The sequence below is a fragment of the Saccoglossus kowalevskii genome, chromosome 5 (assembly GCF_978046115.1).
Source record: "Saccoglossus kowalevskii chromosome 5, keSacKowa6.1, whole genome shotgun sequence".
Lineage (NCBI taxonomy): Eukaryota > Metazoa > Hemichordata > Enteropneusta > Harrimaniidae > Saccoglossus > Saccoglossus kowalevskii.
Window position 1 is genome coordinate 12,366,815 of NC_140645.1, and position 72,089 is coordinate 12,438,903.

The 72,089-nt window shown below is 35.4% G+C and overlaps 2 protein-coding genes and 1 long non-coding RNA gene across 3 annotated transcripts; 1 reads left to right on the plus strand and 2 right to left on the minus strand.

Moving 5' to 3' along the window:
* Window positions 1-955: 955 nt before the first annotated feature.
* LOC100372164 (neuronal acetylcholine receptor subunit alpha-10-like) lies at window positions 956-8,838 on the minus strand. The gene is made up of 6 exons (XM_002734282.3): window positions 8,706-8,838; window positions 7,105-7,247; window positions 6,463-6,507; window positions 4,355-4,464; window positions 3,682-4,217; window positions 956-1,476 (listed from the first exon to the last, which is right to left on the minus strand). The coding sequence occupies exons 1-6, from the start codon at window positions 8,761-8,763 to the stop codon at window positions 1,043-1,045; spliced, it is 1,326 nt and encodes a 441-aa protein (XP_002734328.3). The 5' UTR covers window positions 8,764-8,838; the 3' UTR covers window positions 956-1,042.
* A 10,027-nt stretch (window positions 8,839-18,865) lies between these two features.
* Window positions 18,866-31,956, plus strand: LOC100372019 (neuronal acetylcholine receptor subunit alpha-9-II-like). Its single transcript, XM_085499129.1, has 6 exons — window positions 18,866-18,950; window positions 23,099-23,241; window positions 23,743-23,787; window positions 24,323-24,432; window positions 25,116-25,651; window positions 26,764-31,956. Exons 1-6 carry the CDS (start codon window positions 18,899-18,901, stop codon window positions 27,207-27,209), a joined length of 1,332 nt encoding a protein of 443 aa, XP_085355255.1. The 5' UTR covers window positions 18,866-18,898; the 3' UTR covers window positions 27,210-31,956.
* Window positions 31,957-33,675: 1,719 nt separating this feature from the next.
* LOC144350771 (uncharacterized) lies at window positions 33,676-34,433 on the minus strand. Its single transcript, XR_013420333.1, has 2 exons — window positions 34,304-34,433; window positions 33,676-33,944 (listed from the first exon to the last, which is right to left on the minus strand). It is a non-coding gene; the product is annotated as an uncharacterized LOC144350771 (long non-coding RNA).
* Between the last annotated feature and the right edge of the window lie 37,656 nt (window positions 34,434-72,089).

The window sequence follows — 72,089 nt, forward strand, 5'->3', positions numbered from 1 at the left end:
AACATTTATCGTATAATCTTTGTTGTGTCGGATTGTTTTCTGCGTGTATATTGTCTGTCGTTGCTTCGTTGTGTACTATTTTCCAGTAGTAGTGTTCTTGTTCATCCATAAATGACTAAGAATTTGGAAATTATTTTTGTATGTTTTAATCTTACTTCGTTTTGTTTTTTTTTTCGTTGAAAATGTAATATATGCTTAATGTTGATGTTTTTAACTTGTTAACAAATGTAATGCGCGTATATCTTTACTTTAGTGTTCTCTGTAAAATCCACATTTCAGACATTCTGTTTATTGTTAGAATCAATCGTTGTATTCTATAGAGACACATAGGCGTTGGCCGGTGCTTTGGAATCCTAGTAACGTGCAGTGTTCTAATAATATCGATAATAAAAAAGCATTTATTTGGAAATTTGTTTTTCGATTTTATTTTAAAAGTTTATTCACTTGTAAGGCTTTTATAGTAGACGGAAAATGAATTTTAAAGCTGATTAGTGCAGTAATGGTACGTGTGTTGACTTTCCTTAATCTTAGAATGTATGTACGTACATATTGGATTAACTTACAATCACAATCATGAATGTCAGCTGTAAACTTTGATATCTTGGTATGATAATCAGGTGAGTCATATGTTTAAGACTTAAATTAAAATAATTAAATTTGTTCACTGTAATGAAACTCGAAAATTATCGTTTAGTTGTCAGACAAATTACTCGAGAATACACTTTGTTTAATTCACTTCAAGTATGGTCATTCTTAGTAGATCTATTGGGTGGTATTGGTGGTATTATTATTGCACGGTCGATACAACATAGCGTGAAACTGACTAAAGGAAAAACAGTTTTGGAAATAATTTTATACATAGAAAAATAGTCTCATTATTTTAGCGTACTATAAGCAACTCCTCTTTTAGAAGCTTATCTTAACACTGTCTGTGATTAAACAAAGGCGAATACGATTCCATATATAAATATCAACTTTATTCAGAACGCTCTTCTATATCATGCACGAGAACTAATTACTCAGTAATACCAATAGTATTTATTTAGTGATAGACAAATCTCGTACCACTATTATATAAATATAAAAATAGACCCACGGTAAAAAATGTATATCCAAACAGATAGCAGAAGAGAAATAATCTGTCGAACACTCTAGCCACTATCTGCCACTCAAAAGCGCGATGTCGATTTCTGTTGAACTTGTTCATTATAGTAGTGTTTCGAGTCATTCTACTAATCATATTGTCGTTTCGGTGGTCTTCTTTACCTTCGACGTGTTTCGAATAGTCTGTCACATTCAAATATTTATTTGCAGTACCAGGCATCAAAACTATAACAGCCAGATATTTAAATACAAAAGTTCGTAGCCATCCTGGAACTGGTGCAGCGTCGCATGTCTGATAATGTAAATTTACGGAAAATCCAGTAAGAACTGAAGATAATGCCGACAGTCCGATAGTAGTCAACATGTATTTTTCTGTGAAACAAAGAAGAATAATAAGGTTTATTAAAGTATGTAAACCACATTTCTCTAGTCAATTCCGTACAGAAATGTATGACAAGTTCATTTAAGGTAGAGATGTAGTTTACCTGACAGGTATTTTAATTAGTTAATTAGGAAACCATGATGCCCTCTCTTGTCCACAAAACTATATATTTTCGGAAAGCTTATTGTATGAATTTTAAAATTATTTTAGTATTTTTTTGTTATGGACACTGTAGTTTGAAATATGCACAAAAATGTGCTTTTTTGGTCAAAAGTGATTTAAAAAAAATTAGCTCCTAAACCATTCTTCTGTTTCCTGTCAAAATTGTTTTGTGGGTACATCTGTTTACTATGAAGAAAGCGCCGTCTTGAAAACTGTCTACCAGTTGTCAATTTTGCAGGGCAGCAGCCCAATGTTCAACAAAAAGCAATGCCCCGACGGCGTTTTGAAGATAAATGCATTGTCAATCATTTGTGAAAATTTCAAAACAAAAGGTTAAAGCGTCTAGGAGCTATTTTGTTTTAAAATTCTGGGATGTGCTCAAATAAGAAGCTGAGATAATTGCTAATTTGCATAACAATTCACTCAGTAAGAAGTTTGCTAATGCTCGTAATTAAAATGGCTGTAACAGTTCCAAATTTAAATGTATTATCGTTTTGTTAAAGTTAAATATAGTGCATAATATGGAGATCCCGTCATTTCTTTTTTTCACCACGTTTCTTTTTTATTATTTATGTACAGTCTTGCTAAATCTTGCTAAGCATTCAAAAGAGAGAATGTTTGCACCTGTTATCTAAATTTTAAAATCGTTTTTTGAGTATGTTCCACTATTCAATATTCTACAAAATGTTAACAGTCCATAGCCAAGACTGTTTGGATAATAAAAAGCAAAGAAAAAAAAATTCACTCTCAAGTGCCCACAAACATGCATCTCTACCTTAATGTATTGTTTAAACAGATACCGGCACATGCTAAGATTATTAAACAGCTTACGCAGATTAGGTTTCGGTGGTTATATTTATTTATATTTGCAAAAATATCTATAAATTTTCAATAATATGACATGCTTTGTCATTCCGGAACACTTGTTTATAATTCAGAATATGAGAAATAACTAATGGAGTGGCAATTAAATTCACCTCTTGAGATGAATAAACGCTAAGCAAAGAACAATTCTATGGTGAGTGTACAAAAACATTGTGAGAATTGCAATTGGTGTTCTACGTATACGCGTGAACCAATCAAAGTTTTGAGATTTACGTTACTGCATAAATTGTCGATTTCGAAAATGCTTAATTGCACAGAACTTAACAAATTAGCTCGAGTAATGATTGGTTACTTGTAGTCTATAGTTCCAAACAATAATAAACAAAATTACAATCACTCACGAACACAATTATTACGTAGTCCGGTTCAAAGTTTACAAATGATGTTAGTTATTGAAAAAAAGAGAAACATAAAACGAAACATAACTGTCATGCAATAGCAAGCTCAAATAGCATCAGTAAGTCATTTTGATTGATAATTTTAAAAATAAATTAGCTATGTATAAAGTTTGCTTTGAACTTAACTGAACTGAAGTAATAGAACAACATTTTTTAAAACTAAAAGGTCGCCATTCGGTCATTTAAATGCGATCTGAGAGATGCCGTACACCAAGCTCGGATAATGTTCAATATATATACACAAACAAAGTATATCCCTACATGGCCGAGATACGGTTCTAAAATTGTAGTAACTCTTTATTTTGATGATTTCCGACACTAGATTAGCAGCATTTATGTTGCTCTAAATTGGACCATGAAACGAACACAGTACACAGGTAACTAAATTTCAATAACGTCAGATATAACATTTATAAATATATACATGGTTGAATGGTCATCTTTATGCTAGCTTCAATCGAATAACAAGGCAAATGTATGTGCATATGTTTCCTGGGATGTATAAGGCATTTCTAAAGTTTGGACGTCATCGGCCAAAGTACATACGGCCACAAGTTTACGAATGTAATTACAAGTCGAATAAACAATCGAATATACTTATTTCACAATCTAGACAATAAATAGTGGTTTAATGTACAGCAACTTCAAAGCAGACATTAAAATTATCATATTCCAATATTTCGAATTCATCAATTTCAATACGTCACCCCACCCTTCCATGCATTAATTATCTCAAGTACATCAACTTACGCATATAAGACATGGAATCAGACGTAGAAGGTAGATATTTAGTTGCTAGGGACAGAAACATTATTGCTGCCAGCATACCAGTGACAAATATAGTCATTCTCTCTCGGCATTGCGTAGGCAGGTAGAATCCGACGAGAATGAAAAAAAACATGAGAGTAACTGGCATGAGTATGGTGAATATATAAAACAAAGGCCGACGTTGCATGACAAAAGTGTACGTAATATGAGGATAGGGTTGTGGGCAGCAAGTGTAGTACACCGCGTGCTTTATGACCGACACTCCCATAAGATTCCATTCACCATTGGGTATGTAATTACTCAAGGACCCGGATGCGGGATTAATTTCAAGGTCTATTACCGACCCATCGTAGCTCCATGATCCAAATTCCAGGACGCACTCCTGCTGATCAAACGGAAAATAGGTGGCGTCTATCGGGCATGATGCTTTGTAAACCATTGGTTGAGGTGCGTACACACTTCCGTCTGAGCTGACTTGGACATCTGTGTATAGGCGTCTATCAAATTCCTTGTCAATACTACAAAAATATAAAATTATTGGGTCATCAATTAAGTGCATTTGTTTGGATGATACAACGATATGAATTAGAGTCACTTAATCATAATAATATGTATCTGTCCATTCTAGCGCCACATTATTTGTTTAACCAGCTACCTTCCAAACAATGTTATATCAGGTTGCCATATATCAATACTTGGTATGCTTATACTGTTAAGGCCTCCATAGTGTGATGCATTCCAGCGCAGACATTCATCTACCCATCTCTGTCAAGAAAGGACATTTATATTTATCATTTTATTCGTCGTATCCACATTGCCGTATTTGTTTATTATTCCATAAATACACCAGTGCATCGTACATTATTACGAACATTTGTCCAATAGTAATTGGGGGTAGCATTTTAGAAAATAGCATGTTGCATATGTAAGCCGATGTGGGCGTAGGAAACGCGATGTGAGAATCACGTGGTATAGTGAAACAATGATGTCTTAGAGTGAACTGTATTGCTGAGAAGCGTTGAATTGAAATTGAAAGAGCGTGTAATGTGAGTGTGTATTTCTTAGAAGAACAAAATGAAATTAGGTACACCTCCAGGAATCTTGCACTATTCGAACCTCTCGCATTTAATTAAAATTTATTGTAATTAGAAAGTAGCGTGACTATTGCAAAATTATTTTACACAATGCCTCATATATCCACAATAAATAAATATCCACAATTCGTCTGAAATTAATTGACTAGTGATTAATTGATTTGTGAATGATTCGTGAATTATCCTAACTAAAATTCATTTCACAAATTGAACTGCGTCATATGGTAAATGTAATCTCAACGCCGAATTTGCCAAGTGAGGGAGACGTTTAATGTGGAAGACACGTGACTAAACACAAAAAGACCACAAAGACACAGGTTCATGAACAAATTGGAAAGTGTTTTTTTGCATTTGTTGGGTGTGGGCCGATGTTTTGAGTACGTACAAACCGCACCATATATTGATTGTTTGTCAATCACATACTGCATCAACCATAAATGTAAAAAATATCAACCGCACATTTTTTTCAATAATTTGTTTAATTGTCAATAGCTTCTGTGCATAATAAAATATGCTTAAAACTTTTGGCTTTTTAAAGGCTCTACACATTGAAGGGAATGCGAGAGTGGGTGATTAACCTTGTAAGAAACCCGTGGGACAAGCTACGAATCTTCCGTTACAAGTATTTGACTTTTGAAAAGAAATACTTATTTGTCATTCGGCGATTGGCAATAGAGTGAGCTACGCTATGTATACAAACTTCTTTTTTTCATTTTAACAATATTTACATAATAATATTTGGTATTATTATACATTCGTCACCGTAACGCCCTAAATTATAGCGTGTTGTAATTTTGCTGTATTTTACGGGGTATTTTCATCCTAACATATTAGGAAATGCGAATTCCAAATATGGAATGATTATGCGCGTAAGCGTACTCTAATAATAAAAACAAACATGGCTGCCACCAGAGTTTGACTGGACCGCACACAAAGAAGTTCGCTAAATCTATTCTAAACGTTTTGAATTTGGCCATTCCAATGATATATAATAATAAGGTTATTACGAGGATACTGCAAAGTATGCACTCAGACACTCGTAATAACTCAAAACATTGGTTCATGGTTGGATTAACAATTGTTTCGGGTTCACCTCGGTTGAAATTGAGCATATTTTTGAGTTGATAAAACTATATGCTTTGTGTTTTTTTTGAGACATGCACATTCGTATTATATACCGTATGAGGCCTAATACATAAATTGTGGTGGTTAATTTTAGACGGCGCCCGACATAGATGCTCGGATAGAGCAGAATAGCAAACATCTGCATAATGTGATCAGTATATTAGACATAGGATAACACCTAAAGAAATTCTATTTATTTCGGCCATTTAGTTTTTATAATATATGCCCCAAGAATACTTATCTGCTGCAAGGATAACCTACTAATTATTTGCTATTGCAGAATACTTCCATTGTAATAACCACATAATTATACTTATAACTACCAAAGTATAAATAATCACTTTAACGGTCAAGCTTCCCGATCAAATAATTTAGAATAAATAAAAGGCTAAATGCACCTGTTTATGTACTTTTATTTTATTAAAATTTGATATTTTACCTTCTCCAATACACATTATTGTTGTGGAAATAAGGTTTATAGTTGAACAGGGGTTGAGAATAGTACTTCAAGCTAAAACTGTTGACGAGTAAAAATATAACTTACCAGCCCCACCCATACCTTTACTGTTAGAATCTGATTCGGTTCATCCTAAAAATTGGAGAGAAAAAATCAAGTATGAGATTATATTTTTTTATGAACGTGTACATTCGGGTACGAGAAATCAACATATAGATGCACAATCAAATTGCAATGCGAGTACATAATATTCATTTGTATTCATTAAAACGCATCTGCGAAAAACTCTCCGTGCGATGTGACTTGATGTCAATAGCTTTAACGTCGATGCGCGTCGACGAATGAACTACAACTTCATATACACCTGAATTTGTGGTGGAATTTAAATATTTCTCAATAAATCATATAAATAACAAATGAATAAAACAATAAATATGCAAAACATTTTGAGTTTTGAGTTTGAAAATAATAATTATAAAATATTCTCTAAATATTCTCGCAACTTTGGGCCGTGAAGGCTGATATACATAAAAAATACTGCGTTTTCCATTATATTAAATTTCCCAACTGATTGAGAAATATTATTCCAACCTAAATCCACTCTATTTCGATTTCCGTGCAATACACCTATGAAACAACAATGCCCGATTTTTCAGAACAACAATTAAATACTGATTGATTCACTATATTGTGTTCATAACACTATATTGTGTAGGCAAGTTTACTTACAACATTAATAATTTGTATCGGAGTGATTCGATGAGTTATAACGGTTGCAGTGGTCATATTCAATGCAGGTCGTATGAATATCAAATAGTTGTTTAGTAGGTCATTTATAAGATTATCCTGATTGTTTCTATATAAGCTTGACCCTGAGAAGAACATTATTAAATAGAATGTAATATTGCATGTAATTGCAAGGAGAAATAAACTAGGTTCTAACGTACAAACAAGTGTTGGTTTTGGAAATGTGCGAGAGTGGTTCATTTGGCCATTGAATACCACTACTGAAACTCTTCTGTTAGTGTTTAACCAGAGGGAGAAGATTTAAACTCTTGATCTGCAGACCATAATGGCGCAACAACGCTACTAGTGATAAATAGTATTTCTTCATCTAAGGGAAGTACCTTTTAACCGTTGTCATGGAATACGTACACATTCTGATCTGGAATTAACATTTCTGCACTCGAGTTTACATCAAAGTGAGAAGGATGTCTATGTTGTCTCGAAACCAACATTCAGTTGACAAATTTTTACTACTTTAAATTGAAAGGAAACATTATTTCCACAGTGGATATAACCCCCCCCCCCAACTTCATGCATATATATGATATGCTCAAGCGCCCTCGCCGCTAGTATCACGATATTTATTGGTATTATTTGCATCACTACTGAATGCATAGTGCATATGATTCAAAAATATATAAATAACACTAAGCTACTGTACGCGCAGTTTTTCGGCGTCACAGTTCTCCTACCTACCAGTATATTAGTCTATTGTTACTATTTTACCAGTCGGAATGAATTTTAGCTATAATTAGATTTAGCTGAAATTACCATTTTCGAATTTTAGAAAGCGACACTATACACACACAACAATGAGATATTAGTCGGTAGTTCATATAAAATGCAATCAAATTTTAATTATTAATAACTATATGTTACCCACACTACTGCTCGTCGAATATTACTTATTATTATCCAAACTGATATACTACAAGGACATTAGCTAGGTCAGGTTCTACGTCACATTGTTTAAAACTGTACAGCGGATTTCACCGGATTTTCTGGATTACTAAAATAATAATACTGAATAGAATCTCCTACATTCTGTGCATTAAGTCATTTTATTCATCTCATGTGTTGTGGAGAACATCAGTGTTCAGTATTTTAATTCGAAATCTGATCACAATGGTATTCAGCAAAATGATATGTTAATGTTTATGTAAATGAGCTCCCTTCTCCCAGGTCAAATGTTACTCGCAATTTGAGTGAATATTGCACCGCCTATGTCAATATGTACATAAAGTTCATTGTTTCTGAATCAGTTTTTGAATTATTATGTTCAATAACAATTTGATTTTAAAATAACCATAACATGGATACTATACAAACCCAGTAAAATAATATTTAAATGTCAACAACACACTACAGGTCATGTTTTCACATGACACTAAGCAGAATATGAGATAATTGCAATAGTTACGTTCTATACAAACAATGGAAGACGTGTACTGTGCGATAAGTGATGGAATAACATACATAACATACAAAACAAGAACTGTGTAAATTATCTTATACAAGGTAAATTGAGACGATTTAGTACTCACCGAAACACAAATCAGAATTAAAAATTAGGAACAACCCCATAACATAGAACATTGCCATTGGCCTGAACTGTTAAAATAAATAGACCGTTGTGTTTTAGCAATGGAAGCAATCGTCTGGGTACGCATGCGTAATGACGTCGAAGGTTAGAGAGACGTGAATAGGATAAACATACTTTTATCTTTTAATGTATCGATGCTAATAATCCCAACCACAGAGAGTAAAGCTTGGGGTGAAAGTTTTATAAAAAATACTGATTTTGGAACACGTTACTTTATTTAAGGAAACAGCGTGGTAATGTAGTAACATGTGCATGTTTATTTTATTTATTTATTTACAGTTTCGAGCATGCGCAATGTAAACAACATATCCGTGTTCAACTCGGCAGCAGACGACATCAACCACAAAGCAGGCCCTAGAATTTTACCAGAATTTGTTTTTACCTCAAAGGTACAAGCAAATCATATACACAAAAACAGGCAGCATCTTATCGAAATGCTGAGGAAATTACCCTCTGAAGTGTCAAGAATCTGTGGTTGTAGCGATATCTCGGTGTAGTGTATTATAAAACACCTATCGACCGGCTTTATGTATATAGATATATATAGCAAATTATAAAATGAGTTTGGGCGAACACGACAAAATTGCTAATATAAGGAATGAGACAAAATTATAAGCAACATATTTTTACATGAGATGCAATGTTTTAGTCTTCATTTACGCGAAATGAAATTTAATCCTCTTTAGAGCGTAGGTTTTCTTTATGCTATTTATACATTCTGCCGAAATCGTTTTACGTCAGTCCGCTAAGCTTGCTCTCTCACTTTTCACCTTAATTCAAAGACAGTCAACATTGGAAATGTTGTACTCCTTTTTCATTCTATTACTCCTGAGTTCGTGTTTGCCGGTTGGTAAGTCAATTCCATTTCTTGATTCACATTGTATGAAACGTGTTTATGTACTTCCGCTGTAGAAGAGGAATTATCGCTGAAGCTTAATTCTGTGTAATCATGTTTTTCATCATTGTCAAGCATTACTGTTAGATAATAGATCATGTCCATATTATTGTCAATAGTATGTTCACATTTCCAATAATGTATATCGTTAGTATTCAGCAAACATATGCTAAAAACAGAATCACATGCACGGGGTAATCACATGGTGCTGATCATGAACGGTATAGACGTTCACTATTGTACAACACAGACAATGGGAACAATAGTTGACATAATGTGAATTAAAAATGGACCGAAAGCAACGTGATGTGTTTTGTTTGGGGTAAGCTTGTCCAGCAACAGTTTAAATGAGCTTTGGCCATCTAGATTTAACTCGATTTGGTTGATAGCTACACATAAGTATATTAGCGCTTCCTAATATCGCAAACGTGCATTACATCCTGTAGAGAGCCGTGGGAGATAGCCTAGTTGTGGTGGGATTCGATTACATTCACCTGTATAGTCAGCCCTGTTTGAAAATTGCTAATATTAAGCGACAGGCAAAATGATAAACAACATGGGTTACTTAATGTAGCATATGGGTATGGAATGCATTGGAGTTAAACAAGGATGTTAAAAGAAGGTAACGATAGGAGAAAAACAAAAGAAAAAAACATTCTTCAAAAAATTAGGATTAGCAAATGTTATACTGTGTACTTTCTTTATCTTTGGTCAAAATTTACTGTGCGCGATGCATTTGGTGCGTAATTTCAGTTTACTCCTCGGAATCTAGATGTGGGTAAACACTTCCTCCACCATTTACATATCATGTTGAATGGCAGACTAAAGACAAAATATTTCATTTGCATTTTGATCTGTTTACCTTCCAGCTTTATTATATCGGGCGTAATCTATAAATAGTGCCATTTAGACGATCGCGATCGAAGCACAGATTACGCTATATAGTATGTTAAGCTTTTCTCTGTGCTTTTAATAACATAATATATCATTCGACGGAGTTCTAAAATGAAAAAACCTGGCAGCGGAAAAATGTCCAATCATAAATGTAAGTGACCTGGGCTCATATTATAGTCAGCCCGCAGAGTGGTTTGTATACGAACCTATAGACAGTTAGAACAAATGTTCTGCACAAAAAATGCCCTGAGTGATTGTCGCGGCGACAGAATACAGACGCTGGTTTATAGCAAAATTACTGTCTGTAAATAACATTGGCAGTGATATATTGATGTGTCCTTACTGTAAAAAAGGGTATTTCGTTTTGGCTGAAAACGCGAACATCCGCCATGGCTGGAGTAGTCATCTATTAGTGCATGAATCAACAATACAACTCAGTGACATTTTTCCGGCGTCAAAAAGAGCGGACAATCTTTCAATGTAAACTGTACGTTGGTGGTCGCAGTTTGTGGCATTGGAGAGCAATGCGTAAATTTAGTAGTTAAATGGGATTGCCGCCTCCTCTATTTGTAACTACTCTTCAACACCATCCCGCTCTTGGTTCTCTGTAAGCATGGCCAACGCCACATTTTTTTTTTCACCGGGAGGAAAAAACAGTGCTGACTTGGAGCTAATCGATTATATCAAATCCTATGACGCTACACTCTCCATAGGCTGAGAGTAATGCAAACATATTTGTACTTGAATATATACATGTACATCCCGCGAGTAAATATATGCTGTCATGAAGGCCTGCCCTATATTTAGAGAACCGATTGTACTGTTGACGCTCTTCAACATAACAAAGGGACTTGAATAAATTAATTGAGCAGTACGACATCTTGTTCAAGTTAGCACCCACATTCGATGAAACTGTTAGTTCTGTTAATTTTTAAGAAACATTCAACCACAGTACCTCTATCCACGGTCTGGAAACGGTCATTGTTTTAGGTGTGAATTGACCTCTTTCCCTGGCAAAGGCGCGTTACGGGTATTCTCAAAGCAGTGCCACTGATCAGTACGCACACGGTCACTATTTTTGTCATCGTTTTTTTTTTTTTTGCTATCTATTTTATTTACCCTTCTCCACGGTGCGAAATCTATAGTTTTCTTCGATTTTAACATCTTTATGATCGAGCATATTATTAAATATTGGTGGACAGATTTTTTATTTGTCACACCGCATTTTATTAATGTTGAATTGTGCAATTTTTATGGATGCTTTCTTCGATCGTAAATGCAAATTGCGACGTTTTGAAATGACAACGTACGCTATTCATATTTGACTTGAATTGTTATGAGCCCCCAAGAATCAGATATAACACAGGTTTTTCAATCGACCACGTTAACAAGAACGACGCCATTTTGACAAGATTTGTTTAGCGATGTCAGCATGTTGGTAAGCGCCGTTTTTCCCTATTAAAACTAGAAGATGAAAACAATTCTCGATATTTATCTTTACATAACAGGCACTGGATGTTTATGAGTTGATAGGCTGGTTGTGATACGTATCAGGTTTCAAAAACGCAAAATTTCATAATGCTAATTTTGTATATATGTTTGTTTGCGTTGCAATTGCCTAAATTTGAGATCAAAGTGAAAACATACAATAAGGTGTCGCTTTGCATGATGGTAAAATTGATGATTTTAATGAATATTCTGACGGTATTGTAATCTTCCTGACTTCCTGACTCCCTCGGCCCGGATGTGAACAGTTTGCTTACACGCAACGCAGTTCGAGACAAAAGTACACTAGTCCTTTTTAGGACCGGGGATAGAGGGACTGTGAATCAACCAATTGTTCAAGATATAAATGATCGCAGATCAGATACTTGTATATTCATGAAGTATGATCGAAATGGTAACCATTTGATAAATAAATAGCTGTTTATCCGTGGCCAAATGCGAAGAAACAATTTATTTAGTTTTTTCAGAAACAAATTTTTGAATATCATAACTGATGAAGATGTTATCTTTTAACACTTTTCTTTAACGATGTATAAATTACACAATCTATCCCCCATAAAATGGGCTAAAATATGATGTATCACGGACGTTTATGTGAGCATTTGACGTTGAGTTACGACCACGAGAACATAGACACGTTCACAAAAGTTCCTTTTATGATACTGTTACCATGACTTCTGTCAACTATTTGATCAACAGATAATACTTGACGAGTTTATCGGGGGATTACTTGACGTGAATATTGAATTAGATATGATCGGACGTTCTCGGATGAGTTCGGTTTTTATGACAAAGCAAGCTGAGGGACGAAAAAAAATTTAAACGACACAAGTAGGAAAACCCATTACACGGTAATTGGTGATGTGTAACACACAAGTAATTGTGATGCAATAACTGTAGTAGAGAACAAAATATCCAAATTTCCAACCCGCCACAATTTAACTATCCCGTATCCCTTATTGAGCTATCACAACGCATGCCAATTTCAAGCGGCGATTGCCGATTTGGCCATGATATGCCGTTATTGGCACCTATCTTAGCATAACGTAGAAGAGGTCAGTTTACTATTTAACCAAATTTTGGCGTCTGCAGGCACAGATTTTACGAAATATAATAGAATTTACAGGAGCTCAAATTTAACGTGTCGTTTATCCAAAGCACGTGCTGTCTATGAGGGCCCACACAGGAAGTAGGACAGACGTGAATTTGTCCATGTGAGCTCGAACTTCAATTCAAGCTTGTTGGAAAGTACATGAAAAACTCTATATATCGGTGGTAATGTTATCGTTTTTTTAATCAATTTCTTGAGAAACAATGTTTTCGACATTACGAGAACCACATAAATTGTGATAACTTGCTGAAAAACCGTCCGATTTCCTTGACTCAAACGCAGACCTGTAGAACTGACAACAACACTCTTCCGTAATTACTGCTACGCGCATGTTCGCCGACCTTTGACGTCAACTGCGCAGAACAAAAATGATCGTTACACCTCAGGAAGGCGAAGACAGCTGAATAACCAGTGTGACGGCAGCCAGCAGAAGTCATCGACATGAATGGGGTGTAAACACAAACGAATAATCAGCTGAAAACAGAAGACTCGAGTAGGTTTAAAACCAGTTTAGTCTCCTTCTTTTTTACCTCCATGGTTCAACGGACTGTATCTCCAGGACTATGAGACACATAACAAATCCAAGACGCAGTTTCAAAGATGTTATAAAGCAACAGTGAAAAGATAAGAAACATTATTTCGGCATTTTTGAATAACAGAGACCACAGACAAGAAAGATGCGTTGATAATTTATGGGGGAAAAGAAATAGCGAGATTGGAGAAAAGTTTACCTGATCCTACTACAGCTGGCCTCGATGTGTATCAAAATTTGAATAATAAGTTTGATGCATACTACACCCCAAAGAAAAATAAGCATCACGCTAGATATTTATTTCTCAAGATGAAACCAAAAATTAATGAAACTACAATGGCTTATACAGCCAGGCTCAGAGAAAAGGCTAACGTGAAGTCAACAACAGTAACAAAACTGTAACTGTAAGAATTGGTGATGTTGATACTCGTGTAGAACCCGACAGTGGCGCAGATGTCAACATTATGGATGAACATGAGTTTAAAGCTCTAGTACACAGATCTAATGATATACATGTACATACACTAGAGAAGAGTCATGTCAAGCTCAACACTTTGCAAAGCAGTCTACCTGTCAAAGGCAAATTCAAGACCGTTGTGAGAAATGAGACATGTGGGGCAACGACCAAATTCATAGTGGTCAAGGGCAGAATTAACTCACGTCCACTTATCAGCAAAAGCACCCTCATCAAGTTAGGCAGATGGGTCACTAGCAGAAACCAATAGCTTAAAAATCAAACCCAATATCAAGGCTGTCACAAAAGACAGAAATCAGTTAAAAGACATAACTGGCAAATATAGCAAGTTATTCAGTGGCATAGGAAGAATAAGAGATATAAAGCATGACAAAGAGATTTATGCCAAGCTTAGCATGAAACCAGAAGCAGTACCAATAGCACAGCGACCTAGACCAGTGGCATACTACCTGCAGAAACCTTTAAAGCAATGGTTAGAGCGATGCACTGAAGAGGGGATCTTTGAAGAAGTACCTCAGGGAGAACCTGTGACATGGTGTTCACCACTAGTAGTACAAGCGAGACGTAGATTCCGCAAGATATCAAATGATCAACTAGAACCCCACATGATCAGAGCCAGTGTTGACTTGAGAGTTCCAAACAAGTTCATGGAGAGAAACCGAATAACACAGGGACCTGTGGTTGAAGATTTTACATATAAATTCAATGATTGTGTGGTATTTTCCAAGTTAGATATGAGACAGGAATACCATCAACTTTTACTTGACCCAGAGTCTCGAGCAGTTGCTACATTTAGTACACCATGGGGCAACATGAGACCAAGAAGATTGATATTTGGAGCTAAGTCTTCTCAAGACTTATTTGATGAAACAATCTACAGAATTTTTTGAGACATACCAAAGTGTCTGAATCAACGCGACGACATTTTACTCACAACATAGAACACTACATAGAAGATCATAACAAAACACTGGAGGCAGTCCTACAGAGAACAGAAGATTTTGGCATCACCTTCAACTTAGAAAAGTGAAAATTTGGAGTTGAGGAGATAGAATTCTATGGATACATATTTTCCAAAGATGGCTTGAAGCCGACACCAGATAAGGTACGGGCTGTGAAAGAAAGCAAAGCACCAGAATCAAAAGAAGCAGTGAGAAGGTTTTCAGGGATGATTGGTTACCTATCCAAATTTATTCCTCGTTATACATCACTAACTGCACCATTAAGAGAACTGACACACAAAGACGTCAATTTCAAATGGGGGCCAGAAGAAAATACAGCTTTTGAGAAACTCAAAGAAAGCATCACAAGTGAAGATACCATGGCATACTTTAATCCAGCAAAACCAATCACATTAAGAGTTGAAGCTAGCTACCATGAAGGAATATCAGCTGGTTTGTTCCAGATAAGCAGAAAAGGTATGCAACCAGTTCACTTCATCAGCCGAACAATGACAAGGGCAGAGAAAAGATACAGCCAAACAGAGAAAGATGCTTTATCAGTGGTATGGGCAAAGAACAGGTTCAGCATGTATCTGTTAGGAGCACCAAGATTCAAAATCATTACAGCACATAAACCGCACTGAAACTACCACCGAGAATAGAGAAATGGGTCATGCACATGCACAATGTAGATTATGAATTAGTCTATGAGCCAGGAAAGGACGCAGCAGATCCACTAGACTTTCTATCTAGGCACCCACTACCAGAAACTGGTACAGATGCTACAGAGAAGATCATCAAGCAGGTGACAGTTGATGAACATGCAGTAGTGATGGACCGGATCAAAGAAGAAACAGAAACAGATAGTCAACTGCAGAAACTAAGTAATGTTATTCTTAGAGGTGACTGGGAGCAGCACAAGAAAGACCCAGACATTACAACTTTTTACATGATAAGACATAAATTATATACAGCAGAAGGATTGATCTTTAGACTGAATCGCATTATAATTCCAAGAAATCTACAGCGAAAAGTCATCAAAGCAGCTCACAAATTAGGTCATTTTGGGATGACTAGAACCAAACAGATGCTGCGAGAGAAATATTGGTTCCCAGCGATGACAAATTTTGTTGAGCAGATCATAGGTCAATGCTATGAATGCCAAGTAACTACTCAACAGCATAAACAAGAACCAATTAAAATGACTACCATACCAGAGAACCCCTGGGATGTCATATCAGTTGCTTTTGGAGGACCATATCCAGATGGGCATTATAATCTAGTGGCCATCGACAAGAGAACCAGATACCCAGAAGTGGAAACCGTGTACTCAACAGCAGCTAATCCGACCAAAAAACTGTTCGCCACACATGGTACACCAAGGCAGTTAGAAAGTGACAATGGTCCACCTTACAATTCCAGAGAGTTTGCAGACTTTGCAAAAGAGGAAGGATTTTATCACCATCTTGTAACACCCGAACATGCACGAGCCAAGTAGAAAGTTTCATGAAGATGCTAAACAAAACTGAAAGACTAGCACATCTTCAAGGCAAAGACTGTGAAACCGCTATACAAGAAATGCTAACAGGGTACCGTTTAACACCGCACCCAGTAACAAACACAACACCATATGAAGCACTGATGAACAGACAAGTGAGAACAAAGCTAGATCATCAGATGAGAGATAAAGATAAAGAGACTATAAGAGATATTATCATTAATGATAGAGACTGTATAAACAGAGACTGAAACGCAATGCTGAGAACAGAAACACCAAAGCACATAACTTTGTAGTAGGTGATTATGTTCTACTAAAGCAACACAAGAAGAACGAATGGACAACAGCTTATGAACCATCATTCTACATCATATATCGAATTGATGGATCAAGTATTGCAGCCAGACGTATCACTGATGGAAGACAAACATACCGTGATGCAAGCAAATTCAAGCTTGTGAATGCAGTAGTTCAGAACATCGATGAAGAACAATAAATACCTCTAACTCACAATAAAGAGTTGTATTCTGAAGATTTGAGATAACAACTACTACTGATGACCAATCAGGAAGAGCAAGAAGTAAGACAACCAGAGCAACAAGCAGAATCAGAAACTGTTTGCAATACACCAAGCAAACTGAAATCTGAACCACCATTTATTATACCACAGAGGGACAGACGCAGACCAGCTTACTTGAATGATTACGAGTGAAATCTTAACTGAATATTGTGACTCTTAATCGATTATGTTTGAACTCTTAACTGATATGTTATTGTTAACCATATGCTAATTAGAAGAAGAGGAAATTAACGCGAAAGAGATTATCGCTCAAATGGGTTAATTTATGTTACTTTATATACATATTGCTATCGTTATATAATATCGAGAATATCGTTTAATATCATTTATGGAAATATCACAAACTCTTGAGCATATGAAATAGATTAGGCAAACGATTGTCAGGCTGTGGGGGGGGTTATCGTCTGTATTATCGTTTTACTATGTCACCGAAATATAACTTCTATTTAAAGATGGAATTTATTTGAAGCTTGTGAAATCAAACAGCTCACATGAAGAAGCCTTACTCACTTGCTAACTTGGAGCACTACGCAATGGCATAATAGTTCATCATTTGATTAGGAGCTAGACCAATGCGAGAATGAATCAAATAACAAAATGGCCGAATGGCGTATCAGTATATTCTATAAAGAGAATAGAAATCAATAGGTTTGGGCGATTTTGCAAGATATACTGAATTATTTTATAATAGAGAGTCGTTTAAGTCAGCCAGCCATCCATCTATAAATGATACCAAGCAACCCAGTATATTGGTTACTAAACTACAGAGTACCGTTAAAATTGCAGTGATTTACATCAGCTAAAATTTCAGGAATGTACCACTCAAATATTGTGATGGCACAAATACGATATTCACCATATCATCAATAATGGGCTATCATAAATTGGTATGTTGCAATATTGAATATATACAGTGGAGTAACGTCGTATTTTGTTGTAGGAATCGCTAGTAACATATACTACATTCACAATTTTAACTCAATTAGTTAAAACACTTATAAGAAACAAATAATAAAACTCATTTTATTTTTTACTTGAAATGATGACCAACTCACATGATTAGTTCAAATTATTGTTCTGCTGTTTGAAGTAGTTCAGTAAACAGAACTAAAAGTAATACTTACATAGATACTTAATACCAAATCAAAAAAATATCAGAGCACCTAGTTGTTGAAATTTTGTTATACAGTTTTTTTCACATGAAAAGCTGAACAAATTAAAAATGTTATTTTTACCGAATTACAAATTAGTTGCTTCTGTGTTTTAGAATATGCTTCAGATGCTGAAATTCAGGCAACTCTCGTAAGGTAGCTTCTTGAGAACTACTCAACATCAACACGACCTGCCTTGGACTATATTATAGTGTATTATAAAACACCTAATAATATATAATAATACTGAGGTGGGATTTAACTACATTCACAAGTATAGTCATCACTGTATACAAAATTGATAATATTAGGAGGGAGACAAAATGATAAGCAGCATATTTATACATGCGATGCATTGACAACATAATTGTATTGTTTTAGTCTTGTAACATGTGCATTTACACGAAATTAAATGTAATCCTCTTTAGGGCGTAGGTTTTCCATCTATGTTTATGATATTTATATATTCTGCCGTAATCGCTCTACGTCAGCCCGGTATGCTCTCTTGTTATTCACTTTTTACCATAATTCAAAGACAGTCAACATTGGAAATGTTGTACTCCTTTTTCATTCTATTACTCCTGAGTTCGTGTTTGCCGGTTGGTAAGTCAGTTCCATTTCTTGATTCACATTGTATGAAACGTGTTTATGTACTTCCGCTGTAGAAGAGGAATTATCAGTGAAGCCTAATTCTGTGTAATCATGTTTTTCATCATTGTCAAGCATTAGTGTTAGATAATAGATCATGTCCATATTATTGTCAATAGTATGTTAACATTTCCAATAATGTATATCGTTAGTATTCAGCAAACATATGCTAAAAACAGAATTACATGCACGGGGCAATCACATGATGTCGATCACTTTACAGACGTTTAGTATTGTAAAAACAGACAATAGAAACAATATTTTGCATCATTTGAATTAAATGTGTGTTTTGTTTTTGGTGAGCTTGACCAGAAACATTTTAAATGAGCTTTGGCCAACTAGATTTAACTCGATTTGGTTGATAGCTACACATAAGTATATTAGCGCTTCCTGATATCGCAAACGTGCATTACATCCTGTAGAGAGCCGTGGGAGATAGCCTAGTTGTGGTGGGATTCGATTACATTCACCTGTATAGTCAGCCCTGTTTGAAAATTGCTAATATTAAGCGACAGGCAAAATGATAAACAACATGGGTTACTTAATGTAGCATATGGGTATGGAATGCATTGGAGTTAAACAAGGTTGCTAAAGGAAGATTACGGTAGCGAGAGGGGAAAAACAAGAAAAAAAACATGTTTCAAAAAAATCAGGATTATGAAACATTTCACTGTGTACTTTCTTTATATTTGGTCCAAATCTAGATGTGAGTAAACATGTCCTCCATTCATTTACATATCATGTTGAGTGACAGACTGAAGTCAAAAGATTTAATTTGGATACTGATTTGTTGACCTTCCAGCTTTATTATATCCTGTGTAATCTGTAAATAGTGTATTTTAGGCGATCGAAGAACAGATAGATATTACGCTATAGTATTTTAAGCTTTTCTCTGTGTTTTTAATAACATAATATGTCATGAGAAGGAGTTCTAAAATGAAAAAAATGTTCGACGCCGTTAAACGACATCTAAATGAAAGTGGCCTGGGCTCATATTATAGTCAGCCCGCAGAGTGGTTTGATGACGGGCAACACAAGTTCTGCACAAAACCATCCTGAGTGATTGTCACGGTGACACCGATAGTTCAGTACAACGAGATGGAAATTCTAGATACAGACGCTGGTTTATAGCAGAATTATGTCTGTAAATAACATTGGCAGTGGTATATTGATGTGTCGTTACTGTAAAGAAGGGATTTGTTTTGGATGAAAACACGAACATCAGCCACGCCCGGGGAGTCATCTTTACAATAAGTGCATGAATCAAAAATGCAACCCCGTGACTGGCATTTTTCCGGCGTCAAAAAATGGGCATTCTTTTGATGTCAACCGTAAGTTGGTGATCGCAGTTTGTGCATTGGAAAGGGTCTTTAAAGCTATTCCGCTCGTGGTTTTCTATGAGCATGGCCAAGGCTACATTTTGTTTTCCATCGGGAGGAAAAAGTTAAAGTATCCATCTTTGCGATCGAATCGACTCAACCTTTAAAAGGACATGTTTACTTTCACAAACCACTCATGAATAATCAATGACATCATGAATAATCAATATCAGTCAAATGCCCGCAGATGCGTCCAGTCGGGATTTCCTTAGCGGTTAGGTTAGTTTTCGCGATCACGCTGAAAGGACTGAAAGAACAATTAATTATCTTTTTTTAAAAGAAAAAAGAAGTCGCGACTTTGCCAGTCTATGTCCCGCCCTGTGTTTAGAGAGTCGATTGTAATGTTGACGCTGTTCAACATAACAAAGGAACTTGAATAAATTAAATGCGCGGTACGACATCTTGTTCACATTCGATGAAACTGCTAAGTTCTGTTTTTAAAAAAAACAACCACAGTCCATGTATCCTCGGTCTGAAAACTGTCATTGTATTAGGTGTGAATTGGCGTCTTTCCCTGGCAAAGGCGCGTTGCGGATATGCGCAAAGCATTGCCACGTGATTAGTACGCACACGATCACTATTTTTGACATCGTCATTGCTATGTGTGTGTTTTACAACTTAGTTGTTTTTTCCAGAATTCGAGCTTTTTCACATATTTTTTTAATCAGGATATCTGTATAAGTCATATTTTAGCTGGCGAGTAGTTTTTTTGTTTTATCTATTTAACTAGCAGCGAAACATTTTCGCAACAAATTTTCATACCTTTACCGAGGAATTTGTCGTGTTTGACTTTGGGAGTAATTAAAAAGAACTTTATTTTATTTACCCTTCTTTGCGGCGCGAAAACATATATTTGTCTTCGATTTTGACATTTTATGATCAAATATACTATTAAAAATTGGGGGGGCTGATTTGTTATTTGTCACACTTTACTTTATTAATGTTAAATTGGCGGATTTTTATAGATGCTCTTTTCTATCGTAAATGCAAATGGCGACGTTTTCAAATGGCAATGTATGCTATTCAGTGTATTTATATACAAAACTTGAAGTATTGTTTTATACTGGCGTATCGAATAAAGTGATAAGTTTTTCTATAGTTGAATTGTTATGAGCCACCAAGAATCAGAAATATCACAGGTTTTACGATGACCACGTTAACCTGAACGACGCTATTTTGACAAGATTTGTTCAGCGATGTCAGCATGTTGACAAGCGCCGTTCAACGGACTATATCTCCAGGACTATGAGACTCATACAACTTCTGAGACGTAGTTTCAAAGATCATTCATTATCTTATAAAGCAACAGTGTTACAGCGGGTTTGGCTCAACTGCAATATGGAAACGATAGCGTTTACTCCTTATAGGGACATTGACTACACTAAACTGATAATAATGTGACCCAACAAATAATTCTAGTATACTAAAAAGTATTTCAGACATTACCAGGTCGGTTAACATTTCATAGTAAAGACGGACATATATTTTTGCATAATATGTTGTCTGATGAGCAAACGCCTACATCAAGGATGATGTCTTTCGAGCTCACGTGTCCAGATGGTTTAGATGTTTCTCAGTATGGGATTGACTGCCATAATTGTAGTTACAGTACTAGTAACTAGCAACAGACACCAATATGCACTAATAGCAGGGTTTGAGAATAAGCTACATAATATAATTGCTAAATAACATTTTAGATATGTTATAGTAAGTTGGTGTTTTCTATTTGCTCAGTAATCTGATAGCGTATGCATATGCATTTCTAGTGAATGTGCGAGCGTGGGTGCGTTGAATTTCTCTGAAACCCACTGTGGGTATATTGGTTTGCACAAGCCAGAGTAAAGCAAGTGGGTGGTAGATGTAGCTTGACTTTAGTTGGACCATTGTTTTAATAATATTTAATAGATAAGGCAAACGAGTGTCAGGCCGTGGTGGGATGATTTGTCATCAATATTTAAGTTAAACTGTGCCACCGAAATATAACTGCTATTTAAAGATGGAACTCATTTGAAGCTTGTGAAATCAAACAGCTTACATGAAGAAGCCTTACTCACTTGAAGCACTACACAATAGCATATGAGTTTGTCATTCGGTTAGGAACTAGACCAATGAGGGAATGAATCATATAACAAAATGGTCGAATATTTTCAAAACAATAACTAGCCTATCAATATTTTCTATAGAGAGAATAGAAATCAATGGGTTTGGTCTATTTTGCGAGATATACTGAATTATTTTATAATAGAGAGTCGTTTAAGTCAGCCAGCCATCTATCTATAAATGCTACCAAGCAACTCAGAATATTGGTTAGTAAACTACATAGTGCTGCTAAAATTGCAGTGATTTACATCAGCTTACAGTTCAGGAATGTACCACTTAAATATTATGATGGCACAAATTCGGCATTCACCATATCATCACTAATGGTCTGCCAATAATTGGTGTTTCAGTTTTGAATATATACAGTGAAGTAGCATTGTACGTTAGTAACATATACTACATGCACGATTTTTACTCACTTAAAGCACTTATAATAATACTCATTTAGTAGTTTAGTAAAGAAAACTTTGCACAAAATCTCAAATTCGAAAAATATCTACTGATTATCTACTACTGATTGAAATTTTGTTATACAGTGTTTTTAACATCTAAACGAATTATAATGTGTGGTGTATAGTTACGTTATTTTTACCGAATTACAAATTAGTTGCTTCTGTGTTTTAGGATATGCTTCAGATGCTGAAATTCAGGCAACTCTCGTAAGGAAGCTTCTTGAAAACTACTCAACGTCAACACGACCTGCCTTGAACTCCTCTATACCTACACTTGTAACTCATCGAATTACTCCTATACAGATTCTCGATATTGTAAGCAATTTCTCTTAGTTTTTACAATACAATGTTTTTATGACAGGGCAATTATGTTACGTAAATGGGTATCATTTACACATCCAGTTATTACAAAAGTTTTACGAACGCCCACACACAAAGTGGTATTCGTCATTAATGATACATCATGAATACGTTATTTCTAGTTGGATGAATTTGTCTACTTGGAAATAACTATTCCATTATTTTCTAATGTGAAAATAATAATGTTAAAATGCATTGATGGCTGCAACAGAAAATGTTAATATATATATATATATATATATATATATATATATATATATATATATATATATATATATATATATATATATACTACATTTTTTATAATTAAACTGAAGATGATTAAATCACATGTTTGTCAATGACTGTTCAATCACCACAAGTTCACCAATTCTAATCCGAGAATCAATTCACTTAAAAGTGACAATTGAGTAGAATTCTTCATTTTATTAACAATTTGTTGTATTGCATTTTTAGGATGAACAAAACCAGCTGTTCACACTAAAAGTTTGGATAGGCCTGGTGAGTTCTTATTCAATGTTATGTACATAGGAATACAACACATACCTTAAATCTATTGTTAACATGGAAAGTCGACTCTGATAACAATTGTAAATATTTGACCTTCTTATGCATTACTTGTGATTCTGTGTGACTTATATCAACGCTGTATTTTGGACAGTATGCGTGATGGAGGGAGTAAATAGAGCACAATTTGTGTATGAAACACTCTTGTGTATGTCTCGCACTCTACAATCACGACGACCTTATGATTCGATGGGTCATTGTTAATCCAGATGTAGGAATAGGTGTGTTTCTTAGGCCCTCGCATGAGGCATGTAGGTTGACAGATTAAACTATAATCAGAAGTAGGATAAGTATGAATTAATAACCATAATAATAAAATTCATAATATTATAGATGTTTTTATAAGTGTGATGTTCTTTACCGATTTCCATTCATCACGTAACCATTTCTTTTTGTTATGCGTTTACATTACCTTGTGGTGCTGCCAATCACGACTGAGGAACGTTTTTATTGAGCAATTTAATTTCAGAGGTGGACTGACGAATTACTGCGCTGGAATGAATCAGACTATGCAGGAGTTGCTAGTGTCAGCGTCTCAAGTAATGATATATGGCAACCGGATATCACCTTATATGGAAGGTGGGTGGCTATACATGTATTACAAACTAGAGACTATTCTATACTGTGACGTCAAATTTAACGAAAGCCATCCATATCAAAATATGTTAATAAACATGAAACATTCCACACACACAGCTATCTTCAAACAAGCAATCACAATTTTCGGTAAACATCCACAAAACAATGTATTAAAATCGCTGGTTGCCCATTGGACAATATAAGCCCTGCTATCTGTAAGCTACAGTCACTGATTGATCCCCATGTTCAATCGATCCCGGAAATAACGTCTTCTACAGTCAATTTTCAAAGTTATGTTCGACTAATGATTGCCACACCTCGACCACCATCCAAACAGGCGGCACGCCACGATTTTTCATTGCGCTGTATTTCACAAGGTCACCAACAAAAATAATTGCTCACGTATGTGTCTCCGTGTGACAGGTTTCAAACGTCATTCTCGGATTTTTATTCAGTAACGTGAATTAATCAGTGAATTGTATTAATTTATTTATGAGGATTTATTTGAGTTAAAGCTATCAGCTTCTCACATCTATAGATAGTTAGTCACATCTGCATCAAGGACATGCTGTAACATAAACAGTTCATAGACATATCGAATAGTACTCCATCAGTTACGTAAACCAGTATGGAAGAAAGTAACTGGTCGTGACTGTTATTCAGTTTTCACTTGTTCATTCCAGTGTTGACAAAGAATTCGAAAGACACTTATCAACAGATGCTCAAGTCAGCTCCGATGGAAGTGTGCTTGCTCTGCAACCTATGGTTTTCAAAGCATCCTGTCGGATAGACGCCACATATTTTCCCTTTGATGAGCAGAAGTGCATCCTGAAATTTGGATCATGGAGTTACGATGGTTCATTGATAGACTTGGAAATTAACCCATCTTCTGGGTCGCTGAGTAACTACATACCAAATGGTGAATGGAGCCTCATAGGACTGCCAATCATAAAGCACGTGCTGTACTATGCATGCTGCCCAGAACCTTACCCTGATATTACGTACACATTTGTCATACGACGAAGGTCCCTGTTTTACATATATACGCTGCTTATGCCAGTCATGCTGATGTTCATTTTGATTCTAGTTGGTTTCTACTTGCCAACAGAATGTGGCGAGAGAATGACTCTGTTTGTCACTAGTATGCTGTCATTGTTTGTTTTCCTGTCTCTAGCGAGTCAATATCTACCACCTACCTCAGACTCAACACCATATATACGTAAGTAATGTAATATTTATATAATCACAGGTTCATCAATCACACGTTTAGAAAAAGCATTCTCTATAACTCGGCTTGTTACTATAGCAAAGTGTAAATTTCAGTTGTACACAAATCAGTCATGCGTCATTCACTCGCATATCAATCGTACACATTCTACACATGACGATATAGTTCTGACCGTAATGTAACCATATCTGACATTGATAAGAACCACACGTAGTATGCCGCCATTGTGAATACGTGAATACGTATTCAACTAGTTAGTATTTCTTTCATCGGCATGTTTTGATACATACTATAGACTCCAACTTGATTCGAAAATACTTTAGGTTGTATACTTGATTGAGAAATTAATAATAATTATATAATAATAATAATCATAATAATAATAAGGGGACTTCATTGGATTAACTTTTAATATAGTTGAATAAACTTTTAATATAGTTAAATTAACTTTTAATATAGTTGCGATATGAACTCGATTAAAACGCGTTCCTATATAGGGTTGCGTTTTAATTGGAGTTTAATTAAACTCAATTACAATGCAATACAATGGAGAATTGCATTTTAATTAAGTTTAATTAAACAAGAGTTGAATATCCCGTGACTGAACATAGAAATGTTTGCGAAGCTTAGGTTTAGTTTCGGGGTAAGGTATGGTACAATTATATTAATATTAATATAACGTGAACCATACCTTCCCCCGATACTAAACCTAAGCTACGCAAAACTTATTAATAATCGAATTAACTATTAATATAAATTATGTTTTCCGAGGACTATGAAAAAGGTCCTCGGAAAGTGTGTATGTCCTCGGAAGTTGCTATATATCTGTATTTTTGTCCTCGGAACATATAGCAATGCAAGTACACACACACACACACACACACACACACACACCCACACACAAACATACACACACCATTCCACTCATTAACATACATACACTCATTGAAGCATTGTGTGAAATGTTGGAAAACTACATCATAGTGTGTGGGAATATCATGGTCAGTTGTTATATTCAGAAATGATAGATGTATATTCATGTTTGTCTATATCGGGCAATAATGGTAGTAATTGATTTTATGTATTTTTTCTTGACTAAACAGAAATATACCTGATGTCTACCATCGGACTTGTTGCACTCTCGTCGATCCTGACGGGTTTTAGCATCAATTTACACTATCTGGCGAGCGACTGTTCACCAGTTCCTGGGTGGATGCGAATCTGTGTGTTTAAGTACATTGCCGCTATAGTTTTGCTCCAAAATAAAACAAAACCGTTTTTGAAAGCGACAGAAAACTCAAAACACACCGAAGGCGATGATGATATACATATACCACTGGTCGGTGAAGGAAGTGGAGACATGAGTGCTATAGATATAAAAGCACCTAGTTATATCACAAGTTTGCCTGAAAGTGTACAAGAATGGCGAATGGTTGCTGTCGTGGTCGACAGATTATTTATGGTTTTGTATCTGATACTATTTGTTAGTATCACGGCAGGAATATTTATGTTCCTAGAAAACAGACATGGTCATTTTTCTACCCACTGAATTTCTAGACTTTTTAAATTATTTCTGATACCTAATAATATAACCAGGCCATACTGATATTATTTTGACGTATTATGATTAACACCGAAACAATGGACATTCTATAAAGAATAGCATAATATCCATTATTATATATCTGTCACCGTAACGCCATAGGTTACAGCGTGCCGTAATTTTGCGGTATTTTACGGGGTATTTTCATCCTATCATATAAGGAAATGCGAATTCCAATTATGGAATTATTACGCGCGTAAGCGTCCTCTAATAATAAAAACAAACATAGTTGCCACCAGAATTTAACCGGACTCCATACAAAGACGTTCGCTGATTCTGTTCTAAACTTTTTAGATTTTAGCTTTCCCGTGATGTATCCTTGGTAGGAAAAGATGTATAATAATAAGGTTATTACGAAGATACCTCAAAGTATGCATGTCACACGCAATGACAATGCACTCAGACAGTACGCTGTCGCATCGACCTCGGCTTTGAGGTATCTTCGTAATAACCTCATATTATTATATATCCATTATCTGACACCAGTAACAATATAATTTAGCCATTCGTAAAACTCAAGCGCGTTCGGATGTCTTCTTTATTTGGAAGTTGTGCGTCACGTTTACGTCACATTAAACCAAATTCCTTCGTGAACTTCAGACACAGAGACGCTATCAGTGCGAGATGCAATTAGAATCCGGACACTGGGAAATAAACGTTCGCACAGCGCGAAATTGTCTTCGTTATTTATCTTAAAATTAATACCACGAGTAGGGAAAAGGTGTATATTACTAGTATTATGGTTAACACGAGAATGCCACAAACTATGCACTTTTTGCAATATTCTCGTAAAAACTACTAATATAGCTTGAGAAAGGAACGCTCCTATGTTTTAATTGCACTTAATTCGATTGCTAAAACTAAAGGTCAGTTTCCTTAAATTGCTCATCCAAATTCACGTTAAATGATGGTCTAGAGGTGATGTATGACTGGGTTGTAGTATTAGGTGTAACAAATGTAGTTTTATAGACTTGTCTTATACAACCAAGATGTACTATTCAGTTAAAAACAATGAAGGGTGTCAAATTCATATCCTAAAGAAACCCAATGTCTAGTATTACACAAGGAAATACTATGACTTATATATAAATAAGCACAGGGTGACTTTAGTAAACAAAAACCTTCAATTGATGCAGTTACAGCATGTGATAATTACCTCACATCATGCTCTTAAGGCAGAGTCTGCCTAATATTTACAATTTAAAATGCAACTGTCGGTATTGAACTAAGTTTAATATTGTTGACAGTTAATATAAATATATATATATAATTAGGTAATCAGCTTGACTGTGTGCAAACAAACTGCTAGTTGAACATATGACTCAATATATTATATTGGAGGAGATAGGATATCCCGTACTGTTCATACAAGTACATTCCGAAATGATGGAATGGGTAAATGAGCTCTGATCGCCTCTCCATGGTATAACCACCTGACTGATTGTTGTACTAATCTCACAATTCTGCTTGTAAGGGGAGTACTAGTGTAGTGTATGCTATTTGTTTTATTATCATTTCAATGTTGACTGAATTAATGAAAGGATAATATTCAATAGTTAATATTCTGTATGTCAGTTCTGTCTGCATGACCCAACCTAGCCCCAATAATAAGGTAAATCACGCAGAGAAAAAGTACACGTGCAGTTGTGTAACTATGGTTGTGGGTATCCCAGGTACAAAGCATGTAGAACGTGAAAAAAAAACATCCAGTAAGGGTATCTCTAGCTGCTCTGCAATCCAGTGAGGAGAATGTCAGTCCGATCTCATAGAATACAACAATACATCACACTAAAATCTGTATTTTTAAACTCTTATTGTCACGTCAATATAGAGATCCCTAGTGGTAGGTATAAGATACACCAAATACCGCTAATCGAAAGGTGGGTCGTCTCTAATCACAGTAACATCACCATTTCCAACCATTAGCGTGAGCATCGTGGGAGTGGATACTGCATTATTCGAGAATAAATGAACATAAATAATGTCTGAGCTAATGGTTAAACGTCCTAAAAAGTCAGTACAAAGTATTGTATACCGACGAAAATGTCCAGGGGTAAAGCTCTATTTGCTGAACATTTATAATAATTGTTGCGCCTAATATGTGAATTAGTTGATCATTAGCCCCTCTCCTTACTGCAAAGGAAGGTATTTTAGTCTTGTATCGTGCCTAATGTATGTAGTCCATTCAAAGATAGCACTCGACTTGCAATGGCAGAAGGGCGGACGGCTATGTTTTCCGGCTGCGTGGGTTTCCTAAAATCAGAACCCATGGTATTGTTATTATTTCGTGTAAATGACGCTGATCAAAATGTTCAGAAATGATGCATATACTCCAAAAACTTTACAATTTAAATTAAAATTACTTAAAATTAATTTTATGTACAGTCAATTTGAATATTAATCATTACCTTAAGTTATCTTAACCACGAACAATTAGAACATAGGTTGGGCCCATAATCGCTCTAATTATCGGATATTATATGATTCCTGTAAGAATGTCCACTATTTCATTTGTAACAATAAAACGTCAAACTGAATAATATGGCTGGGTTATTTAGACAAAGTTATTGGTCACTTATAGAAGTTTAATTAGTCTTCATAGGATGTGTGTAAATTTAAAAATAGTTCAAATAAGAAGTTTACCATTCAAATTGATGGTGTGGCTGGAAGATTTTCTTGTTGTTTAAGAACTGCTAGGTTAGGTAATCAGTAATATAAAAATAATTCGATACAAACCCTTAGTTATTACTGCGGCCAGATTAAACGTACTACTAATTAAGTAAAATTGTTTATAAATTGACAATAAATTGTTTAAAAATGAATGTGTGTAATTATTATTATACATCTGTCACGTAACGCCATAGGTTACAGTAATTTTGCGGTATTTTCATCCTACCATATTAGGAAATTCGAATTCCAAATATTAAATGATTACGCGCGTAAGCGTCCTCTAATAATAAAAACAAACATGACTGCCATCAGGGTTGGTCCGGACTTCACACAGAGAAGTTCGCTGATTCTGTTCTAAACATTTTGGATTTCGGCATTCCCATGATGTATCATTGGAAGAAAAGATGTATAATAATAAAGTTATTACGAGGATACCGTAAAAGTATGCACGAAGACAGTATACTGTCGCATCGACCTTCGCTGCGCATCGGTCGATACTCCCGATGTACTGTCTTCGTGCATACTTTGAGGTATACTCGTAATAATCTCATAGTATTATATTCACCATTTATTTGTTACAATAATGTAATAAATTATGTATATAGACGAGAAGCGGCTGCATAACATTTTGCATGGTGCTGCCGCGACTTGGTTTTTTGAAAACATTATTTTTTGATAGTTATTAATTAATTAATGTAGTTAGATGACTTTATAGTTTGTTTTTCCAATCCTTTAAACGTTATAAGATCATCACTACATTATAATCAATCTTTCCTAAGAGATGTGAGTACTCTAGTCTAAAGCGAATGTATATTTGTTTGTCTGTATTGACATGACGAACGTTGTCAGTGCCGGCATCATTAATGCATTGTATAATGTTCTCTATTTAAATAAATGTATAATTGCATATGGTATGTCACATACACAGGCTAGATATTTCAGTATACTAGTATAAGTTTGAATTAAAATATGTTGTAAGAGTTATTTAAGGCACAAGTTTCAGCACAAGCCTGGGAGCAATACCACATAAAAAGAAATGAGAATAATTAAGTATGATCACAAAGGATGCGTGTATACGTGAGTTATACATGTTTATAGTCAGTGCACTTTTTTTCTGTTATAACTTCAGACTTTGCCTCGAGTGTTACACCCCCTCCCCTTTCCACTGTCGCAGGCAGTGAGTGTGGGGAGGGGCGTGGCGCATCGTGCCTTTGGAACTTCTTGTATTTAAACTTGAAACTTGTCAATTTTGCAGGAATTCTATTCATTTGTATTGGGTTGGGTTTCTCCAAAAATATTAATCTTTACCATCTGGATTTTCGTGTTTATTAACAGTTGACATTATATATAGCAAGAATGAACGCATTTGTGTGAGTGAGTGGCAACAGGTTGCATGCAATTTGTTATAGTCTTATTTCCTTGCTTATGCTGTAGAATTATTTGAAAAATTATTCAAAGTGTGGCAAGTGTACAAATTATGCCATAGCCAACCTATGAGTCTTTTGCCTTTATATCCAGCGTTGTATTTTTAGTACTGGTTGGAACATAGCTAGCCTGTGTGCAACTTGCCTATAGACCAAGTGTTGTAATTCTAGTTCCAGTTGTTTTATGGTCAACCTGTGTGTGCCTTATTTATGTTTTCATAGTCTCAATCAAAATTTAATCTAGTCTTGAACCCAGTACAAGTATGTTTATGGGATTGTTATGTTATTGAATGTATCCTGCAAAATGTATTATCACATGTGCTGCAAACCCATTGCAGTGTAATAATAGTGATTACAATACATGTTTACTGAAGTACAGATATTGTGATATTAAGCTTAGGTAGTAGTTGTATTACAAGTGCAATTTTGTAGTGTACCATCTAGGTATTATTGGCTGTTGCATTTTAGTTAGCTATGAGCTGAGTTTTGCTGTGCAGTTCTTTCATAGAACACTGTGTACTAATGTGTATAGCATTTCGCACTTTGTGTTTGATATTTTGCTTGATTAATTAAATTCTCGTACTAGTTTATAACTGCAATTATGTTGTCAGCCTATTGCTTTCTGTGCTGTCCTGTATCTGTATCATGTCACCATTATAACCATTAAGGTATTCCAGAATACCGATTCGTGACACAACGAACAGCCCCTGAAAATAAAAATTCCATCGTATACTCTTTTCAGTCGGGTCTCAGAGCTAGCTGGTACTACACCGAGGGCAGAGGGAAGAAACGAGAGAAGTGGCAAAAGCATTTTAGATGACATTATAATTTATGGTAAAAACAACAGTTGCACAACTATGAACTTGATAATTGTCAGGCTTGTCTGACTAATATTGGCTTTATCAAAATAGTTTTGTGTGCTTTGACGACAACCGCACATAAGTATTTCTTGGTTATCACATTGCAGTCGTTCATTCATAAACCCATCATTGCTTGTGCTGTTATGATGAAAAAATAGAATTAGCAATCCAAAATGATCATATTCTGACATTCGTTATTTAATATTTTCAAATAACTTACCACGCATTGTTGATAAAAAACATATGAAAGAAACATATGTTAATCGTGATAGAGGAAATGGAATAATCTTCACTGTCACGTAGGTAATTTGGATGCCTTCAAAACAAAGACATTAATGAGAAAACGCCAAAATCTGCAATCAATTCTTTCTTCGACAGCACAATATTGTATTGTTGAAACCGAAGGCGATTACATACAGCTTGACACATTGCCATCTGGACAGTATTTAGTTGTTGTGGATGTTGAAATGACAATGTATAGCATTTTGTTAAGCGTAAAATAAACGAAAAAAATACGCCAAGTGATGGTTTGATACCACTACACCAAACATAACATGTCTGCACACCCGATGCACTGTAACATAATGATAATTGACCCTTTAAGTACTTAGTTATATGGGGGAACTGATGTGGTATAAGAGAGCATGTGCATAACAACGTCAATCTGTATTTGGTGATTATAATATCTGTGTGATCCCTACTCTCTCCCGGTCCGAATGCAGTATATTCGCGTGTAAATAATCAGTATCCAACCGTGAAAATGAAACATATTCAGAAAACTGATTTATTGCTCTAGTAGGTGGGCTCTAGTAAACATTTTATACAAATTCAATAAATATTCCATATAATCCCTTTGTTGCATTGTCAAATCATTGTGTAACCCAGTGGTCACGGTCTGAGTCTGCATACAATAAATGTGTTTGTCGATTGCGGTAATATATTATTTATCGATCACCACGTCAAAAGTCGTATACACCTGCCGAGTGATTAACCGTGAGAGTAGCAAATCAGCGACCGCCTTGCTGCATCGTGTGACTGGCCATAATCCCCCCCCCCCACCGCATACAGAAAAACAGCTGGTCTGAACGTGTTAGTGTTTCGTTACTGAGTTATTTTAAGTCGCCAAGTCGTAAAGAAGGTGTGGTCATGGCTTGTGGGTGGTGAGTATTAACATATGATCGAAATTGGTGAATGGTCTTTTGAAAGGGAAATTATATTGACCGTGCATAACATTTCAAATTCAAATAAATCAGCCAGTGCACAAGTAGCTAATTATAACACCACAGGATCTCGAGAAATTGTTCCTCTACGCTATCATAACACCCCTCTACCCCGTATAGTTTCCTACACATATTTTCCTAGTTAGAGCGGAACATGTACCATCACGTAGATGTAGCTCTACTCATATGAATCATTTAAAATATTCTCTATAATTAAATATTTAAATAAACAAATACATGCAGAAACATAATTTAATTCCTATCACCATTAAATTAATCAATCTAAAAAGTTCAGCTAAATCGAGCACGTACAATTAATGTTGGTCATCTATCATCAAATAACCTCAAAATAGAGATTATGAAAAATTAGCATATTAATCATTTCAGCGCCAAAGTAAACTTTTGTTTCTCTTCACAAAATAAAGTCCATAAATCTGTTGATATTGATTTAGAGAGTGTAGCTGTAAGTCAATTGGTTCTGTTTTCTGAAAATTTGATCAGTTACACCTGCGAAAGCAATGGAACACATATTAAAGATCAATGTAGGAACATATTGGTCAGAAACACGCATACATATAATATGCATGGAATCATAAACAAAGATATAAAGACGAACTCGCAAAGGCGACGCGTCAATGTAAGCACTCCCCGTTACGCCACAACGCACTGTACGAATAATGACAGCTTTAAATATCATCTGGTGAATACGGACTTACGCAATGCATAGATTGGTATGCGTATTTCCAATATTTGCCGTCACAAAAAATATGCAGAATATAGTCGAACTTCACTGCATGTAAATGAATATAACAGTTACATACCCTTATAACAAAATCATCATGTATTATAATAAGTTGCATACCCACCCATATCTTAACGTTGTCCAGCTTTTAACGATATCACCATCATCGTTTATCATCTCAGTTTCGGGTTTTAGAATATCTCCGTTAGGTGTTACCAGCAAACCACACAGTTTGCCATCATAAGCAGTACCAGTGATTTCAATTTTCAAGAGGTGAATTCGCAAAATCCAAACCAATTTGAATGTTGTATCATGTAGTTTGAAGACGACTACCACTTTATCGTTGCTCTGATAGACGAATATCTTATCATAATTAGATTCAGATTCGTCTCGCTGCAATGAATCAATAAGTCTCATCTTAATTTATACATGTTGATTTATTTTTAAACGAATCGATTCTCATGATAAAAAATGCGTCACCTAGTGACTAAGTAGGTAATTTTATGAAATAAGTCGTTCAAAGCGTTTATATTGTTTTGTTATTATTCACTGGTGAAGATAACATTATTAACAGCTTTTATGATATTCCAGATGACAAACGACGACAAATTGTCGATTTTAACGACAGTGTCTCCCTCCACCAATAAGGAGTGCAATGGTGTATTACTTACTGCATTCGAGTCAAGCATATCCACATACACGTATTCATCACTAACATTTACGTTAATTGCTATGACCCGGATCTTGAATGAACCATCCATGTCATTACGTAGTTCAAAATTAGCTGAGATTTGAAAGTCTGGTTCTGATTGATCGCAGTTTCCTACCAGAATATACCCACATGCGCTATGGGGCATGAAATGGTCCATGATGCTACCACCATCTGTGAACAAATAATAAATGTTAATTATTGTGTTAGTTCATTCAATTTAGAGTTTATCAATCAATAATAACATTCAGTCCGATAATATAAGTATCATACTTCAATAAGACATTTTTTCCTTTACTGTGAGAATCGAAATCGAACGTGAAACAGGAAAAACAAAGGCTATGTGTCTTAATGATATTAAAACATCGTGTGGTATTCGACAAACGCTTAAGTATCTCCGGGTAATTTTCATTACAGCAATGGAAAATGTCACTATAAAATCAATTGGATTTTGCCATACTTCCACTCATAGATTAAAGGCTTAGTCATTCTGTCATAATCAATAAAATAGTTCCAACTACAAGCACACCATGCCATGCCATGCTAGGCCGTGCCTATGAAGCCCCTCTCTGAACAATGGGTCAATGCATTATTGTGTTTCACGAAATGAAATGAATAAATACGACCAGGTCTAGGGTTCAAAACTTTTGGGCAACGATAACACGAGAGATCTCACACAAAACGCTAAGATATAATTCATTCTTCTGGATCTTATCATAATTTTACATAACTTAACTGCCTACAAGTGCTTTAAACGGGGATATAGTTGTACAATGAACATGCATATGTGTTGTAGCATACACATTCAACTACTCCATGGCGTTATAAAACAACAGATCATACACACTTGGAACCTGCAAAAATCTATTGAACATTACCTTTTTCCTGAAGTGAAACCAGTTCGTTAATTGGTCCTAGAGCATAGGTAACTGCACTGCCCAAAGACGATGCATACGACTGTTTCCATAGATAGAAGATAAATGATTTAAGATCTGGTATTGGTGTAGTAATGCCCACAGGAGTAGTGGCTTCAAATAACTCCTCTTGCTCTGTTGCAACAGTTGACTGTCCATCCACATCCAATACATCTTCATGCCCTGTGTCCACAGTAGACTGTCCACCAAATTCCAATACCTCATCCAGCCCTGTGGTAACAATAGGTTGTATACTCACTTCTGATACCTCCACCAGCCCTGTGGCAGCCGTAGTCTGCTCATTCACATCTGATACCTCGACTAGCCCTGTGACAACAGTAGACTGTTCTCCATTTTCCAATAGCTCAATCAGCGCTGTAGTAACAATATAATTTTCATCCAATACCCCCTCCAAATCTGAAAAGTGGATTCGCGCACATCATTGAACTAAAATTCAGAAATACTGACTTGATTAACTATATACAGACAGATTTGGATGAAACCTATATAACCAAACTTTATCCAGATACTAGCACGGAGAATTGTTGGCAAAAGCTACTCAACCTTTGTTTGCATTTCTTATGGTAATAATAATGAGGCTGTAGAAAGACTATTCTAAATCAAAGCTACATGAGTAGAAGTCAGACAAATTTTTTTAAAGATTTGCTATATTCTATATGGTTATTATAATCAATGTTTTATTGAAATATCTTGATTGCCTCCTTTAGATATCATAGAAGTATTGTGTCTAGAAGACCTGACATAGTAGAAATGTGTTGAAAAACATATTGTATAACATGCTATAAAAAAGAAGCTGTACGGTTCATTATGGTGTATTTAGAACTTCTAAATAGAAAGTTATATACACTATATCATTACATATGTGCAACATGTCTCGAGAGAGCATATTATACTTACCATTCCGTTTTTGCAATAGTCTCTGCAAAAAACAAAAGTAAAATAAATATCAACTTGTGTTGCATAGCATAATTGCATGAAGATGTTATTATTGATAGTTGAAAGTTTATAACAAACTAAAGGTATTAGGCATTTCATCAAATATAGCTTCAATAATGTGTATATATATGAGATCAGCTATTTCACTTGTGTGTTTTTGTTATTTTTCCACGGAGGGAAATTGGAATCACTCAATATTACTATTAGTAATCTGTAACTTCTTAATGAGGATCTGGCCACGTTTAGATGTTTGTTGATTGTGCCATGTCGGAACGTATGTAAACGTATGTCCATCGAAGCAGTATTTTTTTTACGTCACGTAAGCGTTCTTTTTCATTAACTGTCTTATATGTATATACGTGGATCGAACATCAGCCGCAAATGACGTTCTTCAATGGTTAATATTGATATTTGAATTTCTTTCTCAAAGTTCAATGCCAAAATACCAACTTATCGGAAAGGAACATCATGTTGAAATACCTGTACCTCATCGAAATGACAGTGTATATCATTTCATTAAACGTAGAATAAGCGAAAAATAGACTTTCACGTTTGTTAAACCTCACGCGATGATTTGACTCTGCTACGACGCAGTGGTCATTGATTAATCTGTTTTACGTTTGAACGCTCGCTTGACCTTGCAGTGAACGGAAACAGTATACAGCTCTGGATAATGACTCTACTACGAGTAGATAGAAGCTTAACAATTAGGTGATTCACATGTACTGTTAGACAAGGAGTACTTACTATTGAATTAGAGTGGCAACACATGTGTAGATATGATAGAAGTATTTGCCAGCTAATAATGTATTTTAGCGGAGAATAACACGTGTTAGTTGTTCGGCTATCTGTAGTTTGTTTGCATGAGTGTTTGCTAGTAATCAATTGATTAATTTGTCCTGCAGTAAAATGATTTATAAAAAGACGTTGTTTGTTTTGTGTTTTGGAATCTCTAAATCCACTTTTAAGGATTAAAATTTAAGATATAAATGAGTTTGACAAATGTTCTAAATATGACATAATACGTAATGTTGATATTTTAGGTTGCTAATTGCCAAATACTATGACGAGTTGTGTACACATACAATTGAATTTAAGCGTTCCCATGGAAAGAAAGTAATTATGTGGATGATTTATGAGCTTTCTGAAAGTTATCAACAGACTATAACATTTATGTGACTGAAATGTCGCATATTTATTTATTAATACGTACAGCCAAGTTACGTTTACGGATCCCAAGTACGCGTAATAATTAGCTCGATTACGTCAGTAGTGCTGTAGTCTCTCTCAAAGTCCGTGCATGATATGCACTGCCTACGGTTTGCGTTTATCCACATTTGAACAAAATGTCTGTAAATTGTCCGGAGACTATGGTAATATAGGCAAAATGTTTACGTTCAAATACTAGTTTTATAAAGTAGTATTTGGATTTGTTTAACATAGTTGATTTATATACGAAATTATGAGCAAGAACGACAAAAAGGCGGATAATTGTGACGTATTTGAGGAAAATACAACGTGACACAGTACAGGAATTCACAAATAACATTCCAAACAGGAGATCATTGAACAAAAGTCTTATAGGGAAATTTACACTGCTACAAAAAAAACATATATTGAAAGAACGTAAAAAGAATATCTACAACTGTAATTACCTTGTTGTTTAAAGTTGCCGCAATCGCGTGATGTACACACATTAATGCAGTAATATAGTACAATAGATTCATCATTCTGAAATCGAAAAAAAAATACTGAAAAGTATGAACGAGGTGTAAAGCATCAAATACCTAATCAACAATCAATGTGTTTACCTAACAAAGGATTAACATTAGGATACAAAGATCTCACACTGGAACACAAATGGACTCACATATAGCTCATGCCACGGCACTAATAATCCCAGCATATAAACACGGCTAAGCGCTTCACCACTGTAATCATACACACATTACTACACCACACTAATATTTCCCAAATAGACTTTTGTGGTCTACCTGAAACAAATGACCTTAAGATCCTCCTGAATAATTTGTTTTGCAGAGTAATGTGTTGTCCATAGCCACATTAAACATGGTAAATATAAATAAACACGATACGACACGATTTTAGTTTTATTATGATTTATGTTACATCTATTAATTATTTATGTATCAATCATTTACTCGTACTCTATTATAACTCATTGTGGTACAAATATTACAAATGCAATTTTCATCACATCCCGGTAGCTGCTCCCATCCTAATGAGGTTGTCGATGTATATAACTCTCAATAACATTGGCCAAAAAATATAAACAAAATTATTAGGTTATCACGTGAAATGATTTGACTCCGCCGACGCAAGAATTGTGTGTGGGTGTGTGAGCTTACATCAGAAAATCTCTTAATAATTTTTTTTACAATTTTTGAGTTTTAGAGCGTTATCTACATAATGAGCATATTTTCTTTTTGCAAACAATTATTCGTGTCAGTCAGTTTTAACGTTACACAGATTTTGATTACAACGACATTGTTGTCCCTCATATACGTCATGTTGACGTCATGTAAGCATTCTTTCACCTTAGCTGTCAGCCATATACATCATTGTGACGTAACAAAAGCGTTTGCCACCATAGCCTCAACTCATACGTCACTTTGACGTCACATAAGCATTCTGTTCTGATAGCCTACACCTATATACGTCATTGTGACGTCACATAAGCGTATGTCACAATAGCTTTCACAATATACGTCATTTTAAAGTCACATAAGCGTTTGTTACTATAGCTTCCACCCATACACGTCATTTTGACGTCACATAAGTGTTCTGTCATCATAGCCTATACCATTATACGCCGTTTTGACGTCACATAAGTGTTTTGTCGCTATAGCTTTCACCCATATACGACATTGTAACGTCACATAAGCCTTTTTCACTTTAGCTTTCATAATATACATCATTTTCAAGTCACATAAGCGTTTTGTCAATAAGGCTTCCACCCATATACGTTATACCGTCACATAAGTGTTTTTCTTTATATCTTTCACTTGTATACGTCATTTTGATGTCACATAAGCGTTTTGTCACCATAGTTGTCACCCATATACGTCATGTTGACGTCACATAAGCGTTCTGTCCTGATAGCCTACACCTATATACGTCATTTTGACGTCACAAGCGTTTTGTCGTTATAGCTTTCATCCATATACGTCATTGTGACGTCACATAAGCGTCTGTCACCATAGCTTCCACAATATACGTCATTTTAAAGTATTTGTCACTATAGCTTCCACCCATGCACGTCATTATGACGTCACATAAGCGTTCTGTCATCATAGCCTATACCATTATACGCCATTTTGACGTCGCATAAGTGTTTGTAAGTTTACATTTCACCTATATACGTCATTGTGACGTCGCATAAAGATTACGTCACAATTAATTTCACTCACGTACGTCATTATTTACGTCGCATAAGCGTTTTGTCACCAAAGCTTTCATCAATATTCGTCATTCTGACATTACATAAGCGTTCTGTCACCAAAGCTTTCATCAATATTCGTCATTCTGACATTACATAAGCGTTCTGTCACCAAAGCTTTCAACAATATTCGTCATTCTGACATTACATAAGCGTTCTGTCACCAAAGCTTTCATCAATATTCGTCATTCTGACATTACATAAGCGTTCTGTCACCAAAGCTTTCAACAATATTCGTCATTCTGACATTACATAAGCGTTCTGTCACCAAAGCTTTCATCAATATTCGTCATTCTGACATTACATAAGCGTTCTGTCACCAAAGCTTTCATCAATATTCGTCATTCTGACATTACATAAGCGTTCTGTCACCAAAGCTTTCAACAATATTCGTCATTCTGACATTACATAAGCGTTCTGTCACCAAAGCTTTCATCAATATTCGTCATTCTGACATTACATAAGCGTTTTGTCACCAAAGCTTTCAACAATATTCGTCATTCTGACATTACATAAGCGTTTTGTCACCAAAGCTTTCAACAATATTCGTCATTCTGACATTACATAAGCGTTTTGTCACCAAAGCTTTCATCAATATTCGTCATTCTGACATTACATAAGCGTTCTGTCACCAAAGCTTTCAACAATATTCGTCATTCTGACATTACATAAGCGTTTTGTCACCAAAGCTTTCATCAATATTCGTCATTCTGACATTACATAAGCGTTCTGTCACCAAAGCTTTCATCAATATTCGTCATTCTGACATTACATAAGCGTTCTGTCACCAAAGCTTTCATCAATATTCGTCATTCTGACATTACATAAGCGTTCTGTCACCAAAGCTTTCATCAATATTCGTCATTCTGACATTACATAAGCGTTTTGTCACCAAAGCTTTCATCAATATTCGTCATTCTGACATTACATAAGCGTTTTGTCACCAAAGCTTTCATCAATATTCGTCATTCTGACATTACATAAGCGTTCTGTCACCAAAGCTTTCATCAATATTCGTCATTCTGACATTACATAAGCGTTCTGTCACCAAAGCTTTCATCAATATTCGTCATTCTGACATTACATAAGCGTTTTGTCACCAAAGCTTTCATCAATATTCGTCATTCTGACATTACATAAGCGTTCTGTCACCAAAGCTTTCATCAATATTCGTCATTCTGACATTACATAAGCGTTCTGTCACCAAAGCTTTCATCAATATTCGTCATTCTGACATTACATAAGCGTTTTGTCACCAAAGCTTTCATCAATATTCGTCATTCTGACATTACATAAGCGTTTTGTCACCAAAGCTTTCATCAATATTCGTCATTCTGACATTACATAAGCGTTCTGTCACCAAAGCTTTCATCAATATTCGTCATTCTGACATTACATAAGCGTTTTGTCACCAAACTTTCATCAATATTCGTCATTCTGACATTACATAAGCGTTCTGTCACCAAAGCTTTCATCAATATTCGTCATTCTGACATTACATAAGCGTTTTGTCACCAAAGCTTTCATCAATATTCGTCATTCTGACATTACATAAGCGTTCTGTCACCAAAGCTTTCATCAATATTCGTCATTCTGACATTACATAAGCGTTTTGTCACCAAAGCTTTCATCAATATTCGTCATTCTGACATTACATAAGCGTTCTGTCACCAAAGCTTTCATCAATATTCGTCATTCTGACATTACATAAGCGTTTTGTCACCAAAGCTTTCAACAATATTCGTCATTCTGACATTACATAAGCGTTCTGTCACCAAAGCTTTCAACAATATTCGTCATTCTGACATTACATAAGCGTTCTGTCACCAAAGCTTTCAACAATATTCGTCATTCTGACATTACATAAGCGTTTTGTCACCAAAGCTTTCATCAATATTCGTCATTCTGACATTACATAAGCGTTCTGTCACCAAAGCTTTCAACAATATTCGTCATTCTGACATTACATAAGCGTTTTGTCACCAAAGCTTTCATCAATATTCGTCATTCTGACATTACATAAGCGTTCTGTCACCAAAGCTTTCATCAATATTCGTCATTCTGACATTACATAAGCGTTCTGTCACCAAAGCTTTCATCAATATTCGTCATTCTGACATTACATAAGCGTTTTGTCACCAAAGCTTTCATCAATATTCGTCATTCTGACATTACATAAGCGTTCTGTCACCAAAGCTTTCATCAATATTCGTCATTCTGACATTACATAAGCGTTTTGTCACCAAAGCTTTCATCAATATTCGTCATTCTGACATTACATAAGCGTTTTGTCACCAAAGCTTTCATCAATATTCGTCATTCTGACATTACATAAGCGTTCTGTCACCAAAGCTTTCATCAATATTCGTCATTCTGACATTACATAAGCGTTCTGTCACCAAAGCTTTCATCAATATTCGTCATTCTGACATTACATAAGCGTTCTGTCACCAAAGCTTTCAACAATATTCGTCATTCTGACATTACATAAGCGTTCTGTCACCAAAGCTTTCAACAATATTCGTCATTCTGACATTACATAAGCGTTCTGTCACCAAAGCTTTCATCAATATTCGTCATTCTGACATTACATAAGCGTTCTGTCACCAAAGCTTTCAACAATATTCGTCATTCTGACATTACATAAGCGTTCTGTCACCAAAGCTTTCATCAATATTCGTCATTCTGACATTACATAAGCGTTTTGTCACCAAAGCTTTCATCAATATTCGTCATTCTGACATTACATAAGCGTTTTGTCACCAAAGCTTTCATCAATATTCGTCATTCTGACATTACATAAGCGTTCTGTCACCAAAGCTTTCATCAATATTCGTCATTCTGACATTACATAAGCGTTCTGTCACCAAAGCTTTCATCAATATTCGTCATTCTGACATTACATAAGCGTTCTGTCACCAAAGCTTTCATCAATATTCGTCATTCTGACATTACATAAGCGTTTTGTCACCAAAGCTTTCATCAATATTCGTCATTCTGACATTACATAAGCGTTCTGTCACCAAAGCTTTCATCAATATTCGTCATTCTGACATTACATAAGCGTTTTGTCACCAAAGCTTTCATCAATATTCGTCATTCTGACATTACATAAGCGTTCTGTCACCAAAGCTTTCAACAATATTCGTCATTCTGACATTACATAAGCGTTTTGTCACCAAAGCTTTCATCAATATTCGTCATTCTGACATTACATAAGCGTTTTGTCACCAAAGCTTTCAACAATATTCGTCATTCTGACATTACATAAGCGTTTTGTCACCAAAGCTTTCATCAATATTCGTCATTCTGACATTACATAAGCGTTCTGTCACCAAAGCTTTCATCAATATTCGTCATTCTGACATTACATAAGCGTTCTGTCACCAAAGCTTTCATCAATATTCGTCATTCTGACATTACATAAGCGTTTTGTCACCAAAGCTTTCAACAATATTCGTCATTCTGACATTACATAAGCGTTCTGTCACCAAAGCTTTCATCAATATTCGTCATTCTGACATTACATAAGCGTTCTGTCACCAAAGCTTTCAACAATATTCGTCATTCTGACATTACATAAGCGTTTTGTCACCAAAGCTTTCAACAATATTCGTCATTCTGACATTACATAAGCGTTCTGTCACCAAAGCTTTCATCAATATTCGTCATTCTGACATTACATAAGCGTTTTGTCACCAAAGCTTTCAACAATATTCGTCATTCTGACATTACATAAGCGTTCTGTCACCAAAGCTTTCATCAATATTCGTCATTCTGACATTACATAAGCGTTTTGTCACCAAAGCTTTCATCAATATTCGTCATTCTGACATTACATAAGCGTTCTGTCACCAAAGCTTTCATCAATATTCGTCATTCTGACATTACATAAGCGTTCTGTCACCAAAGCTTTCAACAATATTCGTCATTCTGACATTACATAAGCGTTCTGTCACCAAAGCTTTCAACAATATTCGTCATTCTGACATTACATAAGCGTTCTGTCACCAAAGCTTTCATCAATATTCGTCATTCTGACATTACATAAGCGTTCTGTCACCAAAGCTTTCAACAATATTCGTCATTCTGACATTACATAAGCGTTCTGTCACCAAAGCTTTCATCAATATTCGTCATTCTGACATTACATAAGCGTTTTGTCACCAAAGCTTTCAACAATATTCGTCATTCTGACATTACATAAGCGTTTTGTCACCAAAGCTTTCAACAATATTCGTCATTCTGACATTACATAAGCGTTCTGTCACCAAAGCTTTCATCAATATTCGTCATTCTGACATTACATAAGCGTTCTGTCACCAAAGCTTTCATCAATATTCGTCATTCTGACATTACATAAGCGTTCTGTCACCAAAGCTTTCATCAATATTCGTCATTCTGACATTACATAAGCGTTCTGTCACCAAAGCTTTCATCAATATTCGTCATTCTGACATTACATAAGCGTTCTGTCACCAAAGCTTTCATCAATATTCGTCATTCTGACATTACATAAGCGTTCTGTCACCAAAGCTTTCATCAATATTCGTCATTCTGACATTACATAAGCGTTCTGTCACCAAAGCTTTCATCAATATTCGTCATTCTGACATTACATAAGCGTTTTGTCACCAAAGCTTTCAACAATATTCGTCATTCTGACATTACATAAGCGTTTTGTCACCAAAGCTTTCATCAATATTCGTCATTCTGACATTACATAAGCGTTTTGTCACCAAAGCTTTCAACAATATTCGTCATTCTGACATTACATAAGCGTTCTGTCACCAAAGCTTTCATCAATATTCGTCATTCTGACATTACATAAGCGTTCTGTCACCAAAGCTTTCATCAATATTCGTCATTCTGACATTACATAAGCGTTTTGTCACCAAAGCTTTCAACAATATTCGTCATTCTGACATTACATAAGCGTTCTGTCACCAAAGCTTTCAACAATATTCGTCATTCTGACATTACATAAGCGTTTTGTCACCAAAGCTTTCATCAATATTCGTCATTCTGACATTACATAAGCGTTTTGTCACCAAAGCTTTCAACAATATTCGTCATTCTGACATTACATAAGCGTTCTGTCACCAAAGCTTTCAACAATATTCGTCATTCTGACATTACATAAGCGTTTTGTCACCAAAGCTTTCAACAATATTCGTCATTCTGACATTACATAAGCGTTCTGTCACCAAAGCTTTCAACAATATTCGTCATTCTGACATTACATAAGCGTTCTGTCACCAAAGCTTTCAACAATATTCGTCATTCTGACATTACATAAGCGTTCTGTCACCAAAGCTTTCAACAATATTCGTCATTCTGACATTACATAAGCGTTCTGTCACCAAAGCTTTCAACAATATTCGTCATTCTGACATTACATAAGCGTTTTGTCACCAAAGCTTTCAACAATATTCGTCATTCTGACATTACATAAGCGTTCTGTCACCAAAGCTTTCATCAATATTCGTCATTCTGACATTACATAAGCGTTCTGTCACCAAAGCTTTCATCAATATTCGTCATTCTGACATTACATAAGCGTTTTGTCACCAAAGCTTTCAACAATATTCGTCATTCTGACATTACATAAGCGTTTTGTCACCAAAGCTTTCAACAATATTCGTCATTCTGACATTACATAAGCGTTCTGTCACCAAAGCTTTCATCAATATTCGTCATTCTGACATTACATAAGCGTTCTGTCACCAAAGCTTTCATCAATATTCGTCATTCTGACATTACATAAGCGTTCTGTCACCAAAGCTTTCATCAATATTCGTCATTCTGACATTACATAAGCGTTCTGTCACCAAAGCTTTCATCAATATTCGTCATTCTGACATTACATAAGCGTTTTGTCACCAAAGCTTTCAACAATATTCGTCATTCTGACATTACATAAGCGTTTTGTCACCAAAGCTTTCATCAATATTCGTCATTCTGACATTACATAAGCGTTTTGTCACCAAAGCTTTCAACAATATTCGTCATTCTGACATTACATAAGCGTTCTGTCACCAAAGCTTTCAACAATATTCGTCATTCTGACATTACATAAGCGTTTTGTCACCAAAGCTTTCAACAATATTCGTCATTCTGACATTACATAAGCGTTCTGTCACCAAAGCTTTCAACAATATTCGTCATTCTGACATTACATAAGCGTTCTGTCACCAAAGCTTTCAACAATATTCGTCATTCTGACATTACATAAGCGTTCTGTCACCAAAGCTTTCAACAATATTCGTCATTCTGACATTACATAAGCGTTCTGTCACCAAAGCTTTCAACAATATTCGTCATTCTGACATTACATAAGCGTTTTGTCACCAAAGCTTTCAACAATATTCGTCATTCTGACATTACATAAGCGTTCTGTCACCAAAGCTTTCATCAATATTCGTCATTCTGACATTACATAAGCGTTCTGTCACCAAAGCTTTCAACAATATTCGTCATTCTGACATTACATAAGCGTTCTGTCACCAAAGCTTTCATCAATATTCGTCATTCTGACATTACATAAGCGTTTTGTCACCAAAGCTTTCAACAATATTCGTCATTCTGACATTACATAAGCGTTCTGTCACCAAAGCTTTCAACAATATTCGTCATTCTGACATTACATAAGCGTTCTGTCACCAAAGCTTTCATCAATATTCGTCATTCTGACATTACATAAGCGTTTTGTCACCAAAGCTTTCATCAATATTCGTCATTCTGACATTACATAAGCGTTTTGTCACTATAGTTTTCACCAATATAATTAATTTTCACGTCGATTAGTGTTTCGCGTACAGAATACCCAAACATAACATAGTTTTGATGACATTCTCACTGACACGATTTAAACAACTATATAACGTGTCCAAATACAAACACCCAGTGTTCGTTACTCACAACAAAACAGAGTGCCAAATTATAATTTAGCTAGATTTAATTATTGTTTTTTTTTATTAGAATTGTTCTTTTAACCTTTATTTGGAACTTCTTAAAAGCGGACAAGTCTTCTGCTATGACCGATCGGTTGTGCTCAACTTACCTAGATGTCTGAAATTGCAAGGATGGTTGCAAACGGACCGATTTTCCTGTCACAAGTATATCGCATTTTCCTTGAAGACTTGGTCTTCAATATATATTAACTATGATTAGCATCACAAACAAACAAAACAACTAGTATTCAAAGAAATTCCTTGACGGTTATATATGTACGTAAGTTTAAATCTCGCATTCAGGCGGCATTTCAACGTAACGTCAATCATAATAGACAATGGCTTCTTCAACGATTATTAATTTCAAAATGACTAAATATTATTTTTATCTATTCTACACCTATCAAAACGTCTGCCAATTATATGAAAATGTAATCATGCATAATATGAATTGAAATTACATGTATTTCATTTAACGCTTGAAAATGTGCGAGTTACTCCTCATTGCTTGTTGTTTCAGAGTCATCAATTCAACACGACTTACAATGCTAAACATTCACTTTACACGCAAATACAGATGTAGTGTACAATTACCTGACTGCACTGACAACACTATGTTGATGACGGATGTCGGCTCTTGATAGCGCCGATAATTGTGGTGATATGCGAACAAGCGACAGATAATTTTAACTATTTTTACCACACTAATATGCAGTTTTATTATTCTTGTTTAAGTAGATATGCAAACAAGATTCTTATTTTTAAATAAATAATAGTTTCTATTGACAGACATTCAAGATACAACATGTAAGTAAATATATCATATTAATTAATCATTAATTATAATTTTATTAACGCCGCCTTTTTTGTCAGTGGATACTTCTGTGATAGTTATACATTAGACAATGATGTGTACCCCAGTCGAATAAAAGCAAGCAAACCTGAAAGAATATGTATGAGCTACGTTTTCGATGTTATAATCCATACAATACTAAGCTAAAACGATACGCGTTTGGTATATACGGACTATACACGTGTCATCCCATATGAACATGTTATTTTGTTCGTCCCACTTGGTAATATACAGGTTGTTTTTTCTCACTAAAGAACAGAAATTGAAAAAAAGCTGCCCATGAATAATTTGCTTGTCATGCTTCGTGCGTTTATCATCGCATTTCAGTTTTGTCACGACAAAATAATGAGGCACCACTTACAACGCTACTAATATTCCGCTTGTTCGTTGTGGATTGTTAGTGTTATACCTGGTTATACATCGTCTTATCTACTGTGGTTTATGTACTTGCATATAATGGAGTTGTTAAATTGCTGTCGTAGTGTAAGTAGGCGAAGATTTATAAAATGTGGGCAAGTGTGATGAGGATCTCACGCGAATTAAAGAAGTCCCGCAAATTACGTGATCAGCACAACAATGCGAAACAACCCAACATTTATTGAAATTCTAATTTGAATTGGTGAATCAATGAAATAACTTGTTTTTAAAGCGGCGATAAATTGTCCTAATTTTTGTTCATGCAACCGCTTTTTTTAAAGCGTGCACTATTAATGCTATTAATTAGAAATACGGGTCGATTGACGCGCTCGTAATTAGTCGTTTTCGAACACGCGCAATGTATTCAATTTGATGCAGTTATTGACGGAAGTTAGATAACACATAGTTAATAATAATTCGGGACATGTAAGTAAAGCTGCAATCTGTTTCAACTACAAATTATCGTTACAATGGCCCTCACACGGTGAATCTTGGAAAGTCACGATGTAACGCCTTCGCATGTAACTGACCGTTTCAAAGCAATAATGTTGTAAACCTTCGACCACATTCACAACTTACAAATATTTCTAACCGCTACGATATGCACGATATAAAGTAGGGACAGGGATGATTATGTTGTAGGATTGAACAACCCATACTCATATTTTTTGACGACGACAAACGGCTACGAACAACGACGGACAATCACTTATATGAACAGCTCCGCGCTGCCATAGATAAAAAGGGAAACTGAAAACCATTTTTCTTATTCGCTGATTTTATTTATTTTCCAAATTCTGTATTGTAAATTTTGCGAATGAGTATAGAAATAGGGATCCATCCATTCCAAAAATGTTTCGTATTGAAGGAAATACAAAAAGTCTCATCTTAATTTGGCGACAACAAAAAATACGACATTTAATTAGACAGTGCGCAAATTTCACTCTCGTACCCATAGCACAATCTTTCTTTTCAAATTTGTTTACCTGACCGAACATGTTCGCACAAAATGGCACATCTGTACTTCCGACCGCCAGTACGTCCAATTAAACGATTTGCTTCATGTACGATTGTGCTGTGAGCGGTACGTACCGATCGCGAATTACACAGATCAGTGGAAAAGTTGGGACGATGACAGGAGAAAAAGGAACACAAGTCTCGCGGTCTCTTGCATTTAACGAGATCTCGGCGGCCATTTGCAACTAAATATATTGCCAAAAACTATTTGTTCAAATAGACTGAACATAAATTATAAAAAAAAACAATATTATGTTTAAATTTGGGACAGTTTCATCCATTTAAATATGAGCGTCAACTGAGAGGATGGTTATATGCAAATTATCCATAATCTCCACTGTTTTTCAGTCTGCATGGGCCGTTCACATTTAAATATATCTCTCAATTGTTATTTATTTCGCGTGAAACGTTCACACTATTTCGTCAATTGAATAACAAATAGTCGCCCAATGCGTCTATTTTCATATAAAAACAAAACTGTCAAGCAGAATATTTATTTACCAGTACCTGAAAAGTGTATCTGGGGATGAGTTGTGTGGGCATGCAGAAACCTTAACACTGATGTCTGCGTATACGTTATGCGGGCATGCAGATGCCGTTTTGATCAAGTCTGCGTGTGCTAATAATGCCTATGTATGGTTTCACGCGATTACCGGTGTTGGGATATTAAAGAGGCAAACACTGGATTGAAATAAACAGATCGTCTGTAGAATTACAACCGGTCAACTTCGAAAATCTTTAATTATTAGGTACGTCAAAGAAAAAAATGTCATCACGAAAAAAGTCAAAGTTTAGATATCTACCCTACACAATGATTCATATTTAATTTGAGCGAAGATCGACAGACACATATACTCGGATAGGCTTGTTGTTGTTGCGTAAGTTTTTGATTCGTTCGGTTACAGGACTGTGGTGCGGTCAACGGAGCGTTGTTGGCGGTACAAGCCAGATCTACTCCACTATTATTCATTAACTTCACACATTTTGATCGCAAAGTTTAAACAAATATTCTTCTGCTATATAATATATGGAATTGTAATTGTCACTAAGTGTTAGTATTTAAATGATAACCACTTCTCTTAGAATTGGTTATTTGTAGTATTGTACATAGATACTCAAACTGTAACGTTATAGGTGACATCAATGGACGTTTTATTGCTAATGTTTAAATGTGTTTGGCCGTATGTGGCCAAGACAATAGTTGGTGTAACCAAATGCAATTCTACAAACATCTGATAAATGAATACGGATCACAGGTATTTGGATCGATGAATTTGACTTTAATTTTCGTAATATATTCTTCAGTTTAAAGTATAGAATTTTTCATATAAACTTACGTTTACAATCAAATTCATCGAATCAAGTGCATGTGATTCTGAGTACCGTGGCCGTAACAAGACCACACAGGTCGCTATTTGATTACGTGATTTTTTCACAATAAAGAACGCATCACGAGATCTAAACAAACTATACATAACATTACTAAATGTCTTATTTAAGCTGTATCGTACATGTAATTAATGACGAACCAACACTTCAAACGTTGGTTATACCAACTAAAGGCGTACATATTTGTTATTTACGAAGTAGGTACTTTCACAAGACCGAACACAAACTCGCTTATTAATATTCACAAACATGTACATGGAAGCCAATTTATAAAACATTACGGCCAGGGAGAACTGCACCCTGAACCAGTAATTTTCAAATCATTTCTTACCAACCAATTCCATATACTCTTTTGCCAAGACTGGGATCAGTGTTTGCTCATCAGCAACCAGGGTTGCTATCTGATTTCAATTGTTCCTGATTCCGATGAACAATTCAGTGAATGTAACGATGGTTTAGCAATGGCATGAAGGGGGTCCTGTTGAACATGGTTGGTTGTTGAGAATGTTACAATATACAGGGAGCACACCACTGTCATCGATGTATATCAATGGTCTACAAAAATCATAAAAGGTAATTGATTTTGTAAAAACTACATTTAATATAACAAATCTAACCTTCAACAAAGTGAAGGAATAACAAATAATTTGTATATTGTATATTGTAAATTTGTATATCGAAAACAGTTTGTTCAAGCTGATGGCCATACCTCCTCCACTCTCCCAATTAATTATGGTGTGCCACAAGGTTCCATCCTTGGACCGTTACTTTTTCTAATTTATATAAACGATATTCCTGCATCATCAACTTACTTCCAAATTAAATTATTTGCTGATGACTCAAATCATTTTCATTCATTTTCCAGTAACAGTATACCCAGCGCTGAAGTTGATTTACATTTAGATATGGTGAACACATGGTGCAACACTAATAAACTTACAATTAATACCAACAAAATTAATTACACGCTGTTTTCCACCTCTAAGAAACAGCTGGTAAACAAACAAAACATACATTTAAACAATGCAGTTCTCCAGGAAGTCGATACTACTACTTATCTTGGTGTGGTGATAGATAAACATCTTACATGGAAGCCGCATATTAATAGAGTTTTAGCAAAGATAACTCCTTTAATTGGTTTAATTGCTAAGCTCAGACATACACTTCCCAAATACGTTCTTATCATTCTGTACAATTCTCTAATTCTTCCTCATATCTCCTATGGTTTAGAAGTGTGGGGTAGTACGTATCGCACATTTCTAGACCCTATATATAAACAACAAAAAAAGCTTGTCCGTATCATACTATTTAAAGACTACTGTGCACATAGTAAACCTCTTTTTCAGTCACTACGTATTCTCAATATATACAAGAGAACTGGTGATGGTTGTAGAACCATAACTGCCTCAGCTCAAAGATTGTTATGTAATACATGGGAATGTGAAGGGAAAAGTATTGTAATGTTACCTCTGTGTAATTTACAATATACAATATATTAACCTTCACTGTGAAGGAAAATATGGGAGTTGTACTGGTAAAAGCAAGGCTGGTCAAATTCTGCGAAATAGTAGTTAGAATTTCCGGATACGCAATAGACACATTGTGAGATATCAAAATATGGATGATAAACAGCAAGTGATATTCCAGAGATGTAGTTGGAATTGAAGCAAAGAAGTGACCTATTAATCCATGAAACATACTCACACATATCCGTACATATTATCCTGTCTTATTGTGTGTGGGCAAAGCTGTCATGCACACAATCGGAAAAATATGTTATTACTGTAAATAATTATGAACAATAAAACTGAAAATAAAAACTATGAACTGTTAATAAGGAAAATATGTGATTTGCTATGCAGTTTCCAGAAACTTATTACAAGTCCCAGAAGTGCATACGAGTCGTCAAAACGTACAGTTTGGTAACAGAACCCTCTCAGAATACTCTCTAGCGAGTCACCCCTCTAAAACGTCATTACTGTGCCAATGACATTGAACTTTGCTCTTCCATAAAGCAGCAGTTTCCATCTTCAAATAATCAAAATAAACTTGATACCCTGGCAAAGCATGTCTATTGTTTCACAACGACTGTTCCAGGGTTTTTTTGTCTTCCCAATTTCTCAAGATAAACGTCCCAGGGTTGTTTTGTGTACTAGAAGGACATGTTTATTGGCAGCATTTCTTGTATTAATTTCCATTGCACAAAAAAAGAAGAAGCAAATACTGTTACTGAAGCACAGAATTTGCATGATTTTTTCTCCTCGGCCATTCACGCAAACTGCAAATGAAGTCATTTTTGTCATCCATAGTTGTTGACACTTTGCAACCGCCTTGATGGATGTATTTTGACGTATCTTGACCCCAGATTCTGACCTTGCGTTCCGGCTACATGTACTGCCCTTTCATACCAGTTCAATTTCCTTTCATTATTTCATCCAAATGTCATGATATTTAATATTTAAAACCCACCTTTATTTCACAGTCACTTTAGTTTTCACTTTTCTAAAATTATTATACTGATCGAAAAGTTTTCCACTCCCATCATGCAATCCCCCATAGTACTTCCGGAAACACAGAGGCGATCGCCAGCATATCTACAAATAACCTCGCTCTCAGGAGCTGGGGAATGACCAATTTAAGTATCAGCTATGTACATTTATACATGACCTACAATTTCACAGATTGCTACGTGACCTTAATTACTATTTCACTTTCCATACTCACCATTATTACACTAGGTCAAGGGATAATTCAAACTTTCTTCTACCAATGAAAAAGACAAATTTGGGTCAGTTTTCAGTCGATTACCAGGGAACTAAAATTTGGAACAGCTTACCCCCGGATATCCAATTGATTCGTATTCGAGCAAATTTTAAAAAAGAGGTGAAAGACTATTTAATCCACTGTAATCATCCATAGTTATATTCCAATATGTATATATAGAGGCATACAAACATGTATCTGTGTGTAAGCAAACCATTGTAAATAAGTTTGTTCTGTCTACTTGATTGCCCTTTTTAATAAATAGCTATTTAAAAATATATTTTGATGGGAAACAGACTAGACTAGCTCTGCATGAGCTAATTTCTGTTTCCCAGCCATAGATTAATATTATTATTATTTATCAATATTTATTATTTATTATTTATTGCTGTATTGTTATTCTTTTATGTAATCTATGGCAAATAAATATTATTATTATTATTATTATTATTATTATTATTATTATTATTATTAGTTCTGCTCAACCGCAGTTTTTAATAATCAATACTTAATGACCAAATTTGGATTTTCACTAATTCTGCTGTTCCATAATTTGTCTTTATTAAAATTGACAGATTTGTGTGTCTTGCATTGTGATGGAAGAGAGGACTCCCTATTCATTTTGAATAATAAAGGCATGGTGCGAATATTATTTAGCTATCTCGCATTAATGGTAGAAGGAAGGAATCTTGCGGCTGCATTTCATTAGTGAGTTTAATAAATTGTGGTAACACCAAGTGAAAATCAGCCTGGTTTAACTCATCAAATGCATTGCCTTATGAATGATATATTTGCATTGACTAATGGAAAAAATATTATACTAAGTTTAGCAACACATTCTATGACAAATTTGTAAAACAGTAACAATTTGTAATTAAATCATCGCCGCTATTCTATTTCTTCTTCAAACCAGGAAACAACCCTTGATGAAATACCGTACTTGTACAGGGACAAAGTACAAGAAAACCAGTATACATATTACCTTGAGTAAGAAATATATTAAATGCCAAGATTCTCACAATTTTTACCTGTGTATTACTTAGTTTCCCTTAGTACATATGTTGAATTTCGAATAAGCTATAGTGTGCATTACGAAAAGTTGCTTGACACTTGCTACCAAGCTTCAACTGATGCCATCGCATATTTAAATCTATAATATGCATTTTATATATTAATGCTGGGCGTATATAGGGAAATATTTCAATTTGTCAGCAATGGCAATTATCCCATTTCATAAGCATCGCCTTGCGTGGGATGGATTCATTAGACCTAGTGCGGTTGATTGGCAGTAATCATGTTATTGTCAAGGATGTGGAACAGATCCAGAAGTTTAAATTTGTGATGGAACATCTATGGGATTGCATAAAGTACAACTGAATGAAATGATAAAGATGTCTGTGGTATCCCACCTATTGCTGGAACAAAGCACGCGAATCGGGTCTGAGCCCACTGTGCAAGAAACAAGACAAATTTGTGACTTGTTCTGCTAACCAGTGAATAGTATAAACAATATTTAATATTGCTCACAAAACACAGTCACCTGTCTTCTCTCATGATGTCCTGGATAAAATACAGAATACTGTTGTCCAGGTTGACAGGGACTCCAAGACACGTCATATGTGAAGGCAATTATTAGGAAACTAGACATTTTTTAAACCCATTGTCACGAAAAGCTTCGCCAACTTCAAGAAGAAGCACTTATTTCCATTCGTTTCATGAAAGCAGTAAGCACTGATGGACAGTTGCAACGGGATGTTCGTTTCCTCAGAGATCAACCGAAAAGATGCAAAACACCACCAGTAGCAATGAATACCTGTCAACAACACCACCTGTTCTTAACACCAAAATTGTCATTGTTTCATGTGTGAGTAGAGGACATTTTTTTGTTTAACTCATTAACTAAAAATCGTGGATTTAGATCTACTCCCACTTTCACCAAGTTTACGAAAGGGCATTTTACACCGTTTCTGAAAGTGTTTAAATTCTATTGTCAACACAAGGTATGCATTGGTGTTGAATTCATGAACCAACCCAAGGTATTATTTTCAAAGTTCTGAAAAAAAAAGATTTAAATTTTTTTATTTATGATAACAGATGCAAGGCATACTACTTTGTTTACAAGATAGTTGCAGTCGGAAACCTTTCAATTTATGAACAATATTCTACTTTTTAAACTGCAAGATTACTTTTATACAAGCAAATTATAATTTGTATTTTTTTCAGAGAGCGAGAATTATTCCAAAACACCATGTTCCTAGCAGACAGGCTTCACTGATGCAATCATACTGGGTAAGATCATAACATTACAAACTTATAATGCTAGACCCAGCCATCTGTTCATAAAATTACAATCATATTCAAAAAGATGACATTATGGGGTCTCCACTTTGGGTTACTTTTAGGTTCGAATGCTTACCTTTGCTCCTCTCTCGTCCAACGCTGCTAGTAGCTCTTAATTTTTATTGGTATTATAGATTCATTGTTTCTTTTTTTTAATCTTATAAAGGCAAACAGGAAAATTGTCGGACTGAACACACAAATCTGGAAGCAGACCAACGCCACAATTCCAAGGTTTAAATCTCAGATTGTGTACATGTTGCAAGACAATTTTCTCTTGTACCTAGCCTTTTTTGTAACAATATCCAAAAAAAATCTGGACAGTGATGTTCACGGATGGATGTCATTAACTTGGCTGAATGGTACTTTTCTCTGGAGACTGACCAGTAATCGAAAGCAGTAAAGTCTGGCTAATACTTGAAAACAGTGAAGACTGGCCTGTACTCGAATGCAGTGAAAAAAGCAGTGAAGACTGGCCAGTACTCGAAAGCAGTGAAGATTAGCGGTACTCAAAAGCAGTGAATACTGGCCGGTACTCAACAGCAGTGAAGACAGGACGGTACTCAAAAGCTGTGAAGACTGGTCGGTACTCAAAAGCAGTGAAGACTGACCGGTACTCAAAAGCAGTGAAGACTGGCCGCTACTCAAAAGCAGTGAAGACTGGCCGGTACTCAAAAGCAGTGAAGACTGGCCGGTACTCAAAAGCAGTGAAGACTGGCCGATACTCAAAGCAGTGAAGACTGGCCGGTACTCGAAAGCAGTGAAGACTGGCCGGTACTCGAAAGCAGTGAAGACTGGCCGGTACTCGAAAGCAGTGAAGACTGGCCGGTAATTACATCATTGACAACATAATTTGCCAAAGCCATTATTCATTCACACGTCATTATATTGCGCATGGAAAATCATTCCTGTATACATTATTACTCACAAACTCAAGTGATGGGAAAACATAACTAGAGGTGATTCACTTGTTATTAAGCCATAATCGTTGAGAAGCTTCAAAGCTTTGGGGATATGCACTGTCTGGGTAGTTCATGCAATTTCGGCACTAGCACTAACTGAATTAACTATTAGATCATGAACTGTGTCTTGAATTTCTGATGTATTCTCTATGTCGCCTGCAATATAAAATATATATTAGGTATGAGGCAATATATACAATTAATAGATATACTGGTGGGTCAGATGAAGATTACTATTACTAATAGAAACATTACTATAAAACATTAAATCATGTGCCAGTGGGTCCGTGTGATATGTTATCTCCCTTTGCCACCAAACAAAACTTTTGTCTTGCTTTCCCCAATATGGTTTGCCGCGGTTTTCTTTAATTTTTACCAGGTCTGGTAAGTGTTACCAGCTTTGAGTAGGATAGTTTGCTGAGGCAACTATGTGGATAGTAGCTCATTTCAGGTAGCTGTATGTTTATTGTTGACTTTGGAGGTGCCGGGTTTAGCGATAACGGTATGAGTTTATTTGCATGACTTTTCTGCTACGTTGTTTACAATGACCTGATAAAGAAATTCAATACCATGAAGCAGGAGTTGTCTCTTTTTCGACAAATGGGAGCAAGGAGCATAGCTAGCACAGATTGTAGGAAATAAAAAATGCATTTTACGTTTTTACCGAAAATAAAATGAAGCAACTGCATATGACATGCCACCACGTGGCAAAGTGTTGGTGACTGAGAATGTGTTCGTAATGACTCGATGCAAATTGGTGACTGTTTTAAATTTACCTGTGACCCGTATTTATATTGGCAAAGACTCCTTAAGTTCTGGTAATTTACACCATTAATCATCGCCCTCTCGTGGGAATATATTGGCAAAGACTCCTTAAGTTCTGGTAATTTATACCATTAATCATCGCCCTCTCGTGGGAATATATTAACATACAAAAACAAATACAAAATTACACAAAATACGTCACATCCGCCTACATCAGAGTAAATCAAAACATTGGACGCGGTATGCCTTTGGTGTAACCATGTTGTATGTGTATGTGCACGTGTTATGTATCGAGCGCTGTGAGATTCTATGCTAGAAATCGAACGTAGTGACATGACAATGATGTCGACATTATAAAACCACACAATCATGTGAAAGCGACTGCAACTGCAGCCCACTTGAAGTTTGCATACGCCGATACTGTTCTGAATGTTTTGTACTCGTTCATACAACAACGGTTTTTTATTTGAATCAATTTAGACTTTTTCCGTTCAAATAATCTTCATAAAAAGGTTGTCATGTGGATACGGTTTGTAATATTCAATATTACGTCGGTGACCATTACATCACCTGTCTCTTTAGAACTTTGATACGCGCATTAGTCACTGAACGAAAGTGTTGCTGACATCCCTGTCTGTCAAGGAAAAATAGGAAAAAGTGCAACACGTTTCTCAGCATTAAATGTGAACTGGCCTAACCGTGGCAGTTTTGTGTACTACAATTGTCTAAGAATTAGTCTGTAGACGTGGCCAGTCTAACAAACTATTGAGTCATTTTTCTTCGTACCATCTCCCGGTGTCACAGTAAATTGTGCACGTTCGATCCCGAGGTTCTAATTATTCAATAGTGGGTATATCATTTGTAATTAAAGAAGAACGAAGAAACAAATACTGGCTCTATATCTTTGAACATGGGCCTTGCTTCTTGCTTTAGTTTTTGCCATCGTCATCTCCATATATTCAACACTGAGAACAAGTTTCCTGATAGGTTAACGGATTGTATTTATTGTTCTAAAACCAAAGAATCGGTAGAAAACGCAGACTTGCTCACAGAGCTTACATGCAGATCACCATGCAGACATCAGTATTGTGACTTCTGCGTGCCCACATAACTTCTGATAGTGACGCTCATCGTCCACAAAAATTGCTCTCGCACCAAGACTAAATGTCATGTCATCAAAACTAAATGTCACCACATTCCGATGCATACTGATGTTCAATCGTCCTATAAAAAATGATATAATACCATTTACAATTTAAGGGAACTGAACGAGCAACCTTGTGTGAAAACTTTTATGATGTCGTGTTATCAATATCATTGAGGGAGTGGCGTAACGTAAAGCCGACGAGATAGTGATAGTGATACAGTCATATAAACATGGCGATAGTCTAAATTTACCTTTCCTCAAACCTTTAACGATAACAATTACATTGTATGGCGCAGTGTTTTTCGCGATTGCCAGTAAAACCAACCGTGCGAAGTACAACACAAAATCCCAGGTTCAGTCAGACGACCCGGTTGAAATTGGCCAGAAACCGGCGGAGCGAATGCAATACAGTTAGATTTGTTATTCATAATGTATTGTCATTTAAATAATATTTTAAACGCCGATGACACAAATTATCCAAGACAAATTCGAAATGAAGTCGCATTGGAAACTATTAATCGAGTCAGGTTTCATTCAGCAGTAGACGAGATGGCCGATAAAAAGGAGACGAACCTTGACCTCTGGAATCACCTTAGAGTGCCTAAATACCAGAGGTCGCCAAGCAATGTCATACAACGCACTGTGTGACGTTGCGGCCGATGTTTTCGATCAAGGTGATGTTTTTTTTTTTCAATTAATCCACGATTTTATGTTTGTGTATTTTGACAGTGAAAATTCAGGTATCGATGTTAGCAATAGCAGCCGTTTTTGCCAATTGCATCGCAATGCTATCTGATGTCAATGATACAGTATGGTCGTTACAGTATAGCAAAACGAAAATGATTTACTTCAGTGTTAAAATGCCCTTGGAGAGAAAAAAATAGTTTTGTCCACAATGCGAAAAAGCTATGAAATCGGGCGATCATTCGTTGTATTCTCCATACGCGTAAATAAATAGAAATAAAATTAGTTCACAGTATGCCAATGGTAACTAAAATGTGTCGACATGTTCATTTCATTTTTGACTCCCGTGTGCGAAGTACACAATGGGAGTTTTTGCAGTTAGTGCGTCCGTATGTATGTGTGTCCGTCTGTTCCACTTATATCTCAAGAACCATATGTTGGTTTTTGATGAAACTTGATGCATTGATAATCTGGGCTAATGCACAGATTTGATTTGTTTGGGTAAAACCCATGCATATTAATTACCTAATATGCATAACGAATATTCAATTTGTGGCTTTTCCACTGATATCGACAAGTACTAATCATCACATTTCAATGAAACTTGGTCATAGGAAAGACCAGATATAGCAAAGGCCTGGTAGTTTTTAGGTTAATATCCACGCACATTAATTACCTATTTGTATAATTAATCTATTTTTAGCTTAATAATTCAAGTACATTTCAATGAAACTTGGTACATAGATATTTTAGAACTACATAGAGACCTGATTTTATCTGTTCATATTAATACCCAAATTAGCATGATATTTACTATTTGTTTTCTAATCGCATTTCAATGAAACTTAGTACATATATGGTTACATTTTGCAGACCTTATTAGTTTTACACTCAAATCTGTGCATATCAATTAACCTGATTTGCATAATTAGTCTCTTTTCATGTAATTTTGCATTAATTGTAATGTGTCTCCAATACTCTCAGCACACAGGAGTTCTTTCTAAGCTTTCTTTGGTTTTGTTTGCTTTGTCTCTTTTTCATTCGGCTTGGCATTTTAAAAACATCTACGTCTTGTTTGTTTTTTTGTAGTTTGCGAGACTACTTGATTGCAGTTGAGGTAAGTTAAAGTGCCCACGAACCTGCTTCTTTTATACCTCAAAAATGAATCCCAAATTTAAGATTAGCCTTACAAACAAGAAGTTACATTTTGCAGACCTTATTAGTTTTACACTCAAATCTGTGCATATCAATTAACCTGATTTGCATAATTAGTCTCTTTTCATGTAATTTTGCATTAATTGTAATGTGTCTCCAATACTCTCAGCACACAGGAGTTCTTTCTAAGCTTTCTTTGGTTTTGTTTGCTTTGTCTCTTTTTCATTCGGCTTGGCATTTTAAAAACATCTACGTCTTGTTTGTTTTTTTGTAGTTTGCGAGACTACTTGATTGCAGTTGAGGTAAGTTAAAGTGCCCACGAACCTGCTTCTTTTATACCTCAAAAATGAATCCCAAATTTAAGATTAGCCTTACAAACAAGAAGTATGGCAACTAACTTTTGAACAATGTGACCTGCATTATAGAAATGTATAATACTTAAATCCGATTTTACATTTATTATCTACCGCAAGCTCAATTCTGATTTGTTTGAAATATCAAAATTGGCTGATAATAAACAGATAATCAATATACATGTTTTTCAAAATTAAACTAATCACATCTCTGAACCAAATTTCAATCTAATATTACGATTATGGATTTAATGTAAATCAAGCATTTAGTATACTCAAAACATATCAAGTTTTTAACATTGTTCCCGTGTCTTTTATAAGCAATTCAATGGAATTGGGTAATTATTATAAAATTAAGCAATTATTATTCATAATTGTCAAATAAAAAACAATTAAGTCTGTGCTTTGTCCGGGGCATATATCATTATAATGTGAAGCTTAATTCTTAAAATTTTTTGGGAAAACGAAAAGTAAATTATTATGCAAATAAATTAATTATTATGCATGTGTATAAACCCAAAATTAATTTAGTATTCATGTGATAAGATTCATTGAAATAAGTTCATAATGCTTGAGATGAAAAACTGACTATTATGCAAATCAGATAATTAATATTCACATATTGTAATGTATATCTAATAAATTCTACGCAATGTAAAAGTCATTTATGTAGCAAGTTTCATTGAAATATGATTAGAACTTGAGATATCGTTGGACCACCGTACAAAATGTGATTTATTATGCAAATCTGGTAATTAATATCAACAGATTTTTACTCCAAATTGAATTATGTGCATTATCCTGGAACATCCTTGTACCAAGTTTCATTGAATTCGGATGACTAGTGTCAGTGTAAAATTAAATAATTAATATGCACAGATTTTAAACAATAAATTTGACAGGTATGTGCATAGTCCTGGAGCATCCATGTAGCAAGTGTCATAGAGATGTGATGATTAATACTTGAAATATCAGCGGGAAAGCAGAAAATTGACTATATATGCAATCAAAGTAATTAATATGCACCTTAGATGCCGCTACCGTACAAGCCTGTACAAAACAGTAGACAAATATTACACATGATTCCCTTCCCTGCCACACATACACTAGGAGAATTGCGTTTCGATCTAACGTATAGAGAACGCCCCGCAGCGACAAGATTGTAATGCACAAGTCGAAACTCCGACATCACAAACAACGTATATAGCTATGTAATCAAATTTCGTATGATCGTATGAACTTTACTTAGGTATGATTGATCCTAGGGATATAGTGAATTTGGATTTACTTGAAATTCTATTTATTAAAAGAACTATAGATTCTAGGACTTATAACATTACAGATAAAACTAGTAACATTCAGTTGGCATTATTTCTCTGAGTTCGGTCACGATTATGACACGTATAAACAACACTGAATCAGCCTATGGCCTTGCTATTCGATTGGCTATATATCTTGACTATTAATGTCAAAAATTATTAAAACTGTTTATGCGATTGGTGAGCTGTATTCTGGGAAACAGTTTATAATCAAATGTGGACCTGACGTTTCGGATGTTGGTACTGACAGCGATGCGTGAGATATATGATAGTAGTATGTGAAATAGACGTGATAGAATTGTTTAAACACTGCCGGATATATTTTCCGCATAATAAACATTCTCCCCATCATTCGCAGAATGTGTGAGTGCCAGGTAAATCAGATGACTATATATGCAAACAAGAATGAGCAATTACATATTTAAACTAGCGGCTGACAAAAATATATCTACCGACAAACCTTACCTTCAACCTTTAACCAACATATCACCAACTGAACAGAATTCTGTGTATCTCTCCGATCTCACTAATGTTATTATTTGTTTATCCAAGAAAATTATGTGCGGCAGGGGAAAATTTATGCAATTTCCTCAGGGTAGGGGGCAATTTTGAGATGTTTATGAGGAAGGGATATTGTAAGACTTTAGTGAGGTTGAAGTACCAAGCTAACGTTTATTTCTTTTATTTTTTATAATATAAAAGTACATCACAATCTATAGTGGTAGGTGGAAAAGTGATAGTATTTTTAATTATTTACTGGCTTATAATAATAGATTAAAAATTACAGCCCACAATGAAGTAAATTCTTGGTATTTGCCAGTAGTTTGTGCTTGCCTTTCTTTGACTTAAATCTTATTTTTCAATTCTCGTATGAAGTATTAAAACTAATTTGATAAGAACGGTTTCTGAATTATTTTGCTTGGATATGTACCATTTTCCAAGTAAAATACAGTAATTCATAAGTAATTCTATTAAGTGGTATTAATCTATAAAATACATCTTGACAGGATAGTGGTATATAATCAGATATAGCTACCTCATACCAGCGTGTTAAATCACTCCAAAACCACAGCCATTTTAGTTAACTCCGTAACCTTTGGCGTAACTATACGTTTGTGGAAAGTATTTAGGACCTCTCAGATGTAGAGCTTTTAGATAATATAGCGTTAAAAATGCAAAATTTTGCTAAAAATAGGAGAGAATCAGACCTCCAAGGTTGGGTCTTTAGCCTAATATAATAATAGTCTACAGCTGTCTAATGCATTTCGTCATTAAAAAAGGAATATCACTTTTTAGATGTACCGCACACGTACATGTATGTAAGATTAATGTAATTCTATGTAAGTGTTACATGTGTCGACGGCAACATCAAAAGCATAGCATATGCGCTATTTATTATATATCTGTCACCGTAAGATATAGCTTGCTGTAATTTTGGGGTTTTGCGCTCAAATACCCATATTTGCATGGACAAGTAATAAACAATTACATCAGAAATATGTATAATAATAAAGTTATTAGACGCATAATCAGTGGTATGTGCGTACGCAAGCTCACTGGTTTTCACTTCTACTATTTGTAACACAACCTGTGTTGTTTCCATCATAGTTTTGTCAATCCCATCGCCATATATATGAACATCGGATCACTACGATGCTATAAAACTGTTATAAATATAAAACAATTAAGCTCAAACCTATTTTGATTTCTTGTCACCCTTTACGTCATTTACGTCATCACTGAAATGTGTAATTGGTAGGATTTAAACTATATCACTAGGAGATAAGCTATTCTCGCTGTGTTGTAACGACTGACACTTGAATTGCTGTAATGAGCTTGTCAATCACATGTCTGTCAGAGTGCATGTTGATTATACACGCTCTAAGATACACTTCACCGTTGATAAGATTCACAGAAAGGTTGAAACCCTCGTCTCTCATAATTATCTTCTGAAGCCTGTGGTTAAAGTTGTCATTCTTTGTTTTATCTCCAGTGTCATATCTGAATAGTACAACGGTCAGCTGCGGATAGGGACCAACACGAAAACCTGGCATTTCTGCAAATCAATGCATAATTATGTTGTGAACAATTACTCAGGTATCATATTATCAAATTGTTCATACATTAACGAGTGTTATTTTAAACCATTGATTTACTTACAGATGGGGATGTGGTCGGGGTAAATGACGTTACTACCTAACGCATGTATTATATGACCATGATTATAGGATTCCTACACCCTGATACCTAGCGGACATGCTGACCATTATGTCATGCATACAGTTCGACCAAGGGATAGTTCGTCACGCGCAAATACGAAACACATGCTTTCTCGCTTTCTATGAGATTTCGGCGGCCATTTCCGAATATTTTCATGCGACTATGCTTTGAATATAAGTTTGTCACATGTATGGTATAAATGTACGTTTTTAATACTAAAATGTAGTTAATTGTTAATAAGTTACTGATTCGGTTTGTATATTTATATACATGTAAATTCAATAAAATATATATAGGTTTACATTTCCCTTAGAGATTATGCAAAGCGATGTATCTGACATTAAAGACAAACCTTTTATGGTCCTGAAAAGGTAACCTGCGAGGACGATCTTTTCTTGCAAAAGACATCTGAATGCTCCAACACCATGTAGTTTTAATGGTAACCATAAAACTAATGCCCTGTTACAAAACAGATAGTGGAAAGTGTCTATATGTTTCAATAATAATAATATTTGATTGGAAGCAACATATAACGAATTATACTATTAGAGACTGCCTTGATACTAAGTGCACAACACGTTCTATCCGTCGATTTATCAAAGCTTTTAGTTTAGAATCGTGAAAGTACTATAACGTTTGAAGAATATTAGATTAGCTCGTGTAAAATTTGTCAAATACTTTGTTTTCAAACCGGAATATACATTATTCGCAAATTACATCCGAGGTATAGCTGACAGCAGAGAACCATGTGACTTAATTTTAAACCACCTTCCCCAAAAAATGATCGATTTCCTTCCCTCTTTGTATTTAGTGTTTCAAATACCTTGCCTTTCATGATAAAAGGGACACTAGACGCTATGGTGATCTAAAATTACCTAAAGGGTTCACTTGTTTCAATTTCAAGGTCAACCGGAAAGTCTTCATCAACAGGAGGGTCTTTATCAATAGGGTAGTCTTCTGATGGAAATTCAGAATCAAAATACCCATTGTTGATGCCACAGCATGATTTCAGTAGTCCACCATTCTTCAAGATTACTATGCTATATCCAAATGGCATGAATAGTGCTGTTAATGAAAAAATAGGTAGTGAAGCATATCTAGGGCTCTGTTAGTAGTCATTGTTATAATCTAATGTGACCTATCTGTTGAAACCTTAATATTTGCTATATTTTCACTTTGCACAATTTGAGACCTGAAATGCCATGATTTTTTTTATTTCATGTTCGAGTAACCGAAATTACAGAAATCGCAATTTGCATAATTATGCTTATTGACACAACTGTTATTTGAGACTTTGCGTGGAAAATCGCGTGCAAATACACATATTAAGCAATCAGCAACCAACTTTTGGATGCGTGAACTGTATTCAATTTAACCACCGGACTTTTATTGTACTTTTACTACTCTTATACTTTATAGTATTGTGTGTGTCAGGTTTTCAAGATCTAACCCATGGTATTGTGAAATAATAATGCATACTGATGTATTACATTGAGACAAATATTCGTACAAATGTTTACAAAACAAAGATTATGAATGATTTTAAAACAATTTTTAAATCTGGGTTGCAATTCAATCTATAGATGCGCAAGGTTATGACAGTTACGCTATAGTTTTCCAGGCAATGGTAAAAATTGCGGTTCGTGATTCAAAGCATAAACTTCAGACTTTCTACTCCAACAAATTAAAACGTCCTCGGAATGTGCTGGAAAAATTAGGGTGATGATATTCTAGCGACTTTACACATACATTCATGCTACTGCGGAGCATGCAAAAATGTATCTCAATTTCACGTGTCAACGTCACGAAGGCGCTCGGCGCTAGAGGGTGCGACCTATACCACTATTCCGGTTTGAGTGTCCCGTTTACTACAAGTACCCACTTGGTGATAAACAACGCACAGAGCCCAGCCGTGTATAAAAAAGACAGCAAAAGTATCAAAAATCAGGGCAACAAAGAAAGCCGCGCGCCAGCGAGTCAAAACAAAGACACATCAACTCACTGGGTACGTGACTGATATAATGTAACACTGATACAATGTGAAACATGTATATTTCGCCATACTCATTTTTTAACTTTTTGAAACAATGAACTTTGAAAGTACATGAAAAATGTGTACAGCACAACATTTTAAACGAGAACTAAAATATATAAAATATATTAATATTATTGTCTACTCCACGGAATCACAACGTTGAACTAAATCTGTACATTATTTCAAATCAATTCAAATAAAGTAACTAGTAACACCTGATACGAATTATAACTATGAACACAATATAAATAATTTAAAATGTTATATTACGTTATAACTTCATGAGAAGAGGTAACAAAGAACTGGACCCAAGTATGGTGTTATTTATAGTGGCAGTGGTGGTGGTGGTGATGGGGTGGTGGTGGTTTCTCTGGAGGTGGTTCTAGTGGCAATGACTGAGCTTGGTCATCGGTAGAAAGAGGTAGTACGGCTGTACTGGTAGGAGCTTGCATTCTCGGTTGATATAATGGTGTAGGCGAGTTCTATCCATATTGATAGGGGTAGTATGGGTACAGGATCGATTGTGGGTAATATTGCATGGCTGGTGGCGACAAGGAAACATCAGGAGACATCGACGTACTTCATTGGTGTGTATTTATACCAGCAGGGGACAGCGACTGCAGTCTGTATTTGGTTGGATTTTTTGCTATTAACATTTCAACGGGTGTACTTTTTCTATGTTTAGTCAACGCTACTGCATCGGCTACTTCAGTTAAACGGCGTGTTGTCAATTATGGTCTTGAACGACTTGTACGCAATTTCTAAGTTAGCTGGTAGTTTCCCTTTGTAGTATTTATTCAGAATTCCGATGTCAGTCTGCAATTGTAAATTATAAAGTCGTCTACCGGTTGCATCGACCATGTACTTAGTGGGATTAGAATCAATAAGATGTGACTGTATCTGAAACTGTTGTTCACTATTTCGTATGATTTCATTTTTACATAACATTCTTGTAGACTATCATATATTTCCTTGTACTCATCTTATTCATCATAACTCTTTCTTTTTCATATCTATGTATATTTCCATTGACAATCGGTAGACGTACTTTTGTCTTACGTCTTTGGGTAGCGTTCCATAGTCCTGGTACTGATCTTTGGGTAGCGTTCCATAGTCCTGGTACTGATCTTTGGGTAGCGTTCCATAGTCCTGGTACTGATCTTTGGGTAGCGTTCCATAGTCCTGGCACTGATCTTTGGGTAGCGTTCCATAGTCCTGGTACTGATCTTCGGGTAGCGTTCCATAGTCCTGGTACTAATCTTTGGGTAGCGTTGCATAGTCCTGGCACTGATTTCTAGATTTTTTGTTTGCAAGGACTGGCAATAGATGAATATTTCGACAATAATAATTGACTTTCACTTCCAGGAAACATTCAGCCACGTCGCGTAGAGATTCGATTACTCTTACTGGTATGAGACGGCTCCATTTTTATTGTAAACGGTGACGTTCCATCTACTACATGGAAATGAATCGTTGTCACATCAGACGTAGATGTACGGCGAGCAACCCTGAATTTGTCAATCCACAGTTCATCGGCATTGCGATAAGTGTCGAATACATTCCATGCGACCAATGTAATTTATTACCTGTCGTAGTGGCGCTTAGAGGCCACAGCAACCCATCCCTATCAAGTCCACGGCATTCACGTCGATTGGTCTACATCTGTCCTCACCATAGTAAGATTAATGAATGATGAGATCAAGTTCGTCATCACAAGCTGGTTTTGATAGCGCCATATTTCTAAACTAGTGCCTGTTCAATGTTTCGAAAACTCGACAAAAGGCCACATATTACAGAGACATGCTCCGATGCAATTTAGAAGTTGTTGTAAGAAGTTGACCATTGGCACTGTCGAATGCCACGGTTTTTATAATCACGTTGCACTTTTTCAGATGTGAACTTAACACGATAACACTGTGTCATGTCACACAAAGCAATAATTGTACCAAATTTTACATCGCATTGGAAGTCTGCATGTGTTACGGAGACTGGTGAACTGAAATTTTGTTTATGAATTTAGGCAAATCTATAATACAGATATGTGAATATACTACACTATATGCCTCCGCCATTGAGATATCATTAGTATTCACTGAGCATGCAATTACCAGGAAAAATAAAAATTGAAATAATTGAATCATAGTGTGTTGTGTTCCCAGTTCCCGTCTCGTGTATTTCAATGTCTTGTCACGTTTACAGTGAGTAGAAGTGTTTTTTGTTTCGACTCGCCGGCGCGCGCTTTTCACAATGTTGATACTTTTAATGACATAAACAAAACCCACTGGTCGCCGGGCATCGTTTATCACTAATTGCTTACTTGCGGTAAACGGGACACTCAAACCGGAATAGTAGTAAGAAAGCTGGGGTTACATACCTTTATGAGGGTCCATAATTATAGAGTCAGCTCTGTGAACATCTTCGAAACAAGACTTGAGTTCTTCCACTAGCACAAAGAATCCACCATATGCTGCATCGACGTGTAACCAAATATTGTATTCATCCGCTATATCTGCTAATTTGCCAATTGGGTCAACCGAGCCACTCACCGTTCTACCAATAGTCGCTCCTATCAAAAATGGAACTAGGCCTGCCTGATTATGAAACGATTAGTTTTAGACCATTGAAGTATTCCTGCTTTACTGGACATTAAATGACACATTGTGTGTGAACTGTTTGATGTGTTTTGAGCCGTATTAAAGTTACATGTTATGCGCGAAGTGCGAAATTATTATTAGACTAGGCGACACAGAAAAATCATTTTTAATTGATATGATACAAAATATAGTGATACTTTGTGTATACGTACATGCAGCATTGTCATTCGACTCGACCTGCCTTCACACGACTCATGTCAAGATAGTAAGTATGATGATCAACAAAATATCTCGCGACTTTCAGTCGAGTATGCACACAAATGTGCTTATTGTAAGTAAGTCGCATTTATTGTCTATCTTGTCTTACCATTGGAAGTGAATATAGAATTGTTTTACGGGCAAATGTTGAAATAGTCTTTAGACGTGAATTACGGTCGTAACTTCGTTGAGAGGGAGATTTGATTTCCCTTCAACAATGTTTCAATTTCTCCGTAATCGCGTTCAACAGTTCCAAATACATTGGTTCCATAGGTCAGGACAACAATGGATGCGTGACGGGAGAGAATCAACATCATATGACGGACAACAATAACTCATGTGAGTATATACCTTTGAGTCCTCTTCTAACATGTGTCTCATTTCTTCCGTATTCATTATACAATCATCATCTATGGGTACATTGCGTATAACAGCTTCTTTTAAGCCACAGGTTAACAGTGCCTTCTGAAGACACACATGGGTACACAAAGTGGCATATACCACCAGTCTGGAAATATAACAACAAGCATTTGACTGTCATTACCTCCCTGATAAAACGGATCTGTGCGCCGGGAAGCACTTCTATATAATAAGTAAAATTACGTTGACGACGTTTTTATTGACAAAAGCGAACACATAAAATTTAGAAAGCGATCCAAGAACTCAAACTTTCGTAATCACTAATCCTAATTAATTAATATGCTTTGCTATAAAAGGTAGTCGTGAATAAATAAATATAAATAAATAAATAAATAAATAAATAAAAGCAAACGAATAATGGATGGATGGATGGATGGATGAATGAATGAATGAATGAATGAATGAATGAATGAATGAATGAATGAATAAATAAATAAATAAATAAATAAATAAATAAATGGACGGACGAACGGACGGGCGAGCGAGCGAACGAACGAACGAACGAACGAACAAATAACAACTATTCCGTCGAGCAATAGTGAAGAATCATAGCAACAGGATTTTATCTTTCTTAACATCTCAACAGGAAGTATTTGTCTGGAATGCAGCTTAATGTTTTCTATGATCATTCATTTTGAAAAATAGTTGAGATTGAACGTTGAATGAAAATGAAATGTTCAAATGAAATTTGTTTATATGCTGACAGATAAATATTTAAACAAACAAATATCTAATCAACGACTTTCAAAATGTTAATATTTTAGATTGTAGAAGACTTGAACCGAAGGAGTCACATACATTGATTCACGTCACAGAAGCGCGTCATCACTAGAGAGGGCATGTTGAACACTGACGGAATATCGCATACATACACAAATATTACTCTTGTATTATAAAATATTCTGCAGAGATTCCAGACTATGCACAAATCGTAATACTTTTTTTATATATGGTCTGGATTGGTATTTATTGGCATGTACAGTAAATATACACGCCAAATTTCCACATAGATATGGATATGGATATAAATACATGAGGTTGCTTCTGTGAATGATCAAACGTATACATGGTGATAACAATATTACATCCGGATGTTTATATTCTTATTTGCTTTTTTCAGCACGCGTGGCGCTATTTGTGCGGTGTTGTAGATACAAATACACTGTACAGTGTACTGGGATGAAATTAAATAAGTATCATTTGAAAATTGCATACCTGTGGTAATCTTTAGCCGAGACATTAGCATTCTCTCTTGCTGCGGTGACGGCATGGAGTGTCCCCGGAGACCCTCCAGACGTGATAAGTCCCCCATAACCTTTAGAGAAACCCATTAGTCCGGCTGCCCATTCAATTATTATATTTTCCAAACGTACTGCGCTAGGGCACAATAACTTTCCTATAGAGAAATGTAAGCGGAAATGATTATATATTCATATCACCAATACCTGATGGCGAGAGAAGTATTCTTTAAAATCGGCTTTTTTATGATTAAAAAAATAGCCAAATCCTAAATCGCACATCTTCAAATTTCTTTTCAAGGATTGCCATTGATGGTCTATCACTTAAGTCAATTCTCTTTCTAATTCAGACCCCCAGCAGAATATAACTCCACTACCTGGATGAACAACATAAAGGAGCTGCTCTTCATTTTACTCCTTCTGAAAGATCATTGCAAGACAAAGGCATGACATTTACACGGGTAGGCTTATTTGGGTAAATTTATTATTATTTATTTAAAAAACTCGTGAATGTGTGAATTTGAGCAATTATTTGTACTACTTCAATAGTATGCTTAATGTTCAAAAGCGCCACGTTGATTGAGGAGAGTGTGGTCACGGGGTGGTGAATACAACTTGACCTGGGTGACATGCGATTTTTTACTGAATTCATAGTTCTTTATTACAACTACCATAATTTACAAAATTTTGTTATCCTTTTGCAATTGTTATTAATGTTCATGTTTTTGAAAGTGTAATAATCTGCTTTTAAATTAATCTAAACATTATATAACACTTTTGCTTTCTGCCCATGCACGTCGTGGTTAAGTGGCGTCACAAAGCAACCAGTACATGTATTACATTCAATGGGATATCTCAAACTTGGCATTCATAAAAGCCACTATATTATTGTCGCATCGTTTGCAACGAATCTGTGAATTACCTCGACATACAGATTATTCAGGTGGTGTACGTTTTACATCGATTTATTAAAAATGTGTCAATGTACATT

Coding starts and splice junctions, on each gene's coding strand:
- LOC100372164 (XM_002734282.3), bottom strand. CDS start 8,763: ATGGCAATGTTCTATGTTATGGGGTTGTTCCTAATTTTTAATTCTGAT. Junction 4,465..6,462: donor TAAAGGTATGGGTGGGGCTG/GTAAGTTATATT, acceptor CTTTCTTGACAG/AGATGGGTAGATGAATGTCT. Junction 1,477..3,681: donor TGATTCCATGTCTTATATGC/GTAAGTTGATGT, acceptor TTTGTTTCACAG/AAAAATACATGTTGACTACT.
- LOC100372019 (XM_085499129.1), top strand. CDS start 18,899: ATGTTGTACTCCTTTTTCATTCTATTACTCCTGAGTTCGTGTTTGCCG. Junction 23,788..24,322: donor TAAAAGTTTGGATAGGCCTG/GTGAGTTCTTAT, acceptor ATTTAATTTCAG/AGGTGGACTGACGAATTACT. Junction 24,433..25,115: donor GATATCACCTTATATGGAAG/GTGGGTGGCTAT, acceptor TGTTCATTCCAG/TGTTGACAAAGAATTCGAAA.